The sequence below is a fragment of the Gossypium arboreum genome, chromosome 6 (assembly GCF_025698485.1).
Source record: "Gossypium arboreum isolate Shixiya-1 chromosome 6, ASM2569848v2, whole genome shotgun sequence".
In the NCBI taxonomy this organism is placed as follows: Eukaryota; Viridiplantae; Streptophyta; class Magnoliopsida; order Malvales; family Malvaceae; genus Gossypium; species Gossypium arboreum.
The window spans coordinates 40,262,209-40,334,297 of NC_069075.1; the positions used below are offsets into that span (position 1 = coordinate 40,262,209).

General features: G+C 38.3%; 1 long non-coding RNA gene across 1 annotated transcript; it reads right to left on the reverse strand.

The window, feature by feature from the left end:
• Positions 1-39,273: 39,273 nt before the first annotated feature.
• On the reverse strand, positions 39,274-40,398 carry LOC128293768 (uncharacterized). Its single transcript, XR_008283940.1, has 2 exons — positions 40,325-40,398; positions 39,274-39,558 (listed from the first exon to the last, which is right to left on the reverse strand). It is a non-coding gene; the product is annotated as an uncharacterized LOC128293768 (long non-coding RNA).
• Positions 40,399-72,089: the final 31,691 nt, after the last annotated feature.

Genomic DNA, 72,089 nt, shown 5'->3' on the forward strand with positions numbered 1-72,089 from the left:
GCTCATGTATGACATTTTATGATGATTGATTTAGTGTTATAAGGGTGAATTCCACAAGAAAGGACTTAGTAATGAACTTTGAAAGTATGATAGGAAATGTGTGATGACTAATTAAAGCATGCATGCAAAATAATGGACTTGCATGTCAAATTCCCTTTATAGGTGGTGGCCGGCCATGACAAGGAGGATGGGCTAAACATGTCATGAAACATGTTTTGTTGGTGCATTAGGGTGAAATAATAAACAAAGGTGTATGGGTGATAAAAAAATGAAAAAAATGTGTGTGAGTGTGGTAATCCCCCATTGCCGTGAGTTGTAGAGAAGGAAAGAAAAAATTTTGTTCATCCTTTCTTTGAGCCAAAACTAAGGAAGAAGGAGGATTTTGCTTCATGCTTGGTTTGGAAGAGATCTAGAAGGAGATTTGGCTAAGTTTGCATCAAGACTAAGGTATGTATGAGGTTGTGTTAGGAGTTTCATGCATGTTTTGGTTGCTAACTTGATGTGCATGTTAGCCATGGCTCAAATCTTTGTTAAGCCATGGAAATGGTATTTGGCCAAAGTTGTTATGGTGATAAAGCCATTGCATGCTAAGTGTGAAGCTTGATGATGATGCATGCAATGATGGATTGTCTACTCTTGAGTAAGATTTTGAGCTTTCTTTTGTTTTATCATGATTAAAGTTGAAAAGGAGCATGATTGTCATATTCGCCATGATGCATTCATGAGCATGGTTCATGCTTCTTGCATGTTAGTTAAAATTTGTGTTTTGGATGGCTATGGACACCTTGAAATTCGCCATGCTCATATATGTATATATATGTTTGCACATGATGTTTTGGTTATGAAGGAAGTGATGAATAAGTTTGTTTAATGAAGAAGATGTTGAAGAATAATTGTGAAATTGCAAGCACAAATCGGCCTAGCACACATATAAGTGCTTGATGCTATATTATAAGTTTTGAGCCACAATATGAAAAGCATTAACTAGTAAAATGCATGCTGTTTTTGTGAGGTATTATGCATAATTGGCCTCAACATGTACATGAATATTCGCCTTGGGTAGCCTATTGAAGGCCTTAGCATTTCCTTGATGCTCAAATAAATTGTATTGAATTGCTTGATGTAGTATAAAATGTGCATGACCATTGTGTATTCAAGTTAAAGAGTGGCCATATGACCATTTAAATTCCTTGTCATATTCGCCATAAGCTAGCACAATGAGGTTTTAATAAATTGAATTTGTTTGAATTAGCTCAAGAGCTAAGAGGTCCACAATTGGACAAGGGAAGGAAAAAGTGATCGAATAGCCGTAAAAGCCGCTCGACAACATCCGAGGTAAGTCCTCAAGAAGTGACCTTACTTGAATTATGTGAGATGAAATATGGATGTGTATGATTATTGATTATGTGTGTATGAGTATTTGAATTCCACCGGCTAAGTCCCAAGGCTAATATGCTAATGATTATAATTGTGTTTGAGCCTTAGTAAGGAAAATGAAATATGTATGTCCAATGATTATTGATGTATGTGTGCATGAGAAATTGAATGATATCCGGCTAAGCCCCAAGACAATTATGCTGAAAATTATATCCGGTTAAGACCAAGGCAATTGTGCTAGTAGCTATATCCGGCTAAGACCAAGGCATTCGTGCAAGTTGTTAAATCCGGGCTAAGACCAAGGCATTTGTGCAAATCGTGATATCCGGGTTAAGTCCCGTAGGCCTTGGTGCGGGTTATCATAACCGGCTATGTCCCAAGGCGATTGAACGAGCAGCGACGTCGGTTAAACTCGAAGGTATGTGATTTGAAAATTATAAGCTTGCTGGAAAATTTCAGCTAATGCACTTGTGAAATTTCCCAATGACAAGGTAAGTGCGGTGTGTGCTTATGCGCTAGGAGTAAGAGCGTATGAATATCCGCTCCTATGATGGAGCGAGTTATCGGCCTTAATGAAGCCGTTATTTGTGTATGAACATAAGTGTTGGGATGGTGAAGTAAGTACGATTATGTGAATGTGCATTAATGAAATGATGCATTTGGTTATGTGAATGTATTGCTTTAATTAGAGTTGATTATATTCCTTGAGACTTACTAAGCATAAAATGCTTACCCGCTGCTTTGGCTCTCGTTTTCTAGATTTCGCTCAAGCAATCGGATTTGGGATCGTTGAAGTCGAAGTCATCCACACTATCAAGCCTCCATTTTGGTATAAATTTTGGTTGAACTTGAGATGGCATGTATAGGACTACCTCATGTTTGTTAAATATGTTGTAATGTAAGTATGTACGGCCATGCGAAAATGGCTCAAAAAGGAAGCATGAACTTAGACTAATTGTGGTTTGTATCTATATATATTTGGTGTCATGATGTGGCTATGGCTTGGAAATAGGAATGTTGGTCATATGATCAGCCATTGGTATGGTTAAAATGATCATATATGAACCTATGTATGGCAAGACTAGTTGATTCATGGAGACTACCAAATAGGTAAGCCCTACCTTAAAACAGATGCTGCCAGCTGCAGTGGCGTGAATGTGAAAAATCACCAAAATTCATAGGAATGGAATTAAATAGTGAATAAGCTATGTAAATGAACCTTGATGAGTCTATTTTCTTATGGAAGAAACGAAATGGTCATAGGAGTTACAGGTTAAGAGATATTAAAGCTATTGTGAGACAGGGCCAGAATGGTTTCTGGGTTCCCTGTCGCAACTTTAAAAATTCACTATAAATTATCCAAAAGAATTAGGAGACATACCTTATATGTACAGATTCCATTTTGAGTCTAGTTTCATTAGAAACAAACGGCACCAGCATTAAAGCCCTGCACAGAGAGATATTCAAGTTATACCGCGCGAAGGTCAGAGCAGTCGATCCCTGTAACATGGGTGACTTTAACTAATAAACTGTACCAATTGGCCCGACCAAAAATTCTAGAAATAAACCCATGGATGGATATATGAGTCTAAATTCAGGGAAAATTTACGAAACCAGTTTCCGAGTTTTGAAACTCGAGATATGATTTTTAAGGCGACAGTGACGCAGTTTTTCCAGCCTGACTGGAAATGTCCAATGGATGGGCAAAACAAGTGAACTTAGCTTGCTAACCCCTCGTGTCCGACACCGGCGATGGTCTCGGGTTCGGGGTGTTACATAACTGAAGCATTCGAAACCTCTCCCTCATCTGTCGGTTGAAGGTAACTCTATTTGTAGTTACTGTGCTTTGAATGAGGGTATGTTGGCTTGCATTCCTGGGTGTTGGCCGAATGCTCCTTTCCCATACTATTGGATTTTGTGTTTTCTTTAAGGTACAACATGAAGGCTCAAGCTGTGTGTTTAAGAAACCATACTAATGGATTTCACTAATAACACAGGTTTTGGTGGCGAGCGTGTAATCAATCTTAGTTAAGCGGTTTAAGAGATCTAAGCTGTTCTTGTTCAATCAAGGCAAGCATTATGTTTTGTTGGGATTGTATTAAAGAAGGTCATTTACTCTATTGAAAAATGGCTAATAGAATACCTTGGTTGAATGTAGGTTTTGGGTGCACGGGGGCTATTCATACATTTCGTAGCCAGGTGTGTAATCACAATGTTTCATTCGTTAAATGGCAAAAGTCGAAAATCTGTGACCATCGATACCGTGCGAGTGTGCTTACACTCGTGTGCGAGCATGTACTCGTAGAGACCACCACGAGTGATTTCGTGGGCTTACGTCTTTTTGGGCCACGACGGGCCAAAATGGGCAGTGTAGGCCACACAGGCTCATGGGCCCCACATGGGTAAATCGCACGGATGTGTGGATATTATCGGACCAGCTGTGTTGTTTATAGGCCAAGGCCATTATTTAGGCTTATTGGGCCACACGAGTGTGTGGGCCTACATGGGTCGTATTATGGGCTTGGGTTTTGCTGTTTATTTGATAAGGTTACACGGATCGTACGAGACGATTGTGGACCTACTGTTAGGTCGGTAAGTAAACCTAGACCCTAAATTATATTACGACTGTTATACCCTAAGAGGTAAATGATGAAAATACCCCTATGTGATATATGAATGTCTAAGCATGCTATCTTTATTGCATGAACATTATTTTATGTTGCTTTCCATGGGGTGGGATTTATGATAATGGAGGAAGTGTACTGAAAGGCTATAAGCCTATACTGGCAGCTCTGCTGCAAACGCTGTTTGTGCCGAACCGGTACTATATATTGGAGTGTAAGGATGGATGGGTCAATATTATCCCCACATTGAGTGTAGGGTTGGACAGAGTGGAGTGTAAAGGATGGATGGGTAGGATCTTTGTGTGCATTACTGATACTATACTGAAACGGGCTAAGGCCCACATTGATACTGTTACTGTACTGGGCTAGGGCCTACACTGATATTGTGACTGATATGGGTTTAAGCCCAGACTATTCAACACTGTATGTTTGACTGTTTGGTAAATATGGATTATACACTGAGTTTTCATAAACTCACTTTTCTGATTATCTGCGCAGGTAATTCGTAGGCGAGTCGGTGCTGTGAGGGACTCGGAGACGGCCATACTACTATTTATGCTTACGTATTCAACTTTTTAGTAAAAGTAGTTTTCATTGGGTAAATTTTATGTAATAAGGCCGCTTTAAGTTATTATTTTTAATTGGGGATCTATTTAATTTGGTTTATATCTGTTAGCAGTAGGATTTGATTTTCTAAAAACAAATTATTTTCAACTACCACTTCCGTAACTCGTTTTAAAAGCTTCCGCAATGAATAATGTTTTTGAAAAGGTAATAACAACTTAGTATGACACTTTCTTTGCTAAACAAACTTGTAAGTTAGGAAGGAACAAGACAAGATAGCTTTTGACCACAACGGGGTTTGATTACAAAATAGATTCTTAAACGAAAATACGCTTTCAAGACATAATCCAGTGTGACACCGCAGATTCGGCCATAACGTCTAGGCTGGGTTTGGGGTGTTACAACTTGTCCTAGTGAAGTAAATGTGTCATGTTTTGCATTTTCATATCCTCGACATGTTTGTTAAAACTCTTAGATACAAAAGTTTTAGTAAAAGGATCTGTAAGGTTATCTTCAGAAGCTACTTTTCCCACATCTACTATTCCTACGATTACTACCTCTTATAATAAGTGATACTTTTGATCAATGTGTTTAATCCTCTTGTGCCTTTTCATTTCCTTGGTTTTAGCTATCGCAGCATTGTTATCACAATAGAGTGTTATAGCTTTTTCTATACTAGGAATAACTTCAAGATCAATTCAGAACTTTGAAGCCAAATTGCTTCTTTAGTTGCCTTAAAACTAGTCATATAATTGGCCTTCATAGTAGAGTTAGTAGTGCAACTTTGTTTTACATTTTTCCATACAATGACTCCACCGCCTAAGATGAATACATTTCCCGATGTTGATTTCCTCAAATCTTTACAGGTTTGAAAGTCTGAGTTTGTGTATCCAATAGGAGTAAGCTTTTCCTCAAAATAAACAAGCATATAATCTCTAGTTTTTTTAAGATATCTTAATATATGCTTTATAGCTTGCCAATGCTTGAGACCATGATTCACTTGATATCAACTAACCATTCCTATTGTGAAATAGATATTTGGACGTGTGTAAAGCATCACATATATATATGAAACTTTACTCATATGCTCTCTTTCTTCTATTGTCTTAGGACAATCATCCAAAGAAAGATGAAAATTCGATGCAGTCAGTTGAGCGCCTGGATTCGCTTCAGTAATTACAAACTGTTCTAGTACCTTATCAATGTTTGAAGCTTGTGGTAGAGCTATTGCTTTATTCTTTTGATCCCTAAGGATTCACTTTTCAAGAATATATCTAGTTTCACCAAAGTCATTCATGCTAAATTTTTGAAATAACCACAATTTAACTGATGACAATTCTCTTACATCATTTTTGATAAGTAGAATATTATCGACATACAGAACAAGGAAGACCACATTTTTATCGTTTATATGATTATAAAAGCATGGTTCATCCACGTTTTACTCAAACCTAAAAGTCTTGATCATTTGATCAAATATTTTATTCCATGAGCGGGATGCCTGCTTAAGTCTATAAATGGATCTTAGCAATTTGCAAACATTTTGCTCCCTTCCATTGACAACATAGCTAGTGGGTTGGTCTCATCAAGATAGTCATTCAAGAATGTTGTTTTGACATCCATTTTCTTGATATCGTAATTGAGAGCAGCGATAATGGATAAGAGTATACAGATAGACTTTAACATGGCTACCGAAAAAAGTCTCATCATAATCAATGCGATGCCTTTTTTTCTGTGTGTAGTCTTTCTCTACAAGCTTAGCTTTATATGTTACCACTTTCCCTTCCACATTTCTCTTCTTCTTATAAATCGACTTACACCTTATGGGTTTAATCCCAACTGGTAAGTCTGCAAGTTCCCACACCATATTAGATTCCACAAAATCCATCTTGGCATCCATGACCTGTTTCCAGAGCTTAGAATCAACGTCCTACATAGCCTCCTCATAAGTAAGTGGATCATCATCCTCATGATTGATATCCGTGTTTTAAATACTACCATTATGGATGAAAAACTTCGGTTTCTTATAAACTTTCTCTATAACGGGCCGTTTTTAGTGGTGTCAGAAACAGTGGTTTTGGGATCACAATTCTGGCGAGTAATTTATTATTTTATTATTTATTCAGTGTCTATGGGATTAGATTAAGGTCGTATTAAAATTTTGTTAAGAAATTTTGATGTTTAAATGGCTAGTTAAGTAAAAAGGACTAGATCATAAAAGATGTAAAAGTTGAATTTTATTAATTAAAAGGGCTAAATGGATATGGAAAGGAAAGCTAATAGACTTATAAGGTAATTATACCATAATTAAGGTAATGGATTGTGATGGATAGGTTTTATGGTAGTTTAAATGATTTATAAAGGTTAAATTGAGAATTTAATAAATAAATGAAGAAGATAAACTAAAACTATGTATCATCTTCCTTATTCTTTCATTTGAAAACCTAAAATTAGCCATTAAAGAAGAAGCTAGGTTCGACCAACATATTTTTATTCCATGGTGAGTTTTCAAGCCCCGTTTTTAATGAGTTTTATTTTTTTAGTTCGTTTTAGCTTAATCTAGCTAGCTCAGGGGTTAATTTGTAGAATTTTTAAATGTTGAGGGACTTTCCCTGGATGTGTTTTGATGCTAGTTGATAGGTTATTAATCTTTGTTGTAAAATAAGTATGTTTTGTTAAGTGATTTTTGTTGAATTTTGGAAATAATGATTAAATTGTTAAATGTACAAATCCATGGGTTTTGTTGTGAATTATTGGTAATTATGGGTTTTTTCAAGGTCCCTTGCAACATTTTTAAGTTGGATTTAGGCTAAAATGAGTTATTTTCAAGTTATGAGCTTAAGGACTGAATGGTGAAAAGTTAAAATGTTAGGGACAAATTTGTAATTTTGCATATATGAACTATGAATTAATTGAATACTAGAAGTACTTAATTTATTGAAATTATCTATTTAGATCAAGATAAATCACATTCAAACTTAAATCGAAGGAAAGCTAAAGCTTTAGATTAGTTCAAATCTACTACTTCTACGCCCTAGTTATCGAGGTAAGTTCGTATGAATTATGATCGTTTTAATGTTAGTTAAATTGACTAATTGCTTATTTTAAAATAAATGATTCTATATGTAAACGTATCCATGTTATAATGAATTGACAGACAATGAGTCCTGGTTGAATCTTAAGAATTCTTAAGATAAGAATGACATGCCATTAGGGATTTCATGTTTTGGGTGCTAGTCTTGAATGTCCTATCGATGGTTGAGGTCTTGCATTTGTTGTGGATTCTCCACAGATCGTGTGAGCAATATCGTGTAGCTAACTTTTTGACTCGTAGCTCGTGTGAGTAGGCCCGTTTCATAGCTCGTGCGAGCATTGATGTAAAACAAAGGTTACGGCTATATGTAAAAGCACACTATGTGTGAGCTTTCCTAAGTATCCGATGCAATTCTAGATGGTTCAACGGGTATGAAATGGAAATGAACTGGCAAGTATTAAAATGGAATGAATCAAGATCTTATGAAAAGATTTATGAGCTAAATGATGTATTTACATATTGAAATCTACGTATCTTATGGTTGAATTCATTTGTATCATGAACAAGGATACTAACTTGTGAGTTTGATGATGTTGTATAGGCTTTTACTAAGCTTATGGCATTGGTAATAATTTATGCTTAATCTATGAATTGTATAAACAACATGGTAAGTTAAGTTTAAGTTTATATAAGCTTACTAAGCACTTATTGCTTACCTAGTTATTTTCCTTTGTTTTATAAATTATCGGAAGCTCAATCGGTTGGAAGCTTGTTGGAGACCTATCACACTATCCAGTAGTCTTATCGGTAGTTTTTGAGTATTTTGGTCAAGGTTAATAATGGCATGTATAGGACCTTTTGTAATGGTATTTCATGAATGTGTTAATGGTGGTTTGGTATGTTCATACTTGTGAAGTTTATGTTTGAACTTGATGAACTTTTAATGCTTGTTCAAGTTAGGTCATTTTAGCCATTCTTAAGTACTTTGTATATATGGCTTTTCTAGTATGTGAGTGGTGGCTTGATAAGGGTCATTTGTGGTATGTTTCGATACAATTGTGGTGCCTTTGAATGACATATTGGTTAGATGAATTAGGGTATTTGAAATGGCATGTTTATGTGTGTTTGAGTGATGTTTACATCCTTTGAATGTGTGCCCAAATGGTATGAATGTTTAAGTATGAGTTGGATTTGAAATGGCTTGATGTTAGGTAAATTTTAGGTTTACATGGCCTGGCAACACGGTCGTGTGTCATTTGAAATTTCTTAGTTTTTCAAGTCTATGAGTTACACGGCTTGGCACACAGTCGTGTGTGGCAACTCAGAGAGTTACACGGTCTAGCACACGGCTTATGACACGACTGTGTGACCCTTCTTAGTGAGTTACATGGGTGAAGACATGGGCTAGGACACGGTCGTGTGTTCCTTGTTCGAACGTTACACGGCCAGGGCTATGTCACATGGCCGTGTGACCCATGTTTTCACATTTTTTTCTCTTAAAACTTCTATTTTGTTTCAAATTAGACCCGAATCACTACTAAGTTATTTTTATGGCCTATTTAGGGATGAAATATATATGATTGAATTATTTTTAATATTTTTTAACCTATTCAAATAATATGATGTTAAATGTTTTACGATTGTATGGTAATACTCTGTAACCCTAATCCGGTGACAGATACGGGTTAAGCTTGTTACATTCTCACTACCATGGATTCCCTTATGCTTTTGATTGTTTGTAGGTATTTCTACAACTTTCTCGAGAATTGAACTTAGAGATTGTTCTACAACTCCCGAAAGTTCCTCGAGTGCCACTTTACTTCATGGCTGAAAGTTATCCATGTAGCTTTCCTCAAGGAAAGTAGCATGAATAGAAACTTTAATCGTTTTATCTTTCAGATTGTAGAATAATCCACCCTTTACTCCTTTTGAATATCCTAAAAATATGCACAATCCTATCCATGCATCCAACTTTTTTGCATCCTTATCCAGAACATGTGCTAGACAACCCTATATCTAAAGTGATTTAGAGCATGTTTATTTCCATGCCACAGTTCATAAGGTATCTTATGAGCAGATTTGGTTGGCACATCATTTAGAATATAGCAAGATGTTTGTATCGCATATCCCCAAAAGGAAGTAGAGAATTGTAAATAGCTTAACATTTAATGAACCATGTCAAGTAAAGTTCTCTTCCTTCTATCAGCTATGCCATTCAGTTGTGGAGTGCCTGACACAGTCAACTGGGATAAAATCTCATTCTCTATGAGGTATCTTATGTAACTGCTTGCTCGATGAAGTCTCTGTATCTAGTTACTGTTTGGTGTGTTTTGGTAAAATGAGCGTAGATGTGAGTAAGTGAAGTGTTTGTTTTTACTAAGTATAGGATTTTATGTATGCACCAATTGGCAAACTCTTAGCTTTGGCAGAATCTGTGGTTTGATGAACTCTTATGCTAAGTGTACGCCACTCTAGATCATTTGGCAAACTTGTTAAGTTTGTAGTTGATTAGATTTGTTTATTATTTTTAGTAAGGTAATTTAGTTAGTTAAATTAAGATTTAGGTTGAATGGAACTAAGCTACTATAGATGAAAAGACTTAAATTATGATAAACATACTGAATCACGGGAATCAAGAGTGTTAGTGGAATTATCTAAATTTTCCACTAAACCTTGTCTCCGTACTTAAGTATATAAGGATAGCGATGTCTTATATGAAAATCCTTGCATTTCTTTGTTTTCATCTTTCTCCTTTATTTTCTTTGTACTCTTTGAAAACTTAAGTCCAAAAAAATTTTTTGGAGTTTGGTTCGCTGTATTCAACTAACTCATACGTTTGTATCAGCTCATTGGTAATTATTGAGGAACCTTAGGTTATACTCAAAGTTATTTACGTGTTTTTAGTTCTGCATGTTTAAATGTTAAAAAGTGTAAGGAAAGCCTGATTTTGGAATAATGTGTTGATGTTTCTTGCATGCATTTTTAGATTTGATAGATCAATGATCTTATATGTTTAATTATCCTTATTTTTAGTTCAAGAAGCTACTGAAGGCTCGAGTGATAAAGAAAAGGACCTACTTTATAGACTTTGCTATAATTTCCAGTGAATTCCTTCTTACTTTCATGTGTTGTGGTTTTTCTTTATTTTATAGTTGTTTCAGTTAAGTACTTGTTCTCTGTAGAGGATGAAAAGTGTATGTGTGTGAATAATGATTATTTAGAGTCATTGGTCTAAGTTTAGTATGTCCATGATACGAAGTAAGGGAAATTTTCATGTTTAAGCCACTACCATCTATTTCTGATATGAATGAAAGGATATAAACTGATAAGTGGTGATAATGATAAGGAGATATGTTTATGTAGCCTCCAGTAGGGTAAATATATTGCAAAACGAATTGCCAGGGTACGAAAAAAAGTGTTATATTGAATGATACTGAAATGATGAGTTAAGAGGGAGAATGTATATGAAGGAAACTGAAATCGTATATTAAGTATTTGACCCTAAAAAATTGGGAACATGGCTGACATGAAAATGGATTGTCTATGTTATGTTAGGTTGGAGTACACCCATATGAAATGCCATCGACGTACTAAGTCTGTCAGATTTTTATACACGCCATTAGGCATAGTCTGTGTTAATGTTTGAAATCCTCTTTAAAGATTCAATTATGCAGATAACATTCTTATTTAAGATCTCTTTGGAACTCACTAAGTTCTTTTGAACTTACTTCTTTATCTTTTCCTTCTTAGGCCTGCTGATTGAAGGAATACTTTTTGAAAGACTATGCCAGAGCGTAACTGCTGATGTGAGATAACTATTTTGTTTTTACTATGCATGACTCGTGGGGGTGACATCTAAATGTGTTTAGAGAAGGAAATGTACAAATAACACTTATCTATTAAACTATGTTTTAATGAAGTGTCTTTAAAGTTGTATAGAATGGATTTAAAGTATTATACTTTGTTTGATAAAACTATATTACTAAGACTTGCACACCACATGGCTTATACATTATTTCTTATATTTTGTTAATGGTTTAATTCAAACACCGAAGTTTTACAAAGCTTACACCAGAAATAGTTTTGAACTTAAGTTGACTTTTAAGTAGTGACACGTCACTGTAGTACAAACAAAGACACCAAAGTGTATACATGTAACACCCCAAACCTAGCCCAGACGTTACGGCCAAATCTGGCGATGTCAAATGATAGGGTGCTTGAAAACTAGGTTTCTACGATAAATCCATTTCCATTTAATTACTTCTCTTATCTCTTATTAAATTCCAAAATCCTTATTCGTTAAATCGATTGTTTTAAACATTATTCGTAGCGGAAGCTTTTAAAACCGTTTTGAATAAATCGTGTGTTTAGAGTAAACTTTACCTTTCTGAAAATCGAGTTTTCCTACATCTAGTAATTATAAATCCATAAAAATAAAAAAAAACTGACTTTAAGTAAAAGTCCCAAAAAGTCCCCAAATTACATCCAAATAAACCACGATAAATAAAACCTTAAATCACAAATTATAAATCATAAAAGTCCCCAAAACTGTGGTCACCATCGAGTCCTAACCGCCACCCGATCCATCTAGGTTTGGGGGTTACCTGTGCACATTAAATAGAGAAGGGTGAGTTTACGTAAACTCAGTGTGTAATCCCAAAAAAAACAAGCAACAGTAAACACAGTGCACATTCAAAAATAGTCTTGGGCCTAAGCCTCTTTCGGTATCAGTATCATTATGCACAGGTGCCTTAGCCCATCACAGTATCAATAACAGATATACAATATTTAGTAACCAAGTCCTACCCAACCAGCCTCTACACACCATCTCCGTTCAACCCTACACTCCATGTGGGCATTAAATCAACCCACCCATCCCTACACTCCAGGTAGTACCGAATACAGCACAAAACAGTAGTTTGCAGTTAAGCTGCCAGTATATTAGGCTTAAGAGCCTTTCAATACACTTCCTCCAAATAAAATCAACCCAACCCCATGAAATGCAACATACTATACATGACATGCTATCTCATGATATCACTACCTATAACCTGTAAATGTATACATGCATACTATTATCATACTCAATATATATATCCATCAATCAGTCAGTTCACACAATTAGGGGTCTAAGTAATGCTTATCGACCCTACAGTAGGTTCGCAGTCAACTTGGGTGACCTGTGCAACCTTAGCAATCAATTCAATGAAAATGGGCTCAGACGCCCATATGGCCTGCCCTGTGGCCCACACGGCCTAATTTGCCTTGGCCGTGTGGATCACACATCCTGGCCCAAAATCCCATACGCCCATGTAGTTTAACCGTGTGGACACACATACCCGTGTGGCCCACACTGCCCAAATTAGTCAAGCCCGTGTGTTGCACATGGCCTGCCTGGCCATCACACGGCTATGTCTTGGGTGCATGGCCTGGCCCCGCCGATCACACGCTCGTGTTAGGGCACGTGGCCTACCACACGGGCGACCACACGCTGGTGTGGCATCGACAGTGGGGGTTTTTAGCTTTTCGCCGAACCCTGTTTTATGCGTTTTGAGAACACACCTAGTATAGATTGATGCTAAAATGATCCCTGAGCATTCTAGAACCTAAAAATCGGTATTCCAAACCCAATTTTAGTGACACTAATGAAACTTGATTTAAAATACAATGAGATCATTAACTTTCAACTATTAAAAACCTCACCTTTGATCAAGAACAGCGTTTCTACACCACTTCAATACCGATCGAAAAACTCCAGCCCTTAACCTTCTCCAAAAACAAAACGAAACCCATCAATAAAAATCCAAAAATCAAAATAACCACATGTAACACCCCCTATCTCGTCACCGGAATAGGATTACGGAGTATTATCGGTCATTATAGTTCGATTACAATTAAAATAGATATAATTATTATGCAGTTCAAAAAATATTTCTTATTGTTCCTTTAATGTTCCCTCGGGACCCGAGATAGAAGATAAATATAAATCGGGACTCAGTCAGAAGCTTATAAAATTTTTTGTGTAATTCTCAAAATTTCCTTTTTTGAACAGTACCACACGCCCATATGGTTTAGGGGACACACCTATGTGTCTCCATAACACGCCTGTGTGGGCACATTGTGTGGTTCACATGACCTAGACACACCCGTGTCCTCTACCCGTGGAGCTCTCTGACTTATTATTCACGAACAAATTGGTTTCACACGGCCAAGTCACACGTTCGTGTGCTCAACCTGTGTGGATTTTTTTTTTGCAATTCAAATCTAGTGCAGTTTTCACACGGCTATTTTGTACACTTGTGTTTAAAACTGTGTTGTCCACACGACTGAAACACACGACGTGTCTCTACTCGTGTGCTCAATTTGAAGCTAAAATTCAAGATACAGGGGACACATGGCCTAACTACACGCCCGTGTATAAGCCGTATGTCTCACACGGTCTGGCCACACGCCCGTGTACCAAGCCGTGCGGACTCTAAATGAGCCTTAATGTCAAGTTTACCAACCCTGTAATACAATAACACCAAACAATTCAAAAACATACATTCAATCATTTCAATTCACATTCAAATTTATTCCCAACTTGTCAAACTAGACATTTTATATGACTATATGATGAGTCTTTTAAGTATTTTCACATACATTATCAAATAACCCAAATTCATATGAAATAAACTATTTCCTACCCTATACCATTACCAACTATAAATTTACTTATTTCACTATTGCATTTACAGTTCAAAGTGACATACATAAGACATCCTAGGTACATGCCATTACCAATAATTAACATGCTTTACCTCATTGAATTCGGGATCGGCCTAGGATGTTGATTCAACGGTTGGCTTTAACTTACCCTGCGTACGGAAACAAACCTTACGCTGAGTATGAACTCAGTGGTATTTCTATAATTCGAACACTTAATAATAATAATAATAATAATAATAATAAATATTACAAACTCTTAAAATCATATAATAAACACAATGGTATAATTGTTCAATATCATTAAGTTATTTACCTTTCATTCAAGAATCTGTTTTAATCCAACTTCTATATTAGTCAATATTTTCAATATCAATCAGTTTATCATTATCATTCAAGAATAAATAAATTATTCTTTGATAATCATTTTCCAACATATATTTACAATTCATTTGAATAATAATATTATTCATCTTTCATTCAATATTCAGACGATTCCATTTCAATAACAGTCAATATTCTTTAGTAACAATCGATTGATCATTATTGTTCAGTATCATCCAGTCATCAGTATTAATCAGTTATTCAGTAATAATCATTTATTCAATAACAGTCATTTATTCAGTAACAGTCAATTATTCAGTAATAATCAATTATTCAGTACCTTTATTTACCCCTATTAACATAATTTGGACTTTGGCGTATACACGGATCCAACCAAACACACCAATACGGCACAATGTGCCTCATCAGCTTTACCGAAGTAAATAGTAGTAGTATAGTACATAGTACCTCATCGGATTAAATCGAAGTAACAGAAACAGTACAACACACGAAGTGCCTCATCGACACAAAGTCGAAGTAATAGTACGACACTATTAGTGCCTCATCGACCCATGGTCGAAGTATCCTTGTACACTTCCAATCCTATGGCATGACAATTTTATCTGACTTAGTCTGATACTGTTAATAAGGTATTCAGTAAACTTTCATTTCTCAATCAGCGTATATTTCAATTAATCAGATATATTCTCAATTCAATATATTTCAATTCACTTTATATTAACAAATGTTCAAATTTCACAATAATCATATATTTTCATATCAATTTCATCATTTCCCTAATCAATATATTTTTCAACATAACCTACATTAATATTCAATTCCACATCAATCACATTTGTCCATATAAATTCAATAAATATAACAATCAATAACGAAGTTTGGATTATAAAAATACAAACCTAATTTTCGAGCTAACCCCCGTCGACTTTGCCTTTCTCCTTGCTTAGCTGAGATTTTCTGGCACAATGTTAGCTATGTAAATCAATTAAAAATTATCAATACACTACCATTCAATTTCACATTGAATATTTCAATTTAGTCTCTACTATTCAAAACTTATGATTTACCTTACAACTCAATCATTATTTCACTTCTAACTTGAAATTTTAACAATTTAACCCTTAATTCTTTAATTTATTTAACATGAACCATATCTAGAAATCTAATATCATTCAAAATATCAACTTAATTTCACCAAAACTTTATTCCAAGGCTTCTAAAACATCAAAATTAAGTAAAAAGGGCTAAATTGACTTACTTATTAAAGTTTAAAGCTTCAAAACCTCAATTTCTCCCTTTTCCTTTCTTTCCTCCATTTTCGTTTGAGCATTATGTTTGTTTTCTTTATTTCCTTTCTTTTCTTTCTTTATTAACTATATATAATATAATAATAATAATAAAATATCTATATTGAATATCTTTTAAATAACAACTATTTATTTTACATTTGTATATCATCATCTCCATACAATTGTCATAATTAAATTTATTTATTATATAAATATCTTATAATATAATTACTTAATTAATAAATATCTTTTATAAATAGTAAATATCTATTAGTAATTAAATACAAGTATTACAAGTATATGTATTTTTATTTACACACTTGTATCAAATCATCACCACACATTTGTCTTTATTTATTTTATTTATTTACTTATTTTATTTAATTAATATAAAAGAATAATATAATAATAAAATAATATTTACTTAAATAATAGGTAAATACATACATGTATTACAAATGGATATACAATATTTATTACACATGTATTTTATTTTTACCACACACGTGGCACTCATTTTGGCTTATTTGCTTATTTAGTCCTTTCAATTTTCTTTATTCTATAATTAAACTTTCATACTTTATTCAATTTAATCCTTTTATCTAATTATCCTTAATTTAAGCTAATTCACCTTATTAAACTCTAATTAACCACCCACTTAACTTCGTAAATATTTTTAATAAATATTTACAAATCCATATTTTAGGAACAGAGACCCGAAAATACACTTTTCTGATAATCGTAAAATTCGTGTCGTTACACTACACTTACTACTCTTACCGAAGCTTACCAAACCCGCGTGAGTACAATCAACGTTGCAAATACAGAAGAAAGGAATGGATTCAGAAAAATGAAGCAAAAAGGAGAGGGGAGGCCCAAGACAAATTCAATAGGAAAAAAGAAAATGGAAGAGTAGGGTAGGACATCAAAAATTTTAAGGAAAGAGAGAACAGAATTTTAGATGAACCGAAAAATAGCCAAAAAGATTTTGATAGAATCCAAAATCCCTTAATTATCTCCCCACTTCCCACTAACTACACTATCACACCCACCCATTACTTAGATTTTCAATACAACTCAAACTCTCAGCCACCAAACCGAGCAAAAATAATCTCCTTACCCACGCAGGGATTCAAACATCGAACCTTCAGCAGACTAACACTCCACTTAACCACTAGACTAGTAGGCCCATTTTGTTATGTGCTTACAAACTTCTAATTAAAAGCCTACTGACTAGAGATAGGGCTTAATTCATAAAAATACCAAAAATTGCCAAATGCAAAGCTTGAACTTGGGACCTCTCACACACACCTAGAACACTTAACCAGTGAAGCAGATACACAATTGTGTCACTATATCCAACAACAAAAATTAAAATTTTGGGGCGTTACAATTCTACCCCCTAAAAGAAAATTTCAGCCTTAAATTTACCTAATCAAAACAGATGAGAATACTGCTGACGCATCGCATCCTCAGGCTCCCACATGGCCTCCTCAGTGCTATGATTCTACCACAGCACTTTCACTAATGGAATAGATTTCCTTCTCAGAACCTTTACATCGCGATCCAAAATCTGAACCGGCTCATCCTCGAAGATCAAGTCTGGCCTAACCTTAATCTCCTCAACAGGGACAATATGAGTAGGATTAGAGCGGTAACGCCCTAACATTGAGACATGGAACACATTGTAAATACAGTCCAGCTCTAGAGGTAGCTCCAACTAATAAGCGAGCGGTCCTACTCGTTTCAGAATCTGGTATGATCCAATAAACCTAGGGCTCATCTTGCCCTTACGACCGAATGTCAAAATCTTTTTCCATGGCGAGACCTTAAGAAATATGAAGACCCTAACAGAATACTCAATCTCACATCTCTTCAGATCCACATAAGATTTCTTTCTGTTCGATGCCGCTTTCAGTCGATCCCGAATCAATCTGACCTTATCCTCAATCTCAAAAACCAACTCAAAACCCAGAACATGCCGTTTACCCAACTCAATCCAACACAATGGAATGCGACACTTACAACCATACAGAGCCTCGTAAGGTGCCATCTGAATGCTAGACTGGAAACTATTATTATAGGCGAACTCCACTAGTGGCAAATACTCCTCCCAACTACCTCAGAAATCAATGACACAACTTCTCAACATATCCTCTATTATCTGAATCACCCTTCAGATTGACCATCGGTCTGAGGATGGAATACAGTACTGAAGTCCAACCTTGAACGTAGAGCCTCTTGTAGCTTTTTCCAAAATCAAGACGTAAAGCAAGGATCCTATCAGAGATGATCGAAATCGATACCCCATGCAGTCTCACTACCTTAGAAATGTAGAGCTTCACCAACTTCTGTAGTGAATAATCAGTCCTAACCAGAATGAAGTGCACAAACTTGGTCAAATGATCCACGATGACCCAAACAGAATCCTTCTTAGTGGGTGTCAAGGGCAACCCACTAACAAAATCCATCGTTACTCATTCCCATTTCCATAATGGAATCTTAACTGGTTGCAGCAAACCCGAAGGCAACTGATGCTCAGCCTTAACCTGCCGACATGTCAGACATCTAGCCATAAAATCAGTAACCTCTCGTTTCAATCCTGGCCACCAGTATAACTCATAGAGATCTCGGTACATCTTATTCTCGCCAGGATGCATAGGATAAAGGCTGTAATACCCCTACCCGTATTCATTGCCGGAATAGGGTACGAGGCATTACCGGAGTTTACGAATTATTTTTTTTATATTCAATATAGCCCCTTTATAAATATCTAACCTTCCCTGCAATATTAAATCGAGACCAATCCACATCAACCAAATCAATTCAACATATTTTCAAGATAAATTCATGCATATTTATAAGATAACGTCATCACATATCTAAAACCAGGTTTGTTAACCATACTAATGGCTAACTTTACATTCATTTCACGTTAACATTTACTTTGTTAGCTTATACATGCCATTGATTTCCAAAATAAAGTTTCTTTATATCTGAAATCCACGAGGTTGACAAATGTGATGTGTCTCGACCAAATCCGACCTCCGAGCTCTTAACACTACAAAACAGGAAAAAGGAATGGGGTAAGCACTTCGTGCTTAGTAAGCTCATGTAACAAGAATTATACTTACCTAATATTTTCAATACAATATAATAAACATTCATATATCCATTCAATGCATTATTACCCTAACATGCACAAACTCAACATTCAAGTAAGTACAATAATTTCCATGTATCAATAATATATATACCATGATTGATGTACTCATCAATACCATGATTTTTATTCCCTTATTATTTTCCATATTTATCTCATTGAATTTATCAGAATTTCAATGGATTTTCAGAGGTACACTTTTAGTGTACAATTCCGGGTCCATCAATTCATATTCATGTGCGCACATATCCATTTCAGAGAGCACACTCCCGCGAACCTCAACCTTGCAGCGGGATTACCAGTCCAGGCTAAATCCCCTACAATATAAATTCATAGTGTATTTTCGGGATTACCAGTCCAGGCTAAATCCCCTACAACGACAATTACTCTAATGAGCTTGGATCTGTATTACCAGTCCAAGCTAAATTCAGACCCTAATTCGGATTACCCGTGTAACACCCTTAACTCGTGACCATCGCCGGTGTCCATTGAAAAATTCACATTTACTGAACTTTGCGTATAACTGCTTATCTCGTAAGATTTGCAACACTAGCCTTAGGTGTTCAGCATGTTCAGTTTCATCTCTCGAATAGACCAAAATGTCATCGATAAATACAACTACGAACCGATCCAAGTATGGCCTGAAAATTCTATTCATTAAATCCATAAACACCGCAGGGCATTAGTGAGCCCAAACGGCATCACTAAGAATTAAGTAGTGACCGTACCTTGTTCTAAAAGCGGTTTTGGTATGTCCGATTCTCGGACCCTCAACCGATAGTATCCCGACCTCAAATCTATCTTTGAAAACACCGAGGCTCCTTTAATTGATCAAACAAATCGTCAATTCGTGGCAACGGATATTTATTCCTTATCGTCACTTTATTGAGTTGACGGTAGTCGATGCACAACCTCATGCTTCCGTCCTTCTTTTCACAAACAATACTTGTGCGCCCCATGGAGAAAAAACTGGTCGAGCGAAACCTCTATCCGTCAATTCTTGCAATTGAACCTTCAATTCCTTTAACTCCGTTAATGCCATACGACACGGAGCTATTGAGATTGGCGTAGTGCCGGTACAACCGATGTCGAATTCCACTTCTCGAACCGGTGGCAATCCGTAACTCCTCCGAAAAACATCTGAATACTCACAAACCATCGATACCGATTCGAGTTTCTTTTCCGTCTCTTTACTTCCCAACACATACGCAAGGTATGTTTCACACCTTTTTCACATATCTCCGAGCGGTCATAGAAGATATTATCGCCTGGCACTCCTTTTAAATCAAGAGACTCGACTCGGACTACCTCATTATTTGCACTCCTCAAATCAATGGTTTTCCTTTGCGATCCACCATCGCATCATGTACGGTCACCAATCCATACCAAGAATAACATCGAATTCATCAAATGGTAGAAGCATCGATCGGCCGGAAAACAGATTCTCGAATTATTAGGGGCATCTCTTGCACACTTTATCAACGAGTACGTATTGACCCAAAGGGTTTGACACTGAATTACGAACTTAGTAGACTCAACAGTAGAGTCTTCTTGGATGCTAAAGTTTCACATACATATGAATGAGTAGAGCGGGGTCAATCAATGCAATCACACTAGTATCAAAGAGAGTAAAAGTACCGGTGATAACGTCGGGGAGGATGCCTCCTCTCGTCTGCTGGATGGCATATGCTCTAGCAGAGCTCGGGTCTCGGATCGAACAGCCCAGTCGGTGGCTCCCCTCGATTACCACTCCTACCTCCCGAAACCCTCGGGGTCTACCTCTAGTGTCGCCCCACTAGATCTCGCACATTGCATCTTATTCTTCTCATCTAGCTCGTGCAATCCCTAATGAAGTGGTCCTTGAACCACATCCGTAATGAGTCTTGTTAACATGACTTACCCCAACATTCACCTAGGTGTCGTCTTCCATATTGTGGACATTTAGGTCTCTCTTGACGATTATTGCCCACACTAGCTACCGATGTAGCTCGGGAGTCCGTCAATGGTCGGGCTCTAATGGAAATTCCGCATCGCCCTCGACTTCATCGGTGTCCTCCCGAACCTCTTTCTGATCGAGAACGGAGCTTTACTCGTTGATCTTTTACGGTAATCTCTTGCTTCAAATTCAGCCTTCTTCTTCTCCTTCCCAAGTTCTTCGCCTTGCAGGCTCGTTCGACTAATGTCACGAACTCCTTTATCTCCAAAATTCCCAGTAGTAACTTTAACTCTTCATTCAATCCTTCTTCAAATCTTTTGCACATAGCAACCTCATCAGCCACACACTCCCGAGCATACCGACTAAGTCTTACGAACTCATGTTCAGATTCGAGATCTGATCATACGGCCTTGCTTGAGTTCCGGGAACTCCTTACGCTTCGATCGATGAACCGTTGACTAATATATTTCTTCCAAATTCGTTTGAAAGAAATCCCAAGTAACTTGTTCCTTTGGGACTATGGAAATCAAGGTCCTCCACCAATAGTAGGTGAGTCTGCAACAAAGATATAGCACACTTAAGACATTCATCGGTGTGCATGAGTTCATCAAACACTCTAATGGTGTTATCAAGCGAACTCGGCCCTTTCGGCATAATCGCGGTAACTATGGCCTTAAACTCCTCGCCCCACGCTTCCTAATCAAGTCCACGGTGGTTTACTCAGCCTCACGGGATCGATGAATCGATGGCATTACGGGCTCTTGGGGTGGATTATTTAAATTCGGGAATGGTTGGACAGCCGGATTGGTTCGGGCATATTGCGCGACCCACTCATTCATCATGGTGAAGAAGGCTTGTTTCGCCCCTTCATTTTGATTATTCGCGGATGATCGAGGCTCAACAGCGGTGTCCCTTGCGCAGGAGCAGCCGCTACACTTTCAACGTCATTCGCCAAGGGTCTCTATCCCGGTTCCATCACTAATCAAAACAAAAATTTCAACCGTCGAAGTCATCACATTATTAGGCACTAACAATTTGGCATGTATAGCTAGACTCACACGCCTATGGTAGTCCTAGAACCGACTAAACCATAGCTCGATACCAATAAAATTGTAACACCCTAACTCGTGACCGTCGCCGGTGTCGGACACGAGGGGTTAACGGCCAAATCCTCTCAAGGTACCAACCAATTTGACATTACCAGTCAGGCTGGAAAACTGCGTCACCGTCGGCTTAAAAATCATATCTCGAGTTTCAAAACTCGGAAACTGGTTTCGTAAATTTTCCCTGAATTTAGACTCACATACCCATCCATGGATTTATTTCTAGAATTTTTGGTCGGGCCAATTGGTACAGTTTATTAGTTAAAGTCACCCATGTTACAGGGATCGACTGCTCTGACCTTCGCGCGTACAACTTGAATATCTCTCTGTACAGGGATTTAATACTGGTGCCGTTTCTTTCTAATGAAACTAGACTCAAAATGGAATCTGTACATATAAGGTATGACTCCTAATTCTTTCTGGATAATTTATGGTAAATTTTCAAAGTCGCGAAAGGGGACCCAGAAACCGTTCTGGCCCTGTCTCACGAGAACTTTAATAATTCTCAGTATACTACTCATATGGTCGTTTCGTTTCGTCCATATAAAAATATATTCATCAAGGTTCAATTTCATAATTTACTCACTATTTAATTCTACTTATACTGTTTTTAGTAATTTTTCAATCTCATCTCACTGCTGCTGTCCGCAACAGTTACTGCAGTAGACTATGCCAATTTCATGAATCTTTCCTTGGCCTTAATCATCCATCATACATGACACAAATTATGGCCACCTTATCAAAATTAGAGTTTCTAAGACTCGTGGCTATAGGTTCTAGCATCCCCCTCGACGACCACATAGGCCATTTTCACATGGCTTAAAGTTTACAACCCACAATTCGACAAAATATAATAGCCTATACATGCCAAATGTTCTTCAACAACGAAAACAATACCACAAGATTTCAGCCGGTGTGATGACTTCAACGATGGTCCCGATCACGCAAACAATACGAGTCCGAGAGACCTAAAATGGGTGACAAGAAAAACACCGAGTGAGTTTACAACTCAGTAAGTCATAAGCATTCATCAATCCACTGATAAAGTTACTACAACATGTACAACAAACGAGGCTAGGTACTCATCCATATCGAATCTATACCATAGTACCTCGGACCTTTCGGTCCAATCTCGTACCAAGTCATACATCCACATTTCATATTCTACACAACAAGATAATCAAGCATTTTTACACATTAACTCATTTTCCAGCACAACCATACAATTTCAATCATCACATAGATTTAAGGCTTACCAAATTCAACCCCAAGCATGAACGTATTCTCTATTCGTCATGAGCTCGAGGTACTTACCCGATCCGCCGTCCATACTCAATTCAATGGAGACACACCCTCCATATATATAGACTACGCACACACAGTGCTTACCACTCGATTTCGCACACTTAGTGCCACGCAATTTAAGCCCGCACACACAAATTGCCATACCCTTCGAGCTCGCACACCCAAAGGTCTGTATTTTTCCAGCTTGCACACATAGTGTCATATTTTTCCAGCATGCACACTTAGTGCCTTATATCTCCAGCACGCACATTTAGTGCCATATATTTCCAGCACGCACACTTAGTGCCAATCTCGTCACCATACACACGTATTGTTCAAGACACATAGTGCCAAAGCAAACTTTCTACACATTCCACTATTTCTTTTACATTCAACAATTATCCTCACTCCATACACATACAATTTCATTTATACATATATAGCATTCCATTAAACACAATTGCATAGATTTTCCAATCATTTAAGCAATATCAAACATATGTGCTTAATGACTTACTTTGTTTGGGGTAGAACGGTTCCAAATCGGCTACTCGTTTGCTTTCTCCTTTCCTTTGTCCAATCTAGTTCCCTTTGCTCTTGAGCTAAATCAAACAATTTACCTCTCCATCAAACACAAACATACGGCATTCACATGCATTATTATGGTTATTGGCGAATACCTAACACAACTAAGCTGAAAATTTACTCAATCTCATCTTAATTTATTGCTACTTATTTATCAAAGTTTCCAATACAAGGTATTTAACACCTATGCCCATTTATACCCTATATGGCCGAATGCTTCATTCCTTACCCAATTAACCATCCAACAATTTTTCAGCCTCATTACCACCCTTTTCATGTCTAATTGTTTAAATACTCTCAAGCTCATTCACAAGTACTATTATACATCTCATTAAGCATTAATCATTTTGCAACATAAATTCTATAGCATGGCCGAATACTCATGCACACACACATAACAACAAGAACTCAATGGCACAAAATTTCCTTTTTGTTAAACATTCGAACTCACTCATCTCCATGCTTTCATCACAACAACATCAAAACACTCACCAAGGAAGACAACATGCATGGCCGAAATTTAACTCACCTAACAACTTAGTTTCGATTTGAGATTCAAGGAAAATTTTGAACCAATCCTCCAAATCATGCATGCATTTTCAAGAGTGGCATAAAACATACCTTCTAGTATCAAAACACCTTAGTCTAGTAAGCTCCCATGGCTGATTTTCTCAAGCTTTTTCCCCTTTCTTCTTAGTATATTCGCCAAGCAAGGAGAAAATGAGAGAATGAACACTTTTTTTTTCTTTTGTTTTCATCATATCCTATTTTTTTCAATTTCATTTCTTTATTCTTTCAAGCATAATCCATTAGCTAAACATGTTTGAAACATGTTTTCCTTGCCCATCACTCTTGACATGGCCGGCCACTACCCTTAGGAATGGGCTATTTGACATGCAAGTCCATTTATTTTACTTCATCCTTTTATTAATCTCCTAAAATTAGCCACATCTATTTAAATCCTTTCACATGAGTCCTTTTCTTTCAATTCACAATCAAATTAACTAAATCAAAGAATTCAAAATTCACACATGCATTTTCACATATTCTAGACAATAAATATTACGTTCGAACATGTCGGTGACTCGGTTTAGCGGTCCCGAAACCACTTCCGACTATGGTCAATTTTGGGATGTCACAACTCTCCCCACTTAAGAAATTTTCGTCCCGAAAATCTTACCGATGAATAGGCTCGGTATCGCTCTTTCATAGAGTCCTCAAGCTCCCAAGTGGCTTCTTCCATTCCGTGTTTATGCCACAACACCTTCACTAACGGTATTTTCCTATTGCGCAACTCTTTTACTTCACGCCTCATAATGCGAACGGTTCCTCTTCATAGCTCAAATTAGGTGAATCTCAATCCCAGATGGAGCAATTACGTGCGATGGATCAGACCTATATCGTCAAGCATCGAGACATGAAAAACATTGTGAATCTTTTCGAGCTCGGGGCAAAATCAAACGATACGCGATGGACCGACTCGTTCGGATATCTCATATGGCCCGATGAACCTCGGGCTCAATTTGCCCTACTACCGAATCGAGTATCTTCTTCCAAGGCGAAACTTTAAGAAACACTTTATCTCCCACTTGATACTCAATGTCTTTTCGTTTTAGATCCACGTCGACGACTTCGACGATCGGAGGCTATCTTGATTTTCACGGATTACTTTTACTTTCTGTTCAAAGATCTTTAATCAAATCCACTCCAAAAATTTTGTTCTCACCGAGCTCGGTCCAAAACAATGGTGTACGGCATTTACGCCTCGCATAAGGCCTCGTAAGGCGCCATCTTAATACTTGATTGAAAACTATTGTTATAAGCGAATTCAATCAAAGGCAAATATCTTTCCCATGAACCACTAAACTCAAGGATGCAACATCTCAACATATCCTCCAGATTTGAATTATCCGTTCGGATTGACCATCGGTTTGGGGATGGCGGTGCTAAAATGCAGCTTGGTACCCAAAGCCTCTTGCAACTTCTTCCAAAATCGTGAGGTAAATCTCGGATCTCTATCCCACACGATGGAAATAGGCACCTGTGTAGTCTCACAATCGAGAAGCGTACAATTCGGCTAGTTTGTCCATTGAAAAATCCGTACGTACGGGGACAAAGTGAGCCGACTTAGTCAATCTATCTACAACGATCCAAATCGCATCTTTCTTACTTGCTGACAATGGCAGTCCGGATACAAAGTCCATTGTGACTCGATCCCATTTCCACTCGGGTATCGTGATCGGTGAAGTAATCCCGATGGCACTTGATGTTCCGCTTTCACTTGTTGACATATTAAACATTTCGAAACAAAATCAGAGATGTCTCGTTTCATACCATGCCACCAAAACCGACGTTTCAAATCGTTGTACATCTTCGTACTCCCCGGGTGGATTGCCATTCGGCTACAATGGGCTTCATTTAGAATTATCGAAATAAGTTCAATTCTTTGGAACACAGACGACTTCGAACCTCAAACAATCGTCATCATCAATTTGAAACTCGATTCCTTGTTCGAACACACTCGGCCCGTTTTGCAAGCAACTCCTCATCAACTTTCTCGAGCTTCCCGAATTTGATGAGCCAACAATGGTTTGGCCTTTAATTCGCTACTAACACATTGTCGGGTAGGATAGACAAGTGTACATTCATTGCTCGTAAAGCAAACAAAGTGATTTCGACTTAAGGCATCCGCAACCACATTAGCCTTTCCGGGTGATAATCAATGACGAGTTCATAATCTTTTAACAACTCAAGCCATCGCCTTTGTCGCAGATTTAAGTCTCTCGAGTCATCAAATATTTGAGACTTTTGTGATCCGAATACACATGGCACTTCTCACCAAATAAGTAATGTCGCCATATCTTTAAGGCGATACGATGGCGACCAATTCGAGATCATGGGCTGGATAATTTTTCTCATGTGGCTTTAATTGTCTCGACGCATAGGCCACAACTCGACCTTCTTGCATCAATACGCAACCTAACCCAAGTAGGGAGGCATCACTATAGATGACAAACTCTTTGCCGATTCGGCTGTACTAGAACTGGAGCTTTCGTCAAATGGGTTTTCAATTGGTGAAACTTTTCGACACTTTTCCGTCCATTCAAATTTGACATCTTTTCAAGCGGTTTTGTCATGGGTGTGGCTATCATCGAGAATCCTTTTACAAACCGTCGGTAGTAACCGCAAGCCCAAAAAGCTCCTAACCCGGTAACATTCCTTGGAGGTTTCAATTGACTATGGTCGAAATTTTGTTCGGGTCCACCGACGACACCGATCACGGACACCACGTGCCCCAAAAAGCTAACCTCTTTCAACCAAAATTCACATTTCTTGAACTTTGCGTATAATCGCTTATCTCGTAAGATTTGCAACACTAGCCTTAGGTGTTCAAAGCATGTTCAGTTTCATCTCTCGAATAGACCAAAATGTCATCGATAAATACAACTACGAACCGATCCAAGTATGGCCTGAAAATTCTATTCATTAAATCCATAAACACCGCAGGGTCATTAGTGAGCCCAAACGGCATCACCAAGAATTCGTAGTGACCGTACCTTGTTCTAAAAGCGGTTTTAGGTATGTCCGATTCTCGGACCCTCAACTGATAGTATCCCGACCTCAAATCTATCTTTGAAAACACTGAGGCTCCCTTTAATTGATCAAACAAATCGCCAATTCGTGGCAACGGATATTTATTCTTTATCGTCACTTTATTGAGTTGACGGTAGTCGATGCACAACCTCATGCTTCCGTCCTTCTTTTTCACAAACAATACTGGTGCGCCCCATGGAGAAAAACTCGGTCGAGCGAAACCTCTATCCGTCAATTCTTGCAATTGAACCTTCAATTCCTTTAACTCCGTTAATGCCATACGATACGGAGCTATTGAGATTGGCGTAGTGCCCGGTACAACTTCGATGCCGAATTCCACTTCTCGAACCGGTGGCAATCCCGGTAACTCCTCCGGAAAAACATCTGAATACTCACAAACCACTGATACCGATTCGAGTTTCTTTTCCGTCTCTTTACTTCCCAACACATACGCAAGGTATGTTTCACACCCCTTTTTCACATATCTCCGAGCGGTCATAGAAGATATTATCACGGCACTCCTTTTAAATCGAAGAGACTCGACTCGGACTACCTCATTATTTGCACTCCTCAAATCAATGGTTTTCCTTTGCGTCCACCATTGCATCATGTACGGTCACCAATCCATACCAAGAATAACATCGAATTCATCAAATGGTAGAAGCATCGATCGGTAGGAAAACAGATTCTCGAATTATTAGGGGCATCTCTTGCACACTTTATCAACGAGTACGTATTGACCCAAAGGGTTTGACACTCGAATTACGAACTCATGAGACTCAACAGTAGAGTCTTCTTGGATGCTAAAGTTTCACATACATATGAATGAGTAGAGCGGGGTCAATCAATGCAATCACACTAGTATCAAAGAGAGTAAAAGTACCAGTGATAACGTCGGGGAGGATGCCTCCTCTCGTGCGCGGATGGCATATGCTCTAGCAGAGCTCGGGTCTCGGATCGAACAGTACCGTATCGGTGGCTCCCCTCTGATTACCACCCCTACCTCCTGAAACCCTCGGGGGTCTACCTCTAGCTGTCGCCCCACTAGATCTCGCACCTTGCATCTTATTCTTCTTATCTAGCTCTGTGCAATCCCTAATGAAGTGGTCCTTGAACCACATCCGTAATGAGCAGGTTAACAGACTTACCCCAACATTCACCTAGGTGTCGTCTTCCACATTGGGGACATTCAGGTCTCTCTTGACGATTATTGCCCACACTAGCTACCGATGTAGCTCGGGAGTCCGTTAATGGTCGGGCTCTAATGGAAATTCCATGATCGCCTCGACTTCTGGTGTCCTCCCCGAACCTCTTTCTGATCGAGAACGGAGCTTTACTCGTTGATCTTTTACGGTAATCTCTTGCTTCAAATTCAGCCTTCTTCTTCTCCTTCCCAAGTTCTTCCGCCTTGCAGCTCGTTCGACTAATGTCACGAACTCCTTTATCTCCAAAATTCCCACTAGTAACTTTAACTCTTCATTCAATCCTTCTTCAAATCTTTTGCACATAGCAACCTCATCAGCCACACACTCCGAGCATACCGACTAAGTCTTACGAACTCATGTTCAGATTCGAGATCTGATCATACGGCCTTGCTTGAGTTCCAGAACTCCTTACGCTTCGATCGATGAACTGTTGACTAATATATTTCTTCCGAAATTCGTTTGAAAGAAATCCCAAGTAACTTGTTCCTTTGGGACTATGGAAATCAAGGTCCTCCACCAATAGTAGGTGAGTCTCGCAACAAAGATATAGCACACTTAAGACATTCATCGGTGTGCATGACAGTTCATCAAACACTCTAATGGTGTTATCAAGCGAACTTCGGCCCTTTCGGCATCGTCGGTAACTATGGCCTTAAACTCCTCGGCCCCACGCTTCCTAATCAAGTCCACAGGTGGTTTACTCAGCCTCACAGGATCAGTAACTGATGGCATTACGGGCTCTTGGGGTGGATTATTTAAATTCGGGAATGGTTGGATAGCCGGATTGGTTCGGGCATATTGCGCGACCCACTCATTCATCATGGTGAAGAAGGCTTGTTTCGCCCCTTCATTTTGATTATTCGCGGATGACTGAGGCTCAACAGGCGGTGTCCCTTGCGCAGGAGCAGCCGCTACACTTTCAACGTCATCCGCCAAGGGTCTCTCTATCCCGGGTTCCATCACTAATCAAAACAAAAATTTCAACCGTCAGAAGTCATCACATTATTAGGCACTAACAATTTGGCATGTATAGCTAGACTCACACGCTCTATGGTAGTCCTAGAACCGACTAAACCATAGCTCTGATACCAATAAAATTGTAACACCCCTAACTCGTGACCGTCGCCGGTGTCGGACACGAGGGGTTAACGGCCAAATCCTCTCAAGGTACCAACCAATTTGACATTACCAGTCAGGCTGGAAAACTGCGTCACTGTCGCCTTAAAAATCATATCTCGAGTTTCAAAACTCGGAAACTGGTTTCGTAAATTTTCCCTGAATTTAGACTCACATACCCATCCATGGATTTATTTCTAGAATTTTTGGTCGGGCCAATTGGTACAGTTTATTAGTTAAAGTCACCCATGTTACAGGGATCGACTGCTCTGACCTTCGCGCGTTACAACTTGAATATCTCTATGTACAGGGCTTTAATACTGGTGCCGTTTCTTTCTAATGAAACTAGACTCAAAATGGAATCTGTACATATAAGGTATGACTCATAATTATTTCTGGATAATTTATGGTAAATTTTCAAAGTCGCGACAGGGGACCCAGAAACCGTTCTGGCCCTGTCTCACGAGAACTTTAATAATTCTCAGTATACTGCTCATATGGTCATTTCGTTTCGTCCATATAAAAATAGATTCATCAAGGTCCAATTTCATAATTTACTCACTATTTAATTCTACTTCTACTATTTTTAGTGATTTTTCAATCTCATCTCACTGCTGCTGTCCGCAACAGTTACTGCAGTAGACTATGCCAATTTCATGAATCTTTCCTTGGCCTTAATCATCCATCATACATGACACAAATTATGGCCACCTTATCAAAATTATAGTTTCTAAGACTCGTGGCTATAGGTTCTAGCATCCCACTCGACGACCACATAGGCCATTTTCACATGGCTTAAAGTTTACAACCCACAATTTGACAAAATATAATAGCCTATACATGCCAAATGTTCTTCAACAATGAAAACAATACCACAAGATTTCAGCCGGTGTGATGACTTCAACGACGGTCCCGATCACGCAAACAATACGAGTCCGAGAGACCTAAAATGGGTGACAAGAAAAACACCGAGTGAGTTTACAACTCAGTAAGTCATAAGCATTCATCAATCCACTGATAAAGTTACTACAACATGTACAACAAACGAGGCTAGGTACTCATCCATATCGAATCTATACCATAGTACCTCGGACCTTTCGGTCCAATCTCGTACCAAGTCATACATCCACATTTCATATTCTACACAACAAGATAATCAAGCATTTTTACACATTAACTCATTTTCCAGCACAACCATACAATTTCAATCATCACATAGATTTAAGGCTTACCAAATTCAACCCCAAGCATGAACGTATTCTCTATTCGTCATGAGCTCGAGGTACTTACCCGATCCGCTGTCCATACTCAATTCAATGGAGTCACACCTCCATATATATAGAGTACGCACACACAGTGCTTACCACTCGATTTCGCACACTTAGTGCCACGCAATTTAAGCCCGCACACACAGTGCCATACCTTCGAGCTCGCACACCCAAAGGTCAGTATTTTTCCAGCTTGCACACATAGTGTCATATTTTTCCAGCATGCACACTTAGTGCCTTATATCTCCAGCACGCACACTTAGTGCCATATATTTCCAGCACGCACACTTAGTGCCAATCTCGTCACCATACACACGTATTGTTCAAGACACATAGTGCCGAAAGCAAACTTTCTACACATTCCACTATTTCTTTTACATTCAACAATTATCCTCACTCCATACACATACAATTTCATTTATACATATATAGCATTCCATTAAACACAATTGCATAGATTTTCCAATCATTTAAGCAATATCAAACATATGTGCTTAATGACTTACTTTGTTTGGGGTAGAACGGTTCCAAATCGGCTACTCGTTTGCTTTCTCCTTTCCTTTGTCCAATCTAGTTCCCTTTGCTCTTGAGCTAAATCAAACAATTTACCTCTCCATCAAACACAAACATACGGCATTCACATGCATTATTATGGTTATTGGCGAATACTTAACACAACTAAGCTGAAAATTTACTCAATCTCATCTTAATTTATTGCTACTTATTTATCAAAGTTTCCAATACAAGGTATTTAACACCTATGCCCATTTATACCCCTATATGGCGAATGCTTCATTCCTTACCCAATTAACCATCCAACAATTTTTCAGCCTCATTACCACCCTTTTCATGTCTAATTGTTTAAATACTCTCAAGCTCATTCACAAGTACTATTATACATCTCATTAAGCATTAATCATTTTGCAACATAAATTCTATAGCATGGCCGAATACTCATGCACACACACATAACAACAAGAACTCAATGGCACAAAATTTCCTTTTGTTAAACATTCGAACTCACTCATCTCCATGCTTTCATCACAACAACATCAAAACACTCACCAAGGAAGACAACATGCATAGTCAAATTTAACTCACCTAACAACTTAGTTTCGATTTGAGATTCAAGGAAAATTTTGAACCAATCCTCCAAATCATGCATGCATTTTCAAGAGTGGCATAAAACATACCTTCATGTATCAAAACACCTTAGTCTAGTAAGCTCCCATGGCTGATTTTCTCAAGCTTTTCCCCCTTTCTTCTTAGTATATTCGCCAAGCAAGGAGAAACCGAGAGAATGAACACTTTTTTTTTTCTTTTGTTTTCATCATATCCCTATTTTTTTCAATTTCATTTCTTTATTCTTTCAAGCATAATCCATTAGCTAAACATGTTTGAAACATGTTTTCCTTGCCCATCACTCTTGACATGGCCGCCACTACCCTTAGGAATGGGCTATTTGACATGCAAGTCCATTTATTTTACTTCATCCTTTTTATTAATCTCCTAAAATTAGCCACATCTATTTAAATCCTTTCACATGAGTCCTTTTTCTTTCAATTCACAATCAAATTAACTAAATCAAAGAATTCAAAATTCACACATGCATTTTCACATATTCTAGACAATAAATATTACGTTCGAACATGTCGGTGACTCGGTTTAGCGGTCCCGAAACCACTTCCCGACTATGGTCAATTTTGGGATGTCACAACCCGTCCGGGCTAAATCCATTTTACACATATTCTTCGGGAGGGCTATATCAGGATAGGATCACCCGTCCGGGCTAGATCCTTTTTACCGTCAATTCCTTTTCAGCGATCCATCGAATTTTCCTTTCATTCAACCGGGATTTCTTCCCATTTTATCAAATATATCAATGTTTTATTAATTTTCATACAATGAACACTCAAATCATATTCACATCAATAACATACAATCTCAAGCATTTAAGAATATAATTCAAGTTACACAAACTTACCTTGATACTTGTTTGTAAACAATAAAAATCTACTAATCCCGAACTTTTTCGTTTCCTCGATCTAGCTTCGTATTTGAATCTTCTGGATTTGGTGCAAAAATTATGAAATACCAGCTTAGAGAACCCTCCTATGGTGTTTTTAGCTGCTGGAATTGAAGAGAAATGAAGAGAAATCTAGATATTTCCTATTTAGTCCTAGTTTTATTTAGTTAATTTTGCAATATTCCAATTTTACCCTTAATTTATCAATTTTTCTGCTGATTTCATACCCTTGCCGTCCAGCACAAATAACTTTTGGGTCTAATTGCCTTTTAAATCCTTTCTCATTAGACTTTTAAGCTATTTAATCATTCTAGTAACTTTTACACCTATTACAATTTAGTCCTTTTCATTTAATTGACTACCCAAACATTAAAATTTCCTAACGAAATTTTAATACCACATTAATAACATTTCATAAATATTTATAAAATTGTTTTTGACTCGGTTTTACGAGATGGAGGTCTCGATACCTTGTTTTTACCCAATTTCTTCAATAATTTCTTTTTCTATCTAATCACTAAATCGGTAAAATTTTTCTATCAGTATTTTCATACGATTTTCCTATCATATCAATTTTCATGCAAAAATATTGAAATAAGTTTCTCTTTAAATCGGATTTGTGGTTATGAAACCACTGTTCTGATAATTTTGAATTTAGGCCATTACAAAGGCTACTATGTGCCTCTCTCAAAATAGACTACCTCAGATCAGTGTCGTTCGGTACACATATCTGGCCTCAAAAACACAATACACCCTCAGAGTTCAACCCAAATTTCGTAGTGCTACCACTCTCAATCTATCGAAACCAAAGACCCAAAGACTCATCCTCCAGTTGTTTACCCTTGATTTGCTCGATCCATGTTGTTTGACTTGCAGCTTAGCCAACAAGCTCCCATCGTTGAACAGGCTAAGTCGAGCGAACATCACTTTTAGATCTGTCATAGCCCTATGGCTCAATGCATTGACCACCACATTGGCCTTGTCAAGATGGTACTCAATGATGTAGTCGCAATCCTTAAGAAGCTCAACCCATTTACGCTACCTAAGATTCAACTCCTTCTAAGTAAGAAGGTACTTGTGGCTCTTGTGATCAGTGTAGATGTTACACTTCTCACCATACAGGTAGTGCCTCTAGATTTTTAATGTAAATATTATGGCAGCCAACTCCAAATCATATGTCAAATAGTTCGCCTTGTGTGTCTTAAGCTGACGAGACGCATGTGCTACCACCTCACCATCCTGCACCAACACACATCCCAAACTGTCATGTGATGCATCACTATAAACCGTGAACTCCTTTCCAGGCTCCGGCTATATCAAAATAGGAGCCTCAGTCAATATAGCCTTGAGTTTCTCGAAGCTCTCTTGCTATGCATTAGACCTAACGAACGATACACCCTTACGTAGCAGCTTAGTTAAGGGTGCTGCAATCAATGAGAAGCCTTCCATAAACCATCGATAATAACTTGCCAGCCCCTAAAAAGCTACAAATCTCAGACACATTCTTAGGCTACTTCCAATCCAATACCGCCTCAATCTTTCGAGGATCGACTCAAATCCCCTCCACAGACACTACATGACCTAGAAATGTTATTCACGTAACTAGAACTCACACTTACTGAACTTAGCATAAAACTGCTTTTCCCTCAATTTCTGAAGAACCATTTTGAGGTGCTTGTCATGCTCATCCTCAGTCCTCAAATAAACCAATATGTTATCGATGAACACCGCTACAAATCAATCCAGATAGTGCTAAAAAACTCGGTTCATTAGATCCATGAAAGTCGCTGGTGCATTAGTCAGTCCAAATGGCATCACTAAGAATTTGTAGTGACCATAACGAGTCCTAAATGTTGTCTTATGCACATTAGAATCCTTAACCCTTAGCTGAGGATACCCAGAATGCAAGTCAATCTTGGAGAACACAGACGCCCCTCGAAATTGGTCAAACAAATCATCAATTATCGGAAGTGGATACTTGTTCTTAAAAGTCAACTTATTTAGTTGCCAGTAATCAATACACATCCTCATGGACACATCCTTTTTCAGTACTGGTGCTCCCCAAAGAGACACACTAGGGCGGATGAACCCACGATCCAACAACTCCTGAATCTGAGCTTTAAGCTCCATAAGCTCCTTCGGTGCCATTCGATAGAGAGTGATAAACACCCGAGCTGTACCAAGGAAATGGTCAATCCCAAACTCCACTTCCTGATTTAGAGGTAAAGCGGGTAGCTCATTAGGAAAAACGTCTGAAAAATCCCTTACAGTGTGGATATCCTTTATAGTAGAGTCCCCAGAAGCGGAAACACTCATGTAGGCCAAATATGTCTCACATCCTTTGAGAACTAGTTTCTTAGCTTCTAGTGTAGAGATCACATTAGCTAAGTAGTTCTGACGTTCTGCAATCACGACTACCTCATCTATAACAGCCCGATTTTAGCTAAATTAGAACAGTGGTTTCAGAACTATAAATTCAAGGTTGGAAAATTATTTTTAATATTAATTTGGTGTTTACAGCATGTGAATATATGTGTGTGAAATTTTGTGAGCTAATTTTATCGTTTAATAACTCATTTTGAGAAAAAGGACTTAATAGCGTAAAATGCAAAAGTTGCATTCTATATGATGAAGATGTCTATTTACTGTGGCTTATTAAATGTGAGATCCTTATTATGAAATTAGACCTTAGATAGTGGAAATTGACATGAATAGCCATCCATTATATGCTTATCAATGTTATTAAATAAAGGTATTTTAGTAATTAGCAAAATAAGTTATTGAATAATAAAACAAAACAAATTTTAATGCTCATGTCATCATCTCTTCACCGAATATTGAAAAAGAAAAACACCATTGAAGCTTTATGAAGTTCGACCATTGCATGATTCATTAGATAAGTGAATTAAGCTCGGCTTTTGATGATTTCTATGTTTTTGTGATCGTTGCTTTGAGTACTAGCTAGCCTGTACCTTAATTTCTGAAATTGTCGATGAATTTTTGAATTTCCATTGATGAATCCATGATTTTATGATGTTTGATGATGAATTATACAAGCTTGGTGTTTGATATACATGTTTCGTAAAGTGATTTTTGACAAAAATGTCAATTAGGGATTAAATTAAGAAAAGTGTAAATTGAGGGGATAAATTGTGAAATAAATGAAAAATATAGGGACCTATAGAGAATTGAGCTAAGCATGGGTCACATTGAATTTTTTGTATTTATGAAATAGGGGATACATTGAATAAATGTGTAACTTTAGGGGCTAAAGTGTAAAAATGCCCTAATATGTGTTTGTGGATGATTAAATGGGTTAATTTTGAATACATATAGATCAAGAAAGAAAGAATTCAAATTTGGATTGGGGAAAATCAAAGGTTAACAAGTAATCGATCCGATTCGTCAATTCCGAGTACAAGGTAAGTTCGTACGTGATAAACATTGTTACAATCATGTTTTGAATGCTTTAATAATGAATAAATTGTATATATATGATTATGAATGCATATGACGACAAATTGACTATGTTTGGCACTTAGTGTGTGTTTCGAGATAGCTTCGGCTATATAGAGCACTTAGTGTGCGAGTCGAAATAGCTTTGGATATATATGGCACTTAGTGTGCGAGGTTGAGATAGCTTCGAATATTAAAGGTACTTAGTGTGTGAGATTTTAATAGCTTCAACTATGCTTTAGCACTTAGTGTGCGAGATATCGAGTATTCGACAGTATCACGAGAGCTCGGTATGAATTTATACATGTATGTACATATAAAGCATGAAATCCAAACGAAAGAAGTAATGAACTTGTTCATAAATACTTAAGTAAGTATGAGGAAAGTTTGTTGGTTATCATGATATAGATATGAATTAATTCAACTTGATGATTTGTATGTTATGAACTATTGAGTATATTTAGTACGAGCTTACTAAGCTTTTAAAGCTTACTTGTGTGTTCTTTCCATGTTTTTATAGTTTAACGAAGCTAGCTCAGACATCGGGGATCATTGGGAACCATCATCACACTATCGACTACTTGTTGATATTTTTGGATGCTTGTAAGTATGGTATATGGCATGTATAGGCTAGTGAATCGATGATATGATTTGAGATTTGATATAACTATGAGATTTGGCTAGTTTTTGTTGAAAATGTTGGTATGTATTTGGTCATTTAAGTTAGCCGATATGCATAATGCGTTAAATATATTGGCTTATTTTGGGTATGTTGGCCTTAGTTGTTGATATAGTTTAATTATGGGTTTTGTGATATGAAATAGATGATAATATGAAGAATTAATGTATATGAAACTTAGGCAAGTTGTGATGAATTTTGGCATAATGATTTGGTAGGTTTTGAATGTGGAATTGAATAGTTGAATTGGTTGATGATAGATGGTATGATATGTGTTTGAATTGGTATGTTTTGGTTGCCTATAAGTGTATGGAAAGCGTTCTAAATTGGTTGCTATGAGTGCATGAGTGAGGGGTGGCAAATTGGCTTTTCAAATGTCCTATTTTTGTCCACACGGACAGAGACATGGGCGTGTGTCTCAGCCGTATGCGACACACGGTTATGTTACACGGCTGTATGTCCCTTAAGGTAACCTTCAAATTAATGTCAATACACTCTACAGTTTTGACACGGCCACAGATGTGTCTATTGGCCATGTGTGGCACACGAGTTGGCACATGGGCATGTGGTCAGCCGTGTGACCCAAGTTAGTAAACCCCCCTTAGATTTCACACGGCTTGGCACACAGGCGTGTCCTTGGCCGTGTGGTACAAGTCAATATGTATGCCCTATTTTCACACGGCCTTTAACACGAGCGTGTCTGGTAACCGTGTGAGACACACGACCTGTTCACACGGGTGTGTGACCCTGAAATTAAAGAAAATTTTCTAAGTTCCTAAAGTTTACATTTATTATAGGTTTAGTCTCGAACCACTTCTAAGCATAATTTAAGGTCTCGTAAAGCCTTACAAAGGACATTGTAAATGAGATGATTAGATTTTTAATTATAATTGCATAAATGTATATGTTATGTATGTGAACAACGTGTATTAATCAGTAATGCCTCGTAACTCTATTCTGGTGATGGATACTGGTTAGGGTTGTTACATCATCATCCCCCTCAGTTCTCAATATGACCCTCTTAATCACACAATCCATGCTTACATGAAACTTGACCAACCAATCTATCCCCAATATCATGTTGAACTCCCCAAAAGGGAGCTCCATTAAATCGGCCAAAAATACCGTCCCTTGGACCTTTACCCTTGGACCTTTAAAGGAACATTCTTAAACAGTTTGCTAACTCTAACAGATTGCCCTAGCGGGCGGTCATGTAACACCCCGAACCCGAGACCGTCGCCGGAGTCGAACGCGAGGTGTTAACAGACTTCAACCCACTTATTGACAATTTTCAGACAAGCTGCCAATCTGAGTACTAGTCGCTCCAAAATTCATAACTTGAGTTTTACAACTCGAAAATCAGTTCCGTAAATTTTTCCTGAAACTAGACTCATATGTCCATCTACATATTTTTTTCTAGAATTTTTGGTCGAGCCAATTAGTACAGTTTATTAGTTAAAGTCTCGCCTGTTGTAGGGATCGACTACACTGACCTTTGTGCGTTACGAATTGGATATCTCCCTGTACAGGGCTTCAATACTAATGCCGTTTGTTTCTGTAGAAACTAGACTCAGAGAGGGATCTACACATATATGGAATGACTCCTAATTATCTCTGGTTAATTTACAATGATTTTCCAAAGTCGGAACAGGGGATCCAGAAACCGTTCTGGCCCTATTCCACAAGAACTTTAAAATCTGTTAACTTATAACTCATATGACCATTTCGTTTCTTCCATATGAAAGTAGATTCATCAAGGTACACTTACATAATTTATTTGCTATTTAATACCATTCCTACTATTTTTAGTGATTTTTCACATCCACGTCACTGCTGCTGTCAGCATCTGCCTTTAGTAGGCTTTACCTATTTCATACTTTCCATGATTCAATTGGCCCTTTTTACATACATAGCACAAAGTGTGATCATGATTAACCATTCCAATGGCTAATCGTTTCAAAATAATTCCATACCTCATAAGGGTCAACATACAAACGATTATAGTTCTATGCTAAAAACGTATATAAGCCATTTTCGCATGGCTATCCAAGTTTACACAAACCGGAAGGTACATGACCTTCAACAAAGGATGGTCCTATACATGCCATTTCAAAGTTCAACCAAAATTTGTACCAAAATGGGGCTTCAATAGTGTGGATGACTTCGACTGCTTTGATCCCGAATCCGATAGCTAACGAGCGAAACCTATAAAACAGAGAGCCAAAGCAACGGGGTAAGCATTTTAATGCTTAGTAAGTCTCAAGCAATGAAATCAGCTTTGACTAAGGTATTTTATTCACATGGCTAATTAAACCACTTTACTAATTCACATTCCCATACTCATACTTATTTCACATCACCGACCCTTAGGTTCATACACAAAAGAACAACTTAGCCCAAGGCGGTAGCTCGTTTATCAACCTAGCGATACTTACTTGTAAGAATTCAATTAGTACAAGCACATACAAACATACCTCATTGCTGGAATTTTCACAAGTGTATAAGCTGAAATTTTCACAGCAAGATTGCTCACTTCGAATCACATACTTTCGGATTTAACCGGATATAGCGACTTCAGACGATTGCCTTCGGTCATAACCGGATTTGGTGACTTGCACAAAGGCCTTGGTCTTAGCCCGGATATATCCACTCGCACGAATGCCTTGGTCTTAGCCGGATATATCAACTCGCACGAATGCCTTCGGTCTTAGCCGGATATATCAACTCGCACGAATGCCTTCGGTCTTAGCCCGGATATATCAACTCGCACGAATGCCTTGGTCTTAGCCGGATATATTTCCAATGTTCACTTACATATATATCAATATTCAAGACACGTCCATAGTTCATTTTCGTTACTAAAGCTCTAACACAAAATATCTATCAACCTTTACTATTTCGGCTCAATGGCCACACAACCAAGGAGCATAATTTTGATATAATTCAAGTAGGGTCATCACTCAAGACTTACCTCGGATGTTGTCGAGCGATTTCGACGGCTATTCAACTACTTTTTCCTTCCCTTTATCGGATTTAGCTCCCTTTGCTCTTGAGCTAATTCACACAAATTTAACTTATTAAAATCTCATCATGATAGCTTATGGCGAATATGACAAGGAGTGTAAATGGTCATATGGCCATCCTTTAGCTCAAATACACAATGGTCATGCACATTTTACATCACAACAAGCAATTCAATACATTCAAACATCAACGTGAAGTTCAAAGTACTTGGCCCTTATATACATACATCCACATATTTAAGCTCAAGAATTTTAACATAACATCAAGTGCTCAAATTACTCATGTGGCCGATTACACATGGTCATAAATACACAAAATCAAAAATAATTTCAAGGTTTTTCACACTATACATGTACTAGGCCGAATGTACATGCAAATTTCACAACATTCTTCAACAAATTTCTTCTTTAAACAAACATATTTATCACTTTCTTCATAATCAAAATATCATGTGCAAACATATATACACATATAGGTGCATGGTCAATCTCAAGGTGTTCATAACCCTCTAAAACACAAATTTTACCAATCAAGTAACAAGCATAAATCATGCTCATGAATGCATCATGGCGAATACATCACAATCATACCCCATTGAACTTTGGTCATGGTTAAACAAAGAACTCAATGTCTTACTCAAGATTGCTACAAAGAAATTTCAAGAGTAGTCAATCCATCATTGCATGCATCATTAGCAAGCTTCACATTTAGCATGCAATGGCTTTAACACAATATCAACCTTGGCCAAATACCATTTTTCATGGCATAACAAGGATTTGAACCATGGCTAACATGCACATCAAGTTAGCAACCAAAACAAGCATGAATCTCATGACACAACCTCATACATACCTTAATCTTGATGCAAGTTTAGCCAAATCTCCTTCTAGATCTCTTCTAAACAAAGAAAATGAAGCAAAAATCTCTTCTTCCTCTTAGGAATTTCGGCCAAAGGAAGGAGGGGAAAAGATGAACAATTTTTTTGTTTTTTCTTTCTTAGTCTTTGCTCAAAGAAAGGATGAATGACAACTTTTTTTTTTTTTCTTTCTTTCTCTCTAGCTACGGCACCAAGGGGGGCATCCATGCTCATTTTCTTTTTTTTTTTTTCATTTCTTAATTCTTTCTACATAATGCACTAACTAAACATGTTGGAAACATGTCCCTTGCCCATAATCTAGACATGGTCAAGCCACTCATTCAAAATAAATGGAGTATTTGACATGCAACTCCATTTATTTTGCTTCATTCCTTTATTAACCTCTTGAAATTAGCTACATATTTTTAAATCCTTTCACATGAGTCCTTTTTCTTTCAATTCACAATCAAATTAACTAAATCAAAGAATTCAAAATTCACACACGAGCACACACATATTATAGGCATCAAAATAAATTTTAAATTATTTTTTATGCCTCGGTTTTGTGGTACCAAACCACATTCCGACTAGGGTCAATTTTGGCTGTCACAACTCTCCCTACTTAAGAAATTTTCGTCCCAAAATCTTACCGTAAATAGGGTTGGGTATCGCTCTTTCATAGAGTTCTCGGTTTCCCATGTAGCTTCTTCTATCCCGTGTTTGAGCCATAACACTTTCACTAGCGGAACCCGCTTGTTTCGCAACTCTTTCACTTCACGTGCGTGATACGAATCGGTTCTTCCTCATAACTCATATTGGCTTGAATTTCAACCTCGACGGACTAATCACGTGCGATGGATCAGATCTATAGCGTCAAGCATCGAAACATGAAAGACATCGTGAATCTTTTCGAGTTCGGGGCAAAATCGACGATATGCGATGGACCGACTCGCCGGATATCTCATATGGCCCGATGAACCTCGGCTCAACTTGCCCTTACTACGAATCTGAGTATCTTTTTCCACGGCGAAACTTTAAGAAACACTTTATCTCCCACCGATACTCAATGTCCTTTCGTTTCAAATCCGCATACGATTTTCGACGATCGGAGGCTATCTTGATTTTCACGGATTACTTTTACTTTCATTCAGCATCTTTAATCAAATCCACTCCAAAATTTTGTTCTCACCGAGCTCGGTCCAAAACAATGGTGTACGGCATTTACGCCCGCACAAAGCCTCGTAAGGCGCCATCTTAATACTTGATTGAAAACTATTGTTGTGCGAATTCAATCAAAGGTAGGTACCGCTCCCATGAACCATCGAACTCGAGGATGCAACATCTTAACATATCCTCAAGTATCCGAATTATACGCTCGGATTGACCATCGGTTTGGGGTGAAAGGCGGTGCTTTGAAATGCAACTTGGTGCCCAATGCTTCTTGTAATTTCTTCCAAAATCGCGAGGTAAACCTCGGATCTCTATCCGACACAATGTAAATCGGTACCCGTGTAATCTCACAACTGAGAAACGTACAATTCAGCTAGTTTATCCAATGAAAATCCATACGCGAGGGATAAAGTGAGCCGACTTAGTCATCTATCAATAATAACCCAAATTGCATCCTTCTTACTTGTCGACAACGGCGGTCCGGACACAAAGTCCATTGTGACTCGATCCCATTTCCACTCGGGTATTGTGATCGGTGAAGTAACCTCAAGGCACTTGATGCTCCGCTTTCACTTGTTGACATATTAAACATCTTGCAACAAAATCGGAGATGTCTCGTTTCATACCATGCCACCAAAACCGACGTTTCAACTCATTGTACATCTTCACTCTCGGGTGGATTGCCATTCGGCTACAATGAGCTTCGTTCAGAATTATCGAAATAAGTTCAATTCTTTGGAACACACAAACGACTTCGAACCTCAAACAATCGTCATCATCAATTTGAAACTCCGATTCCTTGTTCGAACACACTCACCCGTTTTGCACGCAACTCCTCATCAACTTTCGAGCTTCACGAATTTGATGAGTCAACAATGGTTTGGCCTTTAATTGGCTACTAACACATTGTCGGGTAGGATAGACAAGTGTACATTCATCGTCAGTAAAGCAAAGCGGTGATTTCGGCTTAAGGCATCCGCAACCACATTAGCCTTTCCCGGTGATAGTCAATGACCACTCATAATCCTTTAACACTCGAGCCAACGTCTTTGTCGCAGATTTAAGTCTCTTTGAGTCATCAAATATTTGAGACTTTTGTGATCCGAATACACATGGCACTTCTCACCAAATAAGTAATGTCGCCATATCTTTAAGGCGAATACGATGGCGACCAATTCGAGATCATGGGTCGGATAATTTTTCTCATGTGGCTTTAATTGTCTCGACGATAGGCCACAACTCGACCTTCTTGCATCAATACGCAACCTAACCCAAGTAGGGAGGCATCACTATAGATGACAAACTCTTTGCCGATTCGGCCGTACTAGTCTTCGAGCTTAGTCAAATGAGTTTTCAATTGGTCAAAACTTTTCCGACACTTTTCCGTCCATTCAAACTTGACATCTTTCTCAAGCGGTTTCGTCATGGGTGTGGCTATCATCGAGAATCCTTTTACAAACCGTCGGTAGTAACCGCAAGTCCCAAAAAGCTCGAACCTCAAGTAATATTTCTTGGAGGTTTCAGTTAAGTATGGCTGAAATTTTGCTTGGGTCGACTCGAATACCGATGCAGATACCACGTGACCCAAGAAGCTAACCTCTCTTAACCGAACTCACACTTGCTAAACTTAGCATATAACCGCTTATCCCGTAAAATTTGCAACACTAATCTCGGTGCTCGCATGTTCGGTCTCATCTCTTGAATAGACCAAGATGTCGCCGATGAACACAACTACGAACCGATCCAAATATGATCTGAAGATCCGATTCATCAAATCCATAAATACCGTAGGGCATTAGTGAGCCCAAACGGCATCACTAAGAACTCGTAGTGACCATATCTCGCTCAAGGCGGTTTTGGGTATGTCCGAATCTCGGATTCAAGAATCGATAATAGCCCGATCTCAAATCTATTTTTGAGAACACCGAGGCTCCTTCAGTTGATCGAACAAATCATCGATACGTGGTAACGGATACTTGTTCTTTATTGTCACTTTATTAAGTCGACGATAGTCGATGCACAACCTCATGGTTCCGTCCTTCTTTTCACAAACAACACCGGTGCACCCCAAGGTGAAAAACTCAAGGCGAGCAAAACCTCTATCCATCAACTCTTGCAACCGAGCTTTCAACTCCTTTAATTCCGTTGGTGCCATACGATATGGAGCTATCGAAATCGGTGTGGTCCTGTGTACAAGCTCAATGCCAAACTCTATCTCCGAATGTGGTAAACCCGCAATTCTTGGGAAAAACGTCCGGTATTCACAAACCACCCCGCAGATTTGGGTTCTATTCCTAACTCCTTATCATCAAGTACATACGCAAGGTATGCTTCACACCCTTTTCTTACATATTTCGGGCCAACATTGATGATATTACGGTGGCAACCCCTTCAAGTTCAGAGACTCAACTCGGATCATCTCGTTGTTTGCGATCTCAAATCAATAGTCTTGCTTTTGCAATTCACAACCGCATCATGCACGGTCAACCAATCCAACCCAAGAATAACATCAAATTCATCGAACGGCAAAAGCATCAAGTCCGCCGGAAAACAGTACCTCAATTACTAGGGGCATTTCTTACACACTCTGTCGACCAGCACATAACGACCCAAAGGATTTGACACCGAATTACGAACTCGAGAGACTCAATAGATAAAGTCTTCTTTGGATGCTAATGTTTCGCATATATAAGAATGAGTAGAACCAGGTCAATCAAAGCAATCACATTAGTATCAAAGAGAGTGAAAGTACCGTAATAACATCCGGCGAGGAGGCATCCTCGCAGCAGATAGCATAAGTCCTAGCTGGAGCGCGAGCCTCGGATCTGGTCGCGAGATCTCTAGATCCTCTCGACCACCACTAGCCTTGCCCGTATTTCCAGATGGTCTACCTCGGCGGTGGTAGTACCGGTTTCCCACTCCGATCTACATTCTGCTCGCACAACCTCGGGCAATCTTTAATGAAGTGGTCAACTGATCCACACTTGTAACAGAGCGGTCACGGAATCTACACTTCCAAAATGCCATTTGCCACAATATCGGCACTCCGTCCTCTCTCGTCGATCATTCCCACTCATGGCGATCAAGTGATTCGTGGTCACAGGGGTCGATCGCGATCTCGTCTAGAAAAGCCCGAAGTGTCTCTAGATCGGCCTAAGCCATCTCTAAGTTTCTTTGATGATGTTGGAAGGGCTTCCCGAATACCTCTTCTGAAACTCCCTTGCTCCCGCTTCGCTTTCCTTTTCTCCATACTAAGCTCCTCGGCTTTGCCGCTTCGCTCGACGAGAGTCACAAACTCTCGGATTTCCAAAATGCCAACATACGACTTTATCTCATCATTCAGTCCATCTTGAGCGTTTACATCACGCCTTCAAGAAATGCATTCTCGCGCGTCTGGCTAAGCCTCACGAATTTTCGTTCATAGTCGGTAACCGACATGGAACCTTGTTTAAGTTCGAGAAATTCCTTTCGCTTTTGGTCCATAAATCTCGATCGATATACTTTTTCCGAAATTCGGTTTGAAAGAACTCCCAAGTTACTTGTTCGCGGGCACAACAAGTCGAGTACTCCACCAATAGTAGGCGTAATCACGTAGCAAGGAGATGGTACACTTTAGGCATTCATCGGTGTACAAGATAGCTCATCGAGTACCCGGATCGTGTTGTCCAACCAAAATTGACTTGCTCGGCATCATCACTATCCGTAGCTTTAAATTCAGTAGCCCCATGTTTTCGGATTCTATCAACTGGGGCTTATTCGACCTTATTTGGTCAATTACGGAGGCATTGTAGGTGCGGGTTTGTGTTTGTTGGGAATGGAGGTTGTGGAACAGTAGTATTAGTTCGAATGTATTGGTTGAACCAATCATTCATCACGCTATAAAAGGCTTGTCTAGCCTCGTCATTCGGATTGCTAGCAACAGGTTGAGAGTCCGCCGCGCTGTCCCTTGTCTTGGGGCAGCGCCACACTCTCCACATCATCGCCTATCGCTCGGTTGGGATCGGGATCCATTACTATAAATAAACACAAGTTCAAACGTCGTAAATCACCACACTATCATATAATCACATAAAATGGCATGTATAGCTAGACTCAAACGCATTACGGTAGTCCTAGAATCGACTAAACCGTAGCTCTGATACCAATAAAATTGTAACACCCGAACCCGAGACCGTCACGAGTCGAACGCGAGGTGTTAATGAACTTCAACCCACTTATTGACAATTTTCAGACAAGCTGCCAATCTGAGTACTAGTCGCTCCAAAATTCATAACTTGAGTTTTACAACTCGAAAATCAGTTCCGTAAATTTTTCCTGAAACTAGACTCATATGTCCATCTACATATTTTTTCTAGAATTTTGGTCGAGCCAATTAGTACAGTTTATTAGTTAAAGTCTCGCCTGTTGTAGGGATCGACTACACTGACCTTTGTGCGTTACGAATTGGATATCTCCCTGTACAGGGCTTCAATACTAATGCCGTTTGTTTCTGTAGAAACTAGACTCAGAGAGGATCTACACATATATGGAATGACTCCTAATTATCTCTGGTTAATTTACAATGATTTTCCAAAGTCGGAACAGGGGATCCAGAAACCGTTCTGGCCCTATTCCACAAGAACTTTAAAATCTGTTAACTTATAACTCATATGACCATTTCGTTTCTTCCATATGAAAGTAGATTCATCAAGGTACACTTACATAATTTATTTGCTATTTAATACCATTCCTACTATTTTTAGTGATTTTTCACATCCACGTCACTGCTGCTGTCAGCATCTGCCTTTAGTAGGCTTTACCTATTTCATACTTTCCATGATTCAATTGGCCCTTTTTACATACATAGCACAAAGTGTGATCATGATTAACCATTCCAATGGCTAATCGTTTCAAAATAATTCCATACCTCATAAGGGTCAACATACAAACGATTATAGTTCTATGCTAAAACGATATAAGCCATTTTCGCATGGCTATCCAAGTTTACACAAACCGGAAGGTACATGACCTTCAACAAAGGATGGTCCTATACATGCCATTTCAAAGTTCAACCAAAATTTGTACCAAAATGGGGCTTCAATAGTGTGGATGACTTGATCGCTTTGATCCCGAATCCGATAGCTAACGAGCGAAACCTATAAAACAGAGAGCCAAAGCAACGGGTAAGCATTTTAATGCTTAGTAAGTCTCAAGCAATGAAATCAGCTTTGACTAAGGTATTTTATTCACATGGCTAATTAAACCACTTTACTAATTCACATTCCCATACTCATACTTATTTCACATCACCGACCCTTAGGTTCATACACAAAAGAACAACTTAGCCCAAGGCCGGTAGCTCGTTTATCAACCTAGCGCATACTTACTTGTAAGAATTCAATTAGTACAAGCACATACAAACATACCTCATTGCTGGAATTTTCACAAGTGTATAAGCTGAAATTTTCACAGCAAGATTGCTCACTTCGAATCACATACTTTCGGATTTAACCGGATATAGCGACTCAAGACGATTGCCTTCGGTCATAACCCGGATTTGGTGACTTGCACAAAGGCCTTGGTCTTAGCCCGGATATATCCACTCGCATCGAATGCCTTCGGTCTTAGCCCGGATATATCAACTCGCACGAATGCCTTCGGTCTTAGCCGGATATATCAACTCGCACGAATGCCTTGGTCTTAGCCCGGATATATCAACTCGCACGAATGCCTTCGGTCTTAGCCCGGATATATTTCCAATGTTCACTTACATATATATCAATATTCAAGACACGTCCATAGTTCATTTTCGTTACTAAAGCTCTAACACAAAATATCTATCAACCTTTACTATTTCGGCTCAATGGCCACACAACCAAGGAGCATAATTTTGATATAATTCAAGTAGGGTCATCACTCAAGACTTACCTCGGATGTTGTCGGCGATTTCGACGGCTATTCAACTACTTTTTCCTTCCCTTTATCGGATTTAGCTCCCTTTGCTCTTGAGCTAATTCACACAAATTTAACTTATTAAAATCTCATCATGATAGCTTATGGCGAATATGACAAGGAGTGTAAATGGTCATATGGCCATCCTTTAGCTCAAATACACAATGGTCATGCACATTTTACATCACAACAAGCAATTCAATACATTCAAACATCAACGTGAAGTTCAAAGTACTTGGCCCTTATATACATACATCCACATATTTAAGCTCAAGAATTTTAACATAACATCAAGTGCTCAAATTTCTCATGTGGCCGATTACACATGGTCATAAATACACAAAATCAAAAATAATTTCAAGGTTTTTCACACTATACATGTACTAGGCCGAATGTACATGCAAATTTCACAACATTCTTCAACAAATTTCTTCTTTAAACAAACATATTTATCACTTTCTTCATAATCAAAATATCATGTGCAAACATATATACACATATAGGTGCATGGCGAATCTCAAGGTGTTCATAACCCTCTAAAACACAAATTTTACCAATCAAGTAACAAGCATAAATCATGCTCATGAATGCATCATGGCGAATACATCACAATCATACCCCATTGAACTTTGGTCATGGTTAAACAAAGAACTCAATGTCTTACTCAAGATTGCTACAAAGAAATTTCAAGAGTAGTCAATCCATCATTGCATGCATCATTAGCAAGCTTCACATTTAGCATGCAATGGCTTTAACACAATATCAACCTTGGCCAAATACCATTTTTCATGGCATAACAAGGATTTGAACCATGGCTAACATGCACATCAAGTTAGCAACCAAAACAAGCATGAATCTCATGACACAACCTCATACATACCTTAATCTTGATGCAAGTTTAGCCAAATCTCCTTCTAGATCTCTTCTAAACAAAGAAAATGAAGCAAAATCTCTTCTTCCTCTTAGGAATTTCGGCCAAAGGAAGGAGGGAAAAGATGAACAATTTTTTTGTTTTTTCTTTCTTAGTCTTTGCTCAAAGAAAGGATGAATGACAACTTTTTTTTTTTTTTTCTTTCTTTCTCTCTAGCTACGGCACCAAGGGGGGGGGGCATCCATGCTCATTTTCTTTTTTTTTTTTTTCATTTCTTAATTCTTTCTACATAATGCACTAACTAAACATGTTGGAAACATGTCCCTTGCCCATAATCTAGACATGGTCAGGCCACTCATTCAAAATAAATGGAGTATTTGACATGCAACTCCATTTATTTTGCTTCATTCCTTTATTAACCTCTTGAAATTAGCTACATATTTTTAAATCCTTTCACATGAGTCCTTTTTTCTTTCAATTCACAATCAAATTAACTAAATCAAAGAATTCAAAATTCACACACGAGCACACACATATTATAGGCATCAAAATAAATTTTAAATTATTTTTTTTATGCCTCGGTTTTGTGGTACCGAAACCACATTCCGACTAGGGTCAATTTTGGGCTGTCACAGGTCATGTCACTTGTAGTACTCTCAACTGTAATCCCCAAGGTTTCAGACACAGTGCTGGCTACATAGGAATGTGTAGATCCTATATCTATTAGTGCAGTGTAAGGCATATCATAAATAAGAAACGTACCCGTGATGACATTCGGAGCATCTCTATCCTCTTGGCAACGTGCAATGTATACAAGAGCAAGCTACCTTGCCTCTAACCACGACCCATACCGTTACCACCCCTAGCCTGACCACGGCCTCTCGGTGGCTGCTGTGCTACCCTCTATGGCTGTATGTTACTAGTACCCTGAGCTTGCATCTGATCAGACCTCAAAGGACATTCCCTAATACGGTGATCCAATAATCCACACCTCAAACATGCTCCAGTCCTCCAACATTTGGCCAGATGGCGTCTACCACAACCAACACATGGTTGCAGTCCAGTAGAAGTAACAGGTGGCCCAACTCTAACCGGCCCATCAGCTCTAGCCTTTTTCTTAGGCTTCTGCACAGTACTCACGGGCTCTAAATCCCTATTGTTCTTACCTCTTTATCTATCACAATTTTGGCACTTAGTGCTCTTAACCTCTTCGGTGATCTTCGCCTTCTCAACTAGTGAAGAAAAATCACGCTCCCTCTACGGAGCTACTAGGACTGTCAAATTATCCCTGGGGCCATCCTTAAAGTGGACACATCGCTCATACTTAGTCACCACCATACCTTGTGTAGAGTGGCTCAGTCGCAGGAATTCCGCCTCATACTCGGCCACAGATCGATCTCCCTGAGTAAGCTTCAAGAACTCCCTCCTACGGGAATCCACATAGCTCGCCCCCCATATTTCCCTTGAAAGGTAGTCTTAAAGAACTCCTAGGTCAGACGTTCGGGCTGAGTGCCCTCCTTAACAATAAGCCACTACTAATAAGCCCCATCCCGCAGCAGTGAGACTGTACCCTTTAATTTCTGCTCGGAGGTGCAATCTAGATCATCCATGATCCTCTCCGTGGCCTCAATCTATTATTCAGCCACAATAGGGGTGACTCCATTGTCACCCCTAAAAAGTTCAGCTCTATTGGACCAGATTCGTTTCGTAAAAGACCCACGACCCCTAGATCTAGTATTAGGCCCAATGATGCTCTCTAATATCCTTAAAATAGCCTGGGACAATGCGTCGTCCCCAGCCATGCGATCTTAAGACCCAGTCTCCATAGCAGGCGACACTGGCGTCTCACTCGTGTCGAGATTTGGCTGTAATGAGGAGGACTCAGCTCGAGCCCCTCTATGGCCTTTACCTCGGCCTATAGTACCTCATTTGCGGATACCTCATGTGCTGATTTCTAATCAAATTTATTTGTATTACGAATTTTATGAATCAGTTACAGTTCTAGTGTTTATTAACAAGTATTTTATGTAAAGTAGTACCAGAAGTTCAGAGTTTGTTTTCATTTGCTGCAGTCTCTATCAGTTTTGCTACAGTCTCAGTTTTACTATGGTGTTTAGTATACATTGCCTAGAGTGTTTTCACAGTACACTACCTACAATAGTTTCAGTTTAGATTTATCGCAGATTTAGGATACATACAGGATCGGCGTCGGAGACTCTGTGTACAACATATTAAGTCAAATCATTTCAAATCATTTAAAAATCAATTCTTAAAAACCAAGTTTTTAAAACCCAAATCCACAGCCGAGTTTTGCAACCTAACTTTGATACCACTAAATGTAACACTCCAAACTCGGCCCAGAAGTTATGGTCGAATCTGGCAATGTCACATGATAGGTGTTTGAAAACTAGGTTTCTACGATAAATCCATTTCCGTTTAATTAATTTTATTATCTCTTATTAAATTCCAAAATCCTTACTCGTTAAATCGATTGTTCATAATTCTTTATGGAAGCTTTTAAAACCATTTTGAATAAATCGTGTGTTTAGAGAAAACTTTTCCTTTTTGAAAACTGAATTTTCCTATGTCTAGCAGTTATAAATCCATAAAAATAAATAAAAACCAAATTTAAGAAAAATTCCCAAAAATTTCCCAAATTACATCCAAATAAACCACGGTAAATAAAACCTTAAATCACAAATTATAAATCGTAAAAGTCCCAAAAACTGTGGTCACCGTTAAGTCCTCCGCCGCCTAATCCGTTTAGGTCTGGGGGTTACTTGTGCAAATTAAACAATGAGTAAACTTAGTGTGTAATCCCACAGAAAACAAACAATAGTAAAACAGTGCACAGTCAAAAACAGTCTTGGGCCTAAGACCCTTTTAGTATCAGCTTCAGTATGCACAAGGGCCTTAGCCCATCACAGTATCAGTAACAGATATACAATATTCAGTAACCAAGTCCTACCCAACCAGCCTCTACACACCATCTCCATCCAATCCTACACTCCATGTGGGGATTAAATCAACCCACCCATCCTTACACTCCAAGTAGTACCTAATGCGGCACAAAACAGTAGTTTGCAGCTGAGCTGCAAGTATATTAAGCTTAAGAGCCTTTCAATACACTTCCTCTAAATAAAATCAAACCAACCCCATGTAATGCAATACATACAATACATGACATGCTATCTCATGATATCAATACCTATAACCAGTAAATGTATACATGCATACTTTTATCATACTCAATATATATCCATCAATCAGTCAGTTCACATAATTAAGGGTCTAAGCCCTACAGTAGGTTCACAGCCGACTTGGGCGACCCGTGTAACCTTAGCAATCAATTTAGTGAAAATGGGCTCACACGCCCATGTGGCCTACCCGTATAGCCCCCATGGCCCAAATTTGCCTTGGCCATATGGATCACATGGCTTGGCCCAAAATCCCACATGCCCATGTAGTTTACCCGTGTAGATGAACACACCCGTGTGGCCCACACGTCCCAAATCAGTCCAGCCTGTGTGTCGCACACGGCCTTCCTGACCATTACACGGCCGTGTCTTGTGTGTACGGCCTGGCCTCATCAATCACACGCCTGTGTTAGGGTATACAGGCTACTACATGGGCGACCAGACGCCCATGTGGCGTCGACAGTCGGGTTTTTTAGCTTTTAGTCGAACCCTATTTTCTGCGTTTTGGGTACACACCTGGTATTGATTGATGCTAAAACGATCCCTGAGCACTCCAGAACCTAAAAATCGGTGTTCCAAGCCTAATTTTAGTGACACTAATGTAACTTGATCAAAAATACAATGAGATGATCAACTTTCAACTATCAAAAATCTTAAATTTGATCGAGAACAACGTTTTTTCACCACTTCAATACCGATCGAAAAACTCCAGCCTTTAACCTTCTCCAAAAATAAAACAAAACCCATAAATCAAAATCCCAAAATCAAAATAACTACACTTACTACTCTTATCGAAGCTTACCAAACCCACGTGAGTACAATCAACATTGCAAATATAGAAGAAAGGAATGGATTCAAAAAAACAAAGCAAAAAAGAGAGGGGAAGCCCAAGACAAATTCCACAGAAAAAAAGAAAATGGAAGAGTAGGGTAGGACGTCAAAAAATTTGAGGAAAGAGAGAATAGAATTTTTGATGAACCGAAAAATAACCAAAAAGATTTTGATAGAATCCAAAATCCCTTAATTATCTCCCCACTTCCCACTAACTACACTATCACAACTACCCACTACTCAGATTTTCAATACAACTCAAACTCTCAGCCACCAAACTGAGCCAAAATAATCTCCCTTGCCCACGTAGGGATTCGAACACTGGACATTCAGCAGACTAACACTCCACTTAACCACCAAACCAGCAAGTGCATTCTATTATGTACTTACAAACTTCTAATTAAAAGCCTACTGACTAGAGATAGGGTTTAATTCATAAAAATACCAAAATTTTCCAAATGCAAGGCTTGAACTTGGGACCTTTCACACACACCTAGAACACTTAACCATTGAAGCAGATACACAATTATGTCACGTATACCCAAAAAAAATTAAATTTTTAGGGCCTTACAGTATAGAGGCACCGAAGTGCAATCCCGTAGAGGTGTGTACATTGACCCTATTGGCATCCCAATCTTATCCTAAGAATTTTCTACATTCAACCGGGTATTATACATAAATTTGTTACCTTTATACATATTCATCTTTCAAAAGCACTTCATCATTTCCTTATACATACTATAAAACCAATACATTTATGTGAAATCACAAGAATTGCTACCATCAATTATTCATTTCCATATATACTTATTTGCAACATTCAATAATATATAGATAACCAATGAAATTCCAGATATATATACAACTAACTAGAAAACAATGATATAAACATAAGAATCATGCATCCACATATCAAAACACCATGAACTTACCTATGATCCAGTTTCGGTTAAAACGCAGGGACTTGTAACACCCCTCACCTATATTCAACGCCGGAATAGGGTTACAGAGCATTACTGGACTTACAATACTTTCAAAAATACATTTCATATACAATTATCCATTCAAATACATCAAAATCATAAACAATCATAATGTCCCTTAAAAGGGCCTAAGAGATCTTAAACATACATTGAGACTTGTTCGAGACTAAACCGTATACTCGGGAAATTTTTCAACACTTAGTAAATTTTTTCTCAAAACAGGGGACACACGCTCTTGTGTCTAGGTTGTGTGTCTCACACGGCCATCAGACACGTCCATGTCACAGGCCGTGTGAACATTCGAAATGGAATCACATGGTCGTGTCCCAGCCCGTGTTCTACCCCGTGTCCACACAAGTGAGGATACTGACTTGGGTCACACGACCAACCACTCGCCCATGTATCTAGCCCGTGTGCCCTTCGAAGTGGCCACACGTGCCCGTGTTCCAGGCCTATGCTAGGCCGTGTGCAAATTAAGGGGTATACTGACTTGTACCACACGGCCGATCACACGCCCGTGTGTGAGACTGTGTGGAGCATACTGACTTAATTTCAATTTCAACACCAGGGGATACATGGCCGTTTAACAGGATCGTGTGTCACATACAGTTAAGATACACACCCGTGTCTCTGCCCGTGTGGACATAAATTAGGCTATTTACCAAGCCAATTTGCCACCCCATTTGGTACACACCTCCACCTACACATATGGCACCAAAACAAAGCATAATAGGCAACCCAAAACTACGAAATCAAACATAATTCCTACCATTCCATCTAAGAATTTCTTAGCCTAAACCTCAATCACAAACATCATCAATTCATCAACCATTTCAAAGTAACATTAAACACATTACAAAATGGTATTAGCACATCTAAAAACATTTACCTACCATACATCATTTTGTTTCAATTCACAAGCATGATTCCAGTTCTACAAACTTCATAATATAAGCCATATGCACACTTATATATACATAACCAAACTAGCCAAATCAACCCAAGTTTCACAAATATATATATACAAACCAAAACATAACCATTTACAAGCCATCTCAAATGGAAAAACTCACTACCAAAACATAACCAACATGACCATAATCCTATACATGCCATATGACCAAACCATAAGCTCAAAAGTACCAAAGTGATGGTTGGATAGTGTGACGTAGTCTCCGACGATCCCCAAATCTGAGCTACCTTTAAAATCACTATAAGACATGTAAAATAAACAAAGTAAGCTTTATAGCTTAGTAAACTCATATGATAAAACTTAACTAATCACAAATACACCATTCATCGATTTAAACATATTAACATCAAATTCATGATTACTAACAAACCTTTCACATGCTTAATCATACGCTTGTATGCAAACTTTGTAATTTCTCCGATTTAAAGCTCATACTATGCATGTACATACTTGTACCAATCCATAACTAGCTCATACATATTTGGAATACCGTTGAATACTCGATATCTCTCACACTAAGTGCCGTACATAGCTGAAGCTATCTCAAATAGCACACTAAGTACTATATATAGCTGAAGCTATCTGGATCTCACACACTAAGTGCCATATATAGCCGAAGCTATGTCGAACACACTAAGTGCCACATATAGCCGAAGCTATGTCGAATCGCACACTAAGTTCCACATATAGCCGAAACTATGTCGAATTGCACACTAAGTTCCATATATACAATTTATGCAATATCAAAGCATTAAAAGCATAATTATAACAGTGCTTATTACATACGAACTTACCTCAGATATTAAAATGGTGAATCGAGTCTATTAGTCGATAACTTTCGTCTTTCCCCGATCCTGTTCCGAATTACATTTTTCTTGATCTAAATATATTCAAAATTAACTCATTTAATCAACTATTTATTCAATTCAATACAAAATATACATTAAGGCCATTTTACACATTTTCCCCTAAACTTTCACATTTTTTACAATTTAGTCCTTATTTCATAAAATTGCAAATTCATGCAATTTAGTACAAACCCATGCTTAGCCGAATTTAATACATGTTACTAGCAGTCCATATTTTCAATTATTCACACTTTTAACCACCACATTTCACATTTTATCAATTTAATCCCTTTTTGACATTTTTGTCGAAAATCACTGTATAAAAGCTATTATTCTAACATTAAAACTTCCAAATCTATCATAAATCATCAAATTACTGAAGCATTCAACAATGGCAACATGATAAATCTTTAACGATTTTGAAATTTAAGGTATGGGCTAGCTAGACTAAGCTGCAACGATCTTAAAAACATAGAAATCATTAAAAACCAAGCAAAATTTACTCACCAATTGAGCTTTCAAGTAGCCAAAACCTAGCTCATTCCCATGGCTTTTAATCTTTGAAATTTTGGTGGAAGAAACTAAGAAAGATGATAGCCTTATGCATTATGTTATCATTTTACTATGTTATTTAATAAATTACTAATTTAACCTTATGTATATAACATCAAAATTCATTTATACATGTCCATTAATGTCCACTTACCTATAATGATGGTTTAATAACAACATAAGGACTTCACTTATATTGTAACACCCCCTACCCATGTCCGACACTGGGACAGGATACAAGGTATTACTGGACTTAAATGCAATCAATCATGCAAACTCAGCCATAAAATTTCATTCATATTTCGAAATATTCAATCATATGTACATAGTCCCTTATTTGGGTCTACAAAACTCAAATCATACTTTAGAAGGGTTTTGGGACTAAACCGAAAACCTCTAAAAGTTTTACATCACTTAGAAAATTTTTCATGTTTTGGAGAGTCACACGCCCGTGTGGGTAGGCCGTGTGGTCTTACATGCCCGTGTGGCTCTGGACACGCCCATGTCCTCAGCCCATGTAACTCTCTGTTTATGACGTCAGCAAACAAATAAGGGTTACACGGCCAAGTCACACGCCAGTGTTCTAGACCATGTCTTCCACACGGCTGAGACACATGGATGTGTCTTTGCCCGTGTGGCCAGCACATAGGCTATTTTCCAAGCCTTTTTGTCACCCTTTACATGCACACACATAAACATGGATCCAGAAGAATTCAACATCGTCAATTATGATGCAGACATTTCATTTACTTATCAACATACATGTGTTACACATTCTCACATTAAATCAAGTCTAGACACACCATATCTTATTCATTTGGCTTTATCAAATATCATACCACTTATACCTTTATACCATAGTTATCTTCATGTCTATTTAATTCCAACTTATCATTAACCATAACCTTCTAGCCAAGTCATAACTTTATATAGTGTCCACATTTGACATGCATAAAACAATATGCTTAACTAAGACATTCTACACCAATTCCATATTCAATTTAACATTATTACTATTTCTCACTTTATACCATTGTACCATGGTTACCAAACTATCCATCAAACGTCCTTGTTCAAGGAATTATCATTTTATTTCCACATTACACGTTTAATTCATGGTCATGACAACCTCGATTGGTCATAAAACATGCATTCAACACACATGACATATTACCAACCATGCATGGCAAACAGACATATTCACATCACAATTATTAGACATAACATGAATAGCTAGATTTACAAGTCGTATTTAATAGCTCAATATAGGCCAATACATTTGGCCAAATTATAATAACACATGTTATAAAACTAGGTCCCTATACATGCCACTCACTTCATATTTCTAACTTATGTATAAACACTCCAAAGGTATTGGCTTGATCGTGTGATGCTGCCTTCGATGATCTCCAACCCTGAGCTGACTTGAGAACACTAAGGAATGGAAAGGACGGAACAAGCTTTACCCTTAGTAATCTCGCATGAAAAATAATAAGCAATGTATTAACATGCTATTTTCAAATTCTTTCTATTTATTCAAAGTCCAATCAAGCTTTTTTCTCGAGTCATAATGATTAAATTATTTATATCCAGAGCTACAAAACTCAAAATTAAGATCCGTTAATTTTCCCTAAACTAGACTCACATATCTTCTTACCATAAAATTTTCAGAATTTTTGGTCTAGCAAATAAGTACAGTTTATTATTCAAAGTCTCCCCTATTTCGCTGTTTGACAACTTCGACCTTTTTTGACTAAAATTTATTTATCCCTTAGTACGGGATTTGGATAATGTTCTCGTCTGTTTCTATTGAAAATAGACTCATCAATGACTTAGTCATATGAATTATAACGTATAATTATTTTTGTACAATTTCTAGTGATTTTCCCAATTCAAAATACGGGATTCCAAACTCATTCTGACTCTGTCTCACAAAAATTCAAATATCTCATAATGCTTATACCATTTATTCTATGTGAAACTATACTCAATAAGCTTTCATTTCATATTTAATTTAACAATTAATTTGACATCCACAATTTTTAGTGGATTTTCAAAGTCAGACTTGTGACATCCCAAAATTGACCCTAGTCGGGATGTGGTTTCGGGACCACAAAACTGAGGCATAAAAATAATTTATAATTTATTTTGATGCCTATAATATGTGGTAATTCATGTGTGACATTTTTGATGTTTCGATTTAGAGTTATAAATGTGAATTTCACTAGAAAGGGCCTAGTAGTAAACATTGAAAGTATGATGGGGAAATGTGGGATGACTAGTTTATAATGCATGCAAAAATAAGGGATTTGCATGTCAAATTTCCCCCCCCTAACATGAAGTGGCCGGCCATGACAAGGAATCATGGGCTAAACATGTCATGAAACATGTTTTGTTGGTGCACTAGGGAGAAACAATAAACAAATGGGTATGGGTAATAAAGAAAAAAAAAAAAAATGTGTGTGTGTGAGTGAAACCCCCCCCCCTTGCCGTGCATTGTGGAAGAGAAAAGAAAAATTTTGTTCATCCATTTTTCTCTTCTTTGGCCGAAAATACTAAGGAAAAAGGGAGGATTTTTGCTTCATGCTTGGTTTAGAAGAGAACTAGAAGGAGATTTGGCTATACTTGCATCAAGATTAAGGTATGTTTGAGGTTGTGTCATGAGATTCATGCTTGTTTTGGTTGCTAACTTGATGTGCATGTTAGCCATGGTTCAAATCCTTGTTATGCCATGGAAATGGTATTTGGCCAAGGTGGATTTTGTGTTAATGCCATTGCATGTTAAATATGAAGCTTGTTAATGGTGTATGTGATGGGGATTGATGGCTCTTGGACTTTCTTTTTAGTATTTTTGAGTGAGACATTAAGTTCTTTGCTTAATCATGACCAAAATGATGGTGTTGTGATGTATTCGGTCATGGTATATCCACAAGTATGATTCATGCATGTTGCATGGTAGGTAAGATTTGAGCTTTGAATATGTGTTTGCACCTGATGAATTGGTATGACATATATACTATTTCAAGGTATATATTTGCTTGGGATGATGTTTTCGGTTATGTAGTACATGAGAGATGTGTATTGAGCTACAATATGTAATCGTTAGTTAGTAAAATGCATGCTGTTTTGTGTGGTATTAAGTGCATAATCGGCCTCAACATGGGCATGCATATTCGCCACATGAGGGAAATTGGTGTGCATGCATTCGGTTAGAGGCAAGCATATTGATGCCTATTCTTGGCTTAGAAAATTCGGCTAAGAGGAATACTAACTAAGGTGTTGAGTTCGATTCATGATTTTGTACATATGCGACTTTGATGCCTAATGAGTAGATATTTATATATTGGCTAGGCATCTTGAATTCCTCTTCCGATGCTCAAATGATAAAACCAATTTATTTGTTAAATTTAGCCCAAGAAGCTAGAGGTGGAGAATCAAGCAAAGGCAAAGGAAAGATAATCGAGTAGTCGATTGGAAATCGTTTCATCCAATATAAGGTAAGTCATAAAGCATATATTTGGCATTGATTTAAATGATCATAATATATATATATGCAATTGTGTTTAATGAATTGATGTGTAAGTGGAAATGTATGTGTATGGAATGATGCCATTGTTGAATGTATAAAGGTAGTAAAATGCATAACGTATTGGTCTTGGCACTAAGTGTGCGGGTATAAATGGACACGGTGACAAGATTGGCACTAAGTGTGCGGATTTAAAATTTGTACAGCACTAAGTGTGCGAATTTGATTATATAGCACTATGTGTGCGAGCTGATTATATAGCACTAAGTGTGCGGACTTATTATATGCTTTTGCATCACTATTGGCACTGAGTGTGCGATATTATCGAGTTGATCACGGACAGCGGATCGGGTAAGTACCTCGAGCTCATGATGAATAGAAAATACGTCCATGCTTGGGGTTGAATTGGTAAGCCTCAAATCTATGTGATGATTGAAATCGTATGGTTGTGCTGGAAAATGAGTTAATGTGTAAAAATGCTTCGATTATCTTGTTGTGTAGAATATGAAATGGGGATGTATGACTTGGTACGAGATTGGACCGAAAGGTCCGAGGTATTATGGTATAGATTCGATATGGATGAGTACCTAGCCTCGTTTTTTGTACATGTTGTAGTGACTTTATTAGTGGATTGATAAATGCTTATGACTTACTGAGTTGTAAACTCACTCAGTGTTTTCTTGTCACCCATTTTAGGTCACTTTGGGACTCGATTGTTGTGTGCTCGGAACCGTCGTTGAAGTCATCACACCGGCTGAAATCTTGTGGTATTACTTTTTTTGTTGTTGAAGAACATTTGGCATGTATAGGCTATTATATTTTGTCGAATTGTGGGTTGTAAACTTTAAGCCATGTGAAAATGGCCTATGTGGTCGTCGAGTGGGATGCTAGAACCTATAGCCACGAGTCTTAGAAACTCAAATTTTGTTAAGGTGACCATAATTTGTGTCATGTATGATGGATGATTAAGGCCAAGGAAAAATTCATGAAATTGGCATAGTCTACTGCAGTAACTGTTGCGGACAGCAGCAGTGAGATGAGATTGAAAAATCACTAAAAATAGTATAAGTAGAATTAAATAGTGAGTAAATTATGGAACTGATCCTTGATGAATCTATTTTATATGGACAAAACGAAACCACCATATGAGCAGTATACTGGGAGATATTAAAGTTCTCGTGAGACAGGGCCAGAACGATTTCTGGGTCCCCTGTCGTGACTTTGAAAATTTACCATAAATTATCCAGAAAGAATTAGGAGTCATGCCTTATATGTACAGATTCCATTTTGAGTCTAGTTTCATTAGAAACAAACGGCACCAGTATTAAAGCCCTGTACAGAAAGATATTCAAGTTGTAACGCGCGGAGGTCAGAGCAGTCGATCCCTGTAACATGGGTGACTTTAACTAATAAACTGTACCAATTGGCCCAACCAAAATTCTAAAAATAAATCCATGGATGGATATATGAGTCTAAATTCAGGAAAATTTACGAAACCAGTTTCGAGTTTTGGAACTCGAGATATGATTTTAAGGCGACGGTGACGCAGTTTTCCAGCCTGTCCAGAAATGCCAAATTGGTCGGTACTTTAAGAGGATTTGTCTCGTTAACCCCTCGTGTCCGACACGGCGTCGGTCACGAGTTAGGGTGTTACAATTTTATTGGTATCAGAGCTATGGTTTAGTCGGTTCTAGGACTACCATAGCGCGTGTGAGTCTAGCTATACATGCCAAATTGATAGTGCTTAATAATGTGATGACTTGACGGTTGAAATTTTTGTTTTGATTAGCGATGGAACCGGGGTAGAGAGACCCTTGGCGGATGACGTTGAAAGTGTAGCGGCTGCTCTGCGCAAGGGACACCGCCTGTTGAGCCTCGGTCATCCGCGAATAATCAAAATGAAGGCTGAAACAAGCCTTCTTCACTATGATGAATGAGTGGGTCGCATAATATGCCCGAACCAACCCGGCTGTCCAACCATTCCCGAATTTAAATACTCCACCCCAAGACTCGCAATGCCTCCGATTCTTGATCCTGTGAGGTGAGTAAACCACCGTGGACTTGATTAGGAAGCGTGGGGCCGAGGAGTTCAAGGCCATAGTTCTTGATGATGCCGAAAAGGCCGAGTTCGCTCGATAACACCATTAGAGTGTTAGATGAATGTCATGCACACCGACGAATGTCTTAAGTGTGCTATATCCTTGTTATGAGACTCACTTACTATTGGTGGAGGACTTTAATTTCCATAGTCCCAAATGAACGAGTTACATGGGATTTCTTCCAATCCAATTTGAAAGAAATACATTAGTCAACGGTTCATCGATCGAGCGTAAGGAATTCTTGGAACTCAAGCAAGGCCGGATGATCAGATCTGAATCTGAACATGAGTTCGTAAGACTTAGTCGGTATGCTCGGGAGTGTGTGGCTGATGAGGTTGCGATGTGCAAAAGATTTGAAGAAGGATTGAATGAAGAGTTAAAGTTACTAGTGGGAATTTTGGAGATAAAGGAGTTCGTGACACTAGTCGAACGAGCACGCAAGGCGGAAGAACTTGGGAGGAGAAGAAGAAGGCTGAATTTGAAGCAAGAGATTACCGTAAAAGATCGACGAGTAAAGCTCCGTTCTCGGCTGTAAAGAGGTTCGTGGAGGACACCGATGAAGTCGAGGACGATCATGGAATTTCCATTAGAGCCCGACCATTGACGGACTCGAGCTACTTCAGTAGCTAGTGTGGGCAATAATCGTCAAGAGAGACCGAATGCCCCAATGTGGAAGACGACACCTAGGTGAATGTTGGGGTAAGTCATTAATAGGGCTGTTATGGATGCGGTTGAAGGACCACTTCATTAGAGATTGCACGGAGCTAGATGAGAGGAATAAGGCGCAAGGTGCAAGACCTAGTGGAACGACGGTGGAGGTAGGCCCCGAGAATCTCTGGAGGTAGGGGTGGTAATCGAGAGGAGCCTCTAATACGGCCGTCCGATCCGAGACCCGTGCTCTGCTAGAGCATATGCCATCCGCGCACGAGAGGAGGCATCCTCCCCGACGTTATCACCGGTACTTTTACTCTCTTTGATACTATTGTGATTGCATTGATTGACCCGGCTCTACTCACTCATATGTATGTGAAACCTTAGCATCCAAGAAGACTCTACTGTTGAGTCTCTCGAGTTCGTAATTCGAGTGTCAAACCCTTTGGGTCAATACGTGCTTGTTGATAAAGTGTGCAAGAGATGCCCCTAATAATTCGAGAATCTGTTTTCCGCCGATCGATGCTTCTACCATTTCATGAATTGATGTTATTCTTGGTATGGATTGGTGACCGTACATGATGCGTTGGTGGATCGCAAAGGAAAACCATTAATTTGAGGAGTGCAAATAATGAGGTAGTCCGAGTCGAGTCTCTTGATTTAAAGGAGTGCGGCAATAATATCTTCTATGACCGTCAAGATATGTGAAAAGGGTGTGAAACATACCTTGCGTATGTGTTTGGGAGTAAAGAGACGGAAAGGAAACTCGAATCGGTACCATGGTTTGTGAGTATTGGATGTTTTTCCGAGGAGTTACCGGATTGCCACCGGTTCGAGAAGTGGAATTGACATCGAAGTTGTACCGGTACTACGCCGATTTCAATAGCCCCGTATCGTATGGCATTAACGGAATTAAAGGAATTGAAGGTTCAATTGCAAGAATTGACGGATAGAGGTTTCGCTCGACCGAGTTTTTCTCCATGGGGCGCTTTGTATTGTTTGTGAAGAAGAAGGACGGAACCATGAGGTTGTGCATCGACTATCGTCAACTCAATAAAGTGACGATAAAGAATAAATATCCATTGCCACGAATTGACGATTTGTTTGATCAATTAAAGGGAGCCTCGGTGTTTTCAAAGATAGATTTGAGGTCGGGTACTATCGGTTGAGGGTCCGAGAATCGGACATACCCAAAACCGCTTTTAGAGCGAGGTATGGTCACTACTGAATTCTTGGTGATGCCGTTTGGGCTCACTAATGCCCTACGGTGTTTATGGATTTAATGAATAGAATTTTCAGGCCATACTTGGATCGGTTCGTAGTTGTATTTATCGATGACATTTTGGTCTATTCGAGAGATGAAACCGAGCATCTTGAACACCGAGGCTAGTGTTGCAAATCTTACGAGATAGCGATTATACGCAAAGTTCAATAAATGTGAATTTTGGTTGAAAGAGGTTAGCTTTTTGGGGCGCGTGGTGTCCGTGATCGGTGTCGTGGTGGACCGAACAAAATTCGCCATAGTCGATTGGAGACCACCAAGGAATGTTACCGAAGTTAGGAGCTTTTTGGGGCTTGCTTAGGTTATTACCGACGATTTGTAAAGGTTTCTCGACGATAGCCACGCCAATGACGGCTACTCCAAAAGGATGTTAAGTTCGAATGGACGGAGAAATGTCGAAAAGTTTCGATCAACTGAAAGCTTATTTGGTGAAGCCCCAATTCTAGTGCAACCCGAATCGGGCAAAGAGTTTGTCATTTATAGTGACGCATCCCTACTTGGGTTGGGTTGCGTATTGATGCAAGAAGGGCGAGTTGTGGCCTATGCGTCGAGACAATTAAAGCCACATGAGAAAAATTATCCGACCCATGATCTCGAATTGGTCGCCATCGTATTCGCCTTAAAGATATGGCGACATTACTTATTTGGTGAGAAGTGCCATGTGTATTCGGATCACAAAAGTCTCAAATATTTGATGACTCAAAGAGACTTAAATCTGCGACAAAGACGATGGCTCGAGTTGTTAAAAGATTACGAACTCGTTATTGATTATCACCGGGAAAGGCCAATGTGGTTGCGGATGCCTTAAGTCGGAAATCACTTGTTTGCTTTCTGACGATGAATGTACACTTGTCTATTCTACCCGACAATGTGTTAGTAGCGAATTGAAGGCCAAACCATTGTTGGCTCATCAAATTCGGGAAGCTCGTAAAGTTGATGAGGAGTTGCTTGCAAAGCGGGTGAGTGTGTTCGAGCAAGGAATCGAGTTTCAAATTGATGATGACGATTGTTTAAGGTTTAGAAGTCGTCGTGTGTTCCAAAGAATTGAACTTATTTCGATGATTCTAAATGAAGCCCATTGTAGTCGAATGTCAATCCACGGGTAGTACTAAAATGTACAATGACACAAACGCCAATTTTGGTGGCCTGATGAAACGAGACATTTCGAATTTGTTTCAAGGTGTCGATATGTCAACAAGTGAAAGCGGAACATCAAGTGCCATCGGGATTACTTCACCGATCATGATACCGAATGGAAATGGGATCGAGTCACAATGGACTTTGTATCCGGACCGCCATTGTCGTGAGTAAGAAGGATGCGATTTGGGTCGTTGTCGATAGACTAACTAAGTCGGCTCACTTTATCCCGTGACGCACGGATTTTCAATGGACAAATTAGCGGAATTGTACGTTTCTCAGTTGTGAGATTACACGGGTGCCTATTTCTATCGTGTCGGATAGAGACCCAAGATTCACGTCGCGATTTTGGAAGAAATTGCAAGATGCTTTGGGTACCAAGCTGCATTTTAGCACCGCTTTTCATCCCCAAACCGATGGTCAATCCGAACGGATAATTCAAATACTCGAGGATATGTTGAGATGTTGCATCCTTGAGTTTAGTGGTACATGGGAGCGGTATTTACCTTTGATTGAATTCGCCTACAACAATAGCTTTCAATCAAGCATTAAGATGGCGCCTTACGAGGCTTTATACGGTCGTAAATGCCGTACCCCATTATTCTGGTGAACTTAGTGAAGGTAAATTCTTGAGGTTGATTTGGTTAAGGATGCCGAGCAAAAGTTCGAGTAATTCGTGAAAGTTTGAAAGTCGCCGGATCGCCAAAAGTCGTATGCGGATTTGAAAAGAAAAGATATTGAATATCGGGTTGGAGACAAGGTCTTTCTCAAAGTTTCACCTTGGAAGAAGGTGCTTAGATTTGGTCGTAAGGGCAAATTGAGTCCGAGGTTTATCGGGCCATATGAAGTATCCGAACGAGTTGGGCGATCGCATATCGATTAATTTTGCCCCCGAGCTCGAAAGGATTCAGCGTTTTCATGTCTCGATGCTTGACGATATAGGTCGATCCATCGCACGTAATTGCTCCATCCGAGATTGAGATTCACCTAATTTGAGCTATGAAGAGGAACGGTTCGCATTATGATGCGTGAAGTAAAGAGTTACATAATAAGAAAATCCCGTTAGTGAAGGTGTTGTGGCATAAACACGGAATTGAAGAAGCCACTTGGGAACTTGAGGACTCTATGAAAGAGCGATACCGAGCCTATTTACGGTAAGATTTTCGGGACGAAAATTTCTTAAGTGGGGAGAGTTGTGACATCCCAAAATTGACCCTAGTCGGGATGTGGTTTGGGACCTAAAAGCGAGGCATAAAAATAATTTATAATTTATTTTGATGCCTATAATATGTGGTAATTCATGTGTGACATTTTGATGTTTCGATTTAGAGTTATAAATGTGAATTTCACTAGAAAGGGCCTAGTAGTAAACATTGAAAGTATGATGGGGAAATGTGGGATGACTAGTTTATAATGCATGCAAAAATAAGGATTTGCATGTCAAATTTCCCCTAACATGAAGTGGCCGGCCATGACAAGGAATCATGGGCTAAACATGTCATGAAACATGTTTTGTTGGTGCACTAGGGAGAAACAATAAACAAATGGGTATGGGTAATAAAGAAAAAAAAAAAATGTGTGTGTGTGGTGAAACCCCCCTTGCGTGCATTGTGGAAGAGAAAAGAAAATTTTGTTCATCCATTTTCTCTTCTTTGGCCGAAAATACTAAGGAAAAAGGAGGATTTTTGCTTCATGCTTGGTTTAGAAGAGAACTAGAAGGAGATTTGGCTATACTTGCATCAAGATTAAGGTATGTTTGAGGTTGTGTCATGAGATTCATGCTTGTTTTGGTTGCTAACTTGATGTGCATGTTAGCCATGGTTCAAATCCTTGTTATGCCATGGAAATGGTATTTGGCCAAGGTGGATTTTGTGTTAATGCCATTGCATGTTAAATATGAAGCTTGTTAATGGTGTATGTGATGGGGGATTGATGGCTCTTGGACTTTCTTTTTAGTATTTTTGAGTGAGACATTAAGTTCTTTGCTTAATCATGACCAAAATGATGGTGTTGTGATGTATTCGGTCATGGTATATCCATTAAGTATGATTCATGCATGTTGCATGGTAGGTAAGATTTGAGCTTTGAATATGTGTTTGCACCTGATGAATTGGTATGACATATATACTATTTCAAGGTATATATTTGCTTGGGATGATGTTTTCGGTTATGTAGTACATGAGAGATGTGTATTGAGCTACAATATGTAATGCGTTAGTTAGTAAAATGCATGCTGTTTTTGTGTGGTATTAAGTGCATAATCGGCCTCAACATGGGCATGCATATTCGGCCACATGAGGGGAAATTGGTGTGCATGCATTCGGTTAGAGGCAAGCATATTGATGCCTATTCTTGGCTTAGAAAATTCGGCTAAGAGGAATACTAACTAAGGTGTTGAGTTCGATTCATGATTTTGTACATATCGACTTTGATGCCTAATGAGTAGATATTTATATATTGGCTAGGCATCTTGAATTCCTCTTCCGATGCTCAAATGATAAAACCAATTTATTTGTTAAATTTAGCCCAAGAAGCTAGAGGTGGAGAATCAAGCAAAGGCAAAGGAAAGATAATCGAGTAGTCGATTGGAAATCGTTTCATCCAATATAAGGTAAGTCATAAAGCATATATTTGGCATTGATTTAAATGATCATAATATATATATATGCAATTGTGTTTAATGAATTGATGTGTAAGTGGAAATGTATGTGTATGGAATGATGCCATTGTTGAATGTATAAAGGTAGTAAAATGCATAACGTATTGGTCTTGGCACTAAGTGTGCGGGTATAAATGGACACGGTGACAAGATTGGCACTAAGTGTCGGATTTAAAATTTGTACAGCACTAAGTGTGCGAATTTGATTATATAGCACTATGTGTGCGAGCTGATTATATAGCACTAAGTGTGCGGACTTATTATATGCTTTTGCATCACTATTGGCACTGAGTGTGCGATATTATCGAGTTGATCACGGACAGCGGATCGGGTAAGTACCTCGAGCTCATGATGAATAGAAAATACGTCCATGCTTGGGGTTGAATTGGTAAGCCTCAAATCTATGTGATGATTGAAATCGTATGGTTGTGCTGGAAAATGAGTTAATGTGTAAAAATGCTTGATTATCTTGTTGTGTAGAATATGAAATGGGGATGTATGACTTGGTGCGAGATTGGACCGAAAGGTCCGAGGTATTATGGTATAGATTCGATATGGATGAGTACCTAGCCTCGCTTCTTTGTACATGTTGTAGTGACTTTATTAGTGGATTGATAAATGCTTATGACTTACTGAGTTGTAAACTCACTCAGTGTTTTCTTGTCACCCATTTTAGGTCTTTGGGACTCGTCTTGTTGTGTGCTCGGAACCGTCGTTGAAGTCATCACACCGCTGAAATCTTGTGGTATTACTTTTTTGTTGTTGAAGAACATTTGGCATGTATAGGCTATTATATTTTGTCGAATTGTGGGTTGTAAACTTTAAGCCATGTGAAAATGGCCTATGTGGTCGTCGAGTGGGATGCTAGAACCTATAGCCACGAGTCTTAGAAACTCAAATTTTGTTAAGGTGACCATAATTTGTGTCATGTATGATGGATGATTAAGGCCAAGGAAAATTCATGAAATTGGCATAGTCTACTGCAGTAACTGTTGCGGACAGCAGCAGTGAGATGAGATTGAAAAATCACTAAAAATAGTATAAGTAGAATTAAATAGTGAGTAAATTATGGAACTGATCCTTGATGAATCTATTTTATATGGACAAAACGAAACGACCATATGAGCAGTATACTGGGAGATATTAAAGTTCTCGTGAGACAGGGCCAGAACGATTTCTGGGTCCCCTGTCGTGACTTTGAAAATTTACCATAAATTATCCAGAAAGAATTAGGAGTCATGCCTTATATGTACAGATTCCATTTTGAGTCTAGTTTCATTAGAAACAAACGGCACCAGTATTAAAGCCCTGTACAGAAAGATATTCAAGTTGTAACGCGCGGAGGTCAGAGCAGTCGATCCCTGTAACATGGGTGACTTTAACTAATAAACTGTACCAATTGGCCCAACCAAAATTCTAAAAATAAATCCATGGATGGATATATGAGTCTAAATTCAGGAAAATTTACGAAACCAGTTTCCGAGTTTTGGAACTCGAGATATGATTTTTAAGGCGACGGTGACGCAGTTTTCCAGCCTGTCCAGAAATGCCAAATTGGTCGGTACTTTAAGAGGATTTGTCTCGTTAACCCCTCGTGTCCGACACCGGCGTCGGTCACGAGTTAGGGGTGTTACAAGACTATTGCTGCTGGCCAAACAGTTTTAGAGCAACAAAATGATAATCATCATAAGATTGCCATAAAAATTATTCTCATATGTATCACTCATTTATTAGCACTCTTATCACAACTCCATTTCATTTCACATGGCAAACACATGCTCATGGGTTTCGAGTACGTACCTGTGCTATCTCTTAGCACAACCACTCATCCAAACATGACAATCATATACATCATATTAGTATCATCTAAGCATAGATGAGTTTATCATTTCAAGTATTTCCATTCCATTTCTCATATTAATTCCCATTGAATTCCTCGGAATCTCGATGGATATCACATTTATCGTCAAGTAATGCAAGTGATCATTTCAAGTACGCACTCCCACGAACCTCACTATTACAACGGGATTACCACTCCAGGCTAAATCCCAAGTATCATAACTCATAGAGTGTTGTCAAGATTACCAGTCCAGGCTAAATCCCTTACAATGACATAAACTCTCATAAGCTCGGATCTGAATCACTAGTCCAGGCTAAATTCAGTCCTAAATCGGATTACCTGTCCGGGCTAAATCCTTAATGCACCTATATTCTTCGGGAGGCTCGATCACTTAAGGAACACCCATTCGGGCCAGATCCTTTCTATATCGAGATCAACGGATTACCCATCCGGGCTAAATCCTTTTTTGCAACACATGCAGGATCTCATGTCATGTAAACAATGATTTATACATCAGATATCCCTTTTTATTCAACTGGGAATTTTCTCTTCTCATCAAGTATATCAATATGCATAGATGATCATGCAATGTACATTCAAACCAACTCATTTTCATGTTTATTAAACATTAAACTATACAATAAAAATAAATTTAAAATGTCATGTTCCATCAAACATCCATTAACATCAATTTCAACACAATCATAGCAAGATATATTTCATGTATAACAATAATAACATAAATAACATGCTTATTAAATCACACAAACTTACCTCGAATACAAAAACGACAATTTATTAATTTAGTCCATAACCTTGTATTTTCCTGATTTATGCCCGAATCTTGATTTCCTTGATCTATCATTTCAAATATAGCCTATTTAGGACTCACATTATTCAAATTGACCCAAAAATCATATTTTGGAAAAATTATGTTTTTACCCCTAAACTTTGTCAAAATTACACTTTTGCCCCTAGGCTCGTAAAATGATTTTTATTCAATTTCCTTGCATTTTAAGCCTAGCCGAATCATTTTCATAACTATAGCAAACTACAATTCTCATGAAAAGCACACCTTTATACCATTTTACAACTTTTACAAAATGGTCCTTTCAGACGTTTTCGTCGAAAACCGCTTAGTAAAAGTCGTTTATTTAACACCCAACACTCACTTTCTACCATTAGACATCAAAATGCATGCATGTCACACATGATTCAATTTTTAAACATAAACCCTAGCTCAAATTAATGGGAGGAATAGATAGATCTTATTACGGGGATTGCAAAAACGTAAAAATCATTAAAAACGATGCTAGAACGAACTTACAATCGAGCTTGGAAGCTTGAAAAACCCTAGCCATGGTTTCTCCATGCAAGTTTCGGCCAAAAGGTTGAAGATGGACAAATTTTAATGTTGTTTTTAATTCATTTTAATGACTAATGACCAAAATGCCCTTAATGAAAAACTTTGGAAACATGCCTAACCATGTCCATTTTTGTCCACCAACTTAACCAATGGTCTAATTACCATATAAGGACCTCTAAATTAAAATTTCATAACAATTGGACACCTCTAGCATGTAGAACTCAACTTTTTCACTTTTTATGATTTAGCCCTTTTGACTAAATTGAGTGCCCAAACGTCAAAATTTTCAAACGAAATTTTCACGAAATCATTTCATGAAATTGTCTACCATAAAAATATAATAAAAATAAAATTTTCTTCATCAGATTTGTGGTCCCGAAACCACTGTTCCGACTAGGCTCAAAATCTAGATGTTACATATATAATCCATATCTAATAGATACTTTAATCTATTAGAACAACACTTTTACACCTTACGCGATTTAGTCCTTTTTATCAAATTGACCAATCAAATGATAAAATTACTTCACGAAACTTTCACACATACATACTATCATGCTGTAAACACTTAAAATAATATTAAAATAATTTTTCAACCTCAAATTTGTGGTTCTGAAACTACTATTCCAGTTTACCTATAGACGGGCTGTTACAGGAATACTTCGCAATTATTACCTTTCCTTGGTTCTTGACCTATATGTAATTAAATTCAATCTATTAAATTCACATACATTTCACACTTAATTCAATGCAAAAGACCCTTAAATTTTCATTATTCACATATTTTTCCTAAACTTTTGCATTTCTCACAATTTAGTCCTTAAACCCCAAAATTCCAAATTTAAGAAAATTTTACAACTTCTCATGCTAACCGAATTTTTACCCATCCATTTATAGCCCACAATTATTCTAAATTCTCAAAAATTCCCTATCAATTTTA